The 70,200-nt window shown below is 31.3% G+C and overlaps 10 protein-coding genes and 2 long non-coding RNA genes across 18 annotated transcripts; 7 read left to right on the top strand and 5 right to left on the bottom strand.

The window, feature by feature from the left end:
* LOC109349859 (pollen-specific protein SF21-like) lies at positions 8,238-12,065 on the top strand. The gene is made up of 11 exons (XM_019590884.1): positions 8,238-8,417; positions 9,417-9,516; positions 9,722-9,819; positions 9,923-10,011; positions 10,250-10,310; positions 10,449-10,535; positions 10,619-10,696; positions 10,779-10,835; positions 10,978-11,033; positions 11,167-11,302; positions 11,557-12,065. Exons 1-11 carry the CDS (start codon positions 8,367-8,369, stop codon positions 11,791-11,793), a joined length of 1,050 nt encoding a protein of 349 aa, XP_019446429.1. The 5' UTR covers positions 8,238-8,366; the 3' UTR covers positions 11,794-12,065.
* Positions 14,283-22,124, bottom strand: LOC109349858 (xaa-Pro dipeptidase-like). 2 transcript variants are annotated; one of them, XM_019590882.1, is made up of 17 exons: positions 21,883-22,124; positions 21,761-21,810; positions 21,625-21,685; positions 21,413-21,508; positions 20,658-20,807; positions 20,328-20,459; positions 19,207-19,334; positions 18,843-18,885; positions 18,234-18,317; positions 17,118-17,159; positions 16,832-16,902; positions 16,084-16,137; positions 15,887-15,992; positions 15,679-15,747; positions 15,153-15,296; positions 14,763-14,879; positions 14,283-14,708 (listed from the first exon to the last, which is right to left on the bottom strand). In XM_019590882.1, the coding sequence occupies exons 1-16, from the start codon at positions 22,018-22,020 to the stop codon at positions 14,778-14,780; spliced, it is 1,470 nt and encodes a 489-aa protein (XP_019446427.1). In that variant the 5' UTR covers positions 22,021-22,124; the 3' UTR covers positions 14,283-14,708; positions 14,763-14,777. The 2 variants fall into 2 exon arrangements, with proteins under 2 accessions (XP_019446427.1, XP_019446426.1); XM_019590881.1 differs by having other exon boundaries at positions 14,283-14,685; positions 14,740-14,879; positions 21,883-22,123.
* Positions 30,401-32,286, top strand: LOC109349978 (1-aminocyclopropane-1-carboxylate synthase 7-like). Its single transcript, XM_019591067.1, has 3 exons — positions 30,401-30,678; positions 30,775-31,064; positions 31,392-32,286. Exons 1-3 carry the CDS (start codon positions 30,508-30,510, stop codon positions 32,260-32,262), a joined length of 1,332 nt encoding a protein of 443 aa, XP_019446612.1. The 5' UTR covers positions 30,401-30,507; the 3' UTR covers positions 32,263-32,286.
* Positions 35,241-35,740, bottom strand: LOC109350456 (uncharacterized mitochondrial protein AtMg00310-like). Its single transcript, XM_019591692.1, has 2 exons — positions 35,517-35,740; positions 35,241-35,430 (listed from the first exon to the last, which is right to left on the bottom strand). Exons 1-2 carry the CDS (start codon positions 35,738-35,740, stop codon positions 35,241-35,243), a joined length of 414 nt encoding a protein of 137 aa, XP_019447237.1.
* Positions 38,518-41,523, top strand: LOC109349856. Its single transcript, XM_019590880.1, has 3 exons — positions 38,518-38,702; positions 39,976-40,191; positions 40,981-41,523. The coding sequence occupies exons 2-3, from the start codon at positions 40,010-40,012 to the stop codon at positions 41,165-41,167; spliced, it is 369 nt and encodes a 122-aa protein (XP_019446425.1). The 5' UTR covers positions 38,518-38,702; positions 39,976-40,009; the 3' UTR covers positions 41,168-41,523.
* Positions 39,258-39,986, bottom strand: LOC109349857. The gene is made up of 2 exons (XR_002108046.1): positions 39,799-39,986; positions 39,258-39,334 (listed from the first exon to the last, which is right to left on the bottom strand). It is a non-coding gene; the product is annotated as an uncharacterized LOC109349857 (long non-coding RNA).
* Positions 41,419-42,960, top strand: LOC109350455. Its single transcript, XM_019591691.1, has 2 exons — positions 41,419-41,424; positions 42,556-42,960. The coding sequence occupies exons 1-2, from the start codon at positions 41,419-41,421 to the stop codon at positions 42,958-42,960; spliced, it is 411 nt and encodes a 136-aa protein (XP_019447236.1).
* Positions 43,631-46,782, top strand: LOC109349853 (60S ribosomal protein L31-like). 2 transcript variants are annotated; one of them, XM_019590879.1, is made up of 4 exons: positions 43,631-43,742; positions 43,856-43,948; positions 46,286-46,565; positions 46,607-46,782. In XM_019590879.1, exons 2-3 carry the CDS (start codon positions 43,869-43,871, stop codon positions 46,563-46,565), a joined length of 360 nt encoding a protein of 119 aa, XP_019446424.1. In that variant the 5' UTR covers positions 43,631-43,742; positions 43,856-43,868; the 3' UTR covers positions 46,607-46,782. The 2 variants fall into 2 exon arrangements, with proteins under 2 accessions (XP_019446424.1, XP_019446423.1); XM_019590878.1 differs by having other exon boundaries at positions 46,286-46,782.
* LOC109349854 lies at positions 45,646-46,291 on the bottom strand. The gene is made up of 2 exons (XR_002108045.1): positions 46,038-46,291; positions 45,646-45,989 (listed from the first exon to the last, which is right to left on the bottom strand). It is a non-coding gene; the product is annotated as an uncharacterized LOC109349854 (long non-coding RNA).
* On the top strand, positions 48,483-51,319 carry LOC109349852. 4 transcript variants are annotated; one of them, XM_019590874.1, is made up of 7 exons: positions 48,486-48,704; positions 48,932-48,993; positions 49,119-49,202; positions 49,930-49,984; positions 50,220-50,355; positions 50,709-50,759; positions 50,841-51,313. In XM_019590874.1, the coding sequence occupies exons 1-7, from the start codon at positions 48,608-48,610 to the stop codon at positions 50,938-50,940; spliced, it is 585 nt and encodes a 194-aa protein (XP_019446419.1). In that variant the 5' UTR covers positions 48,486-48,607; the 3' UTR covers positions 50,941-51,313. The 4 variants fall into 4 exon arrangements, with proteins under 4 accessions (XP_019446420.1, XP_019446421.1, XP_019446419.1 ...); XM_019590877.1 differs by having other exon boundaries at positions 48,598-48,704; positions 48,918-48,993; positions 50,841-51,319; XM_019590875.1 differs by lacking the exon at positions 50,709-50,759 and having other exon boundaries at positions 48,483-48,704; positions 50,841-51,317.
* On the top strand, positions 52,623-56,898 carry LOC109349851 (vacuolar protein sorting-associated protein 32 homolog 2-like). 2 transcript variants are annotated; one of them, XM_019590872.1, is made up of 8 exons: positions 52,623-52,750; positions 52,852-53,015; positions 54,445-54,544; positions 55,390-55,475; positions 55,575-55,666; positions 55,887-56,001; positions 56,142-56,337; positions 56,574-56,898. In XM_019590872.1, the coding sequence occupies exons 2-7, from the start codon at positions 52,941-52,943 to the stop codon at positions 56,331-56,333; spliced, it is 660 nt and encodes a 219-aa protein (XP_019446417.1). In that variant the 5' UTR covers positions 52,623-52,750; positions 52,852-52,940; the 3' UTR covers positions 56,334-56,337; positions 56,574-56,898. The 2 variants fall into 2 exon arrangements, with proteins under 2 accessions (XP_019446417.1, XP_019446418.1); XM_019590873.1 differs by having other exon boundaries at positions 56,579-56,835.
* LOC109349850 (transcription factor MYB36-like) lies at positions 59,784-61,624 on the bottom strand. The gene is made up of 3 exons (XM_019590870.1): positions 61,238-61,624; positions 60,842-60,971; positions 59,784-60,505 (listed from the first exon to the last, which is right to left on the bottom strand). The coding sequence occupies exons 1-3, from the start codon at positions 61,371-61,373 to the stop codon at positions 60,004-60,006; spliced, it is 768 nt and encodes a 255-aa protein (XP_019446415.1). The 5' UTR covers positions 61,374-61,624; the 3' UTR covers positions 59,784-60,003.

Below are 70,200 nucleotides of genomic sequence, written 5' to 3'. Positions count from 1 at the left end.
AATTCAATTTAACTCAGTGACGAATCTAGCACTTAGAGGAAAGGTGTGCAATATATTTTAAAAATTAAAATAATAAATATTATTAATTATAAAATGATGAAACCATTAATATTAAATTATAAAATTTAAATATAATTAATCAAATAAATTACATATTTCATAATTAATGTCTATGTGATCTCACATTTTGAAATCAATGAACAATAAAATCATTGTCAATATTGTTGAACACTTCTTGGTAAATATAGTTCACCAGACAATCAAACATTCATGCATCTCTCATTCGATTACGTAACATATTTTTCATAATTTTCATAATTGAAAAAACTCTTTCTATAATTGAATTGTTAACTTCAAAAGAAAATAAACTAATTGGCAAACAATGTGTCTTCCATTTTTAATCAACTTATCTTAAAGGTTATTAATTCTTTTCAAGTAAGCAAATTCAACATTGTTATGCATGTCAATTATGTAAGTCTCAAGTTGATTATCAAATACCACCAAATGAGTTGAACAAAAATTATGTGGATAAAACTCTACAAATTTAATCGATTTTATTATATCAAAATTAGATAAGAAATCAATTAGACTCAAACATGATGGACAATAAAGCAACTGAGTATTTGTCCTGGACAAATGATCATGAAGTTACTTAAGTTGTATATCCATATCCATATTATTATAAAATAATTTAGTGAGATAATTTTTTTCACCAAGCATGTCATGATAATATAAATTTTGGACTTGTAGAAAGTTAGGTGATATGGCAAATCGCAAGTACACGATTATGTCGTCAAGTAATAAAATATCGTTCTCACGAGGACTGGAAAATTCCTTTAATTATAACAATTAATTTATATTGGACTTAAATAAGGAATAAAATTGAATTTAGAACAATTGAGCAATTGACAAGAATAATTATGAAAATATTAAAAAGAATTGAAATCTAATTTAGGAAGAGTTCCGATGATAAGGGTTACCGTCTTTACACTTGCAAATCATTATTTTGCTCCTTTTCATGAATTTTAAGCTATAAGGGTGAATTGCTCTTTGATATGTGTCATCCTCTCTCGAGCTCTGACAGTGTACTCAATTAAAGTCGTACTTACTCTCGTAGTACGATTATCAATTGAATCATTTACTTGGATATTTCTATCCAATCACTTTGTAGTTATCCAAGGTGAATTCTAGAAACTCCAAGAATCCTAAGACTACTCTCGTGAATTAGGATTCTAGTTTGAATAACTGAATGGTCGGATAGTTGGGTTCACCTATCGGTCATTCCCCAATATATTTAAGAGATGTAATTTGTTGGTCAGACAACTCACACGAATAAAACTCAATTTAATTATTCAAATCACAACACTCAATGAAATAGAAGTAATAACATGTGTTTATTGAATGTAAAATGGCATATCCCCAGTCCTAGAAACAAAGGGAATTACTCACTCATAATGGAGAAGAGAATACCAAATTCTAAATTAGAGAATTGTAATGTAAATGGTAAAAAATGTTTCATCCTTGAGGGAAAACCTTCTTTTATCTTAATTACAAAATATTGGGCTAAGCCCAACAAAACAAATCTAAAAAATATGATAGAATATAATATTTACAACTTCTTTTGGTCATTCAATTGGTCTTCGCATAGCATCAACACTGAATTTCATCTTCTTGCACCCAATCTCCACTATTTTTTGGCTTCATTCCATCCAAATTGCACAACATAGCCAAAAAACACCCGCTCAACTTGAACAAAGAGAAATAAAAGCTAAAAACAATCCTAAAATCTTAATTATGTCCTAAAATGCAAGTTAAATACAAAGCAAATGTAGCATAATTTCACACTCATCAATAAGTGATTAAAATTCAGGGTGTGTATTTGCACACCTTAGAATATATATAGCATTGTCCCTGGTTTAAATCTTACCAATTTCTGGAGGACACCAATGGATATTGGGATAGGGAATTTTTAGTCATCATAGAATCTAATCTCGATAATCACGATGAACATTATGGGAGAAGAAAGAAATATCCCAAGTTATATTCCCAAACATAGTATCATCGATTTTGTCACCTACATATCCACGAAATGCCCGATAAGAAAAGACATTCATTAGAATATCTAGAATAAGTTTTCATCCTATACATTTAAGATTGGTTAATTCAGAAGTTTTGAGTATTGAATCCTGAATGATGCCAAAGGAGAGTGGAGTTCCTGCAATGTTCGAAGGTGTGAAGAAGGTCTTCTCTAACAACGTAGCATCTGCCACACATGCTTGTTGATTTTGAAAGCAAATATGCCACGTTCATATCATGGTATCAATCATAGCACTCAATATTTCATTATTTGTTAAAGTTGATTTAATCCCTTGTTTGTTGGCTCAACTATTTATTTTCTTTGATTGATTATGATAATGAATTATTTTCTTCTTAGTGTCCATCAAGTTTATGCCTCTTGATTTTGGAGCTTAGGTAGTTATCATATTCACATATCTTTAAATTGTCTTCTTCTTACCCTTATTATTAAACTAGTGTGTCAACAGTCATTTCATATCTATGAATCCGTATTTTTATATAGAGGGTATCATCTTCTTGCTATAATTCTTTAAGAACAAATTTAAATATAAAAAATGTAACATAGAAACGGCGGGAGATTTAGGAAGATTAATAAAATAATAAAATTCAAGTTATGGTGGTTGACATGATATATATACACAAATCTGCAAAATTCTCATGTTTCTAATAGTCATTAGAGTGTCGTTGGATGCTGCTTTTCTTGTGCTATTATTCTTCTTAGATTTAGGAATAGAATATATATATATATATATATATATATATAAAGAAGTAAGAGAATGTGTAGAAGAATAGTGTTGAATTAATGGAAAAAATGAAAGAATTTGTGGAAGTTTAGGGTTACTATAATGGGAAAGGTTACAAGAATAAAATTGAAATATAAAAATTATGTGATGATGATTATCAATTGTTTTGATTTTATATATATAGAAATAGAAATTATAGAGATATTACATGTTCCTAATATTAAATATCACATGTTGCATATTAAGTTTTAGGAATTTCATTTATTAGCCATTATGATATTGAATTGACCAACTTGTGAAAATGCTAGCTTTTGCAACAGATTTCTTCAAATCAGTCATTCCCTTCTTTCTTGTTCTATCCTCTCTGCCTAGGCGATAGTACTGGTCCTTACAAACTAGAAGTTGAAAATCCAAACCCTAATAATTCACAACAATGAAACTAATTAAATAAGTGTCCTATAAACAACAGTGGTTTTAAATATATAGGGACATTTTATATAAAGTTTCAGATGAAGGTCAAAGGAGACCAGCAAGTAAATATTATCCCACTATACATGCTATTGAAGCCAGGGTGGTGCATCATCATGGTCCTATCAAAATACATGACCTCGTAGTTTAAGGAATATGTGGGTCTGAAGGATGGAATTAACATTTGGAATTAGGTAGAAAGTAAAGTAATAATTGGATTAAGAATACTCTAAATGAAAAGGGAATGACAGTTCGAATGAAATTTATATTATACCTTATATTTTTCAGTTAATTTTCCTCAAAATAAAATGTACCTGGAAATTGTTGTCGAATGTCGATATGCTTAAGTTAGTCATATTTTGAAAACAATGTTTATAAAGCTGAGCCGAATTAAAAGGTGTTTAATAATATTAGAATGCAACAAAATAAAAAATAAAACTTGTTTGACCACAATTTATGAGTTAATTATTACATTTCCAAAAAAAAATTGAGTTGTAAAAAAATTATGAATTTGTTTTCTGAATGGACGCCACACTTGATGATATTCATAAGATATGTTTTTATGAATAAGTAAAAAATTGATTAGATGGAGAAACCAATTTGGGATGATAATATATATTGACATATTTTTTTAATTGTAAATTGGGAATAATTATGATATAAAGAAAACTTGGATACACTTAGGGATGACAACGGGCGCGGGCAGGTGTGAGTAGTGTTTTCCCGTGTCCAAAATCGCAATATTTGTGGGTACCTATGTAGGGAGTGGATATCTAACGAGTTTTTAATTTTTAATATATATTTATATAATTTGTAATAAGCAATATATAAAAATAATTGTTACATGAATAATATGATATTTATAGGATAAATATACGTTCATAGTCAAATATGTGTAATTTATTATGATATGATATATAATCTTAAAATAATAATAAATATATATAAAAATTTAACAAAAAACTAAATATATAAATTTGTGGGTACCCGCGGAGCAGGTATCACAAAATCCACTCCAACCCATAAATTATTATTGCGGGTGCCCGTTGTAGGTATTTCTACGGGTACATACGGATCGGGGTTTTTTTTTCATTCCTAGGATATAGTGGAAACTGGAGAGTTGAAAACAACGGTAAGAAACCAAGACATAAGAGAGTAACAGAAATTGACATTTTAAGGAAGTAATGTATATTTAATTACAATTATTAAAACATAGCCTTAATTACTTCTATTTAAGAAAAAGTTAGTATTGTGGCACTTGATAGCTAGGGGTGACAAAATATCCATAAAAAATAATGAAATCTCTTTAAATCAGAATAGATCATCATTTGGTTTCATCAACTTATCTACTTATATAATTTTATTTTTAAATAATTTTGTGATTGCTTTTGCTAATAATTTAGAATGCACTTGTGTAAATGGTTTAGTGACGAAGTATCTACATCATTTCATGTCATTGGTTCTATGTAATATTTTCACAATGTATGCATATTTTCAAATGATTGTCAAAATATTTATAAATATATCTAAAATTCTTGTCAAATTATATATAACATAAGAATAAGTAATTTTCATAAAATTTTATCTAAAATAACGTGAAAATTACATTATATATAATGACATTTAGAGCCATATTCAAGTTTAAAAGTAAGTTTGATTGACATCAAGGTCAAATAAGTCTTCCAACGTAGCTAAGAGTTTAAAAATTATCCAAACAATATTTAGATTTGGGTAATAAAAAACTTTTTAGTCTGTTCATACTCACCCAATGAATACAATTATCTTGTTTCCAATTTGTTGACATATTTGACTAATAATAATAATTGTCTTACCTTCATTCATTTTGATAATTATCTTACCTTCATTCAATATGGATTATTTGAAGATACATTATTTAGTTAATTGTATTGGACTTTGTAATTTTAAAAAATGTTATTTGCTTATTTAATATTGATTTACTATTTACTTGATTTTAGTGGAAATCCAACAATAAGTTGTTGGATAGAATAATAGGATTTTCTCCGCTAATAGAGAGATAAATATATCATAAATAATATGGAAAAAAAAATATAATAAATAATATGGAAAAAAATATATAAGAATGTAACACTTTTATCCTCTAAATATAATCATATGATACTTTTATCCTTCATTGTAAGTATAAAAACAAGAACTCATCTCTCTATTACTTGAGAGGATTTTGATTCATATAATAGAGCAATATGTTGTTGATGCTAATGTGATATAGGAAGGCTGACCGTGTATATCGAAGACGAAGTCGCTCATGGACGCATAAGTTTGGTGTTCGATGTTAGAATGATCATTATTATACCTTTCTGGATAGGGAATCGGCCAACAAATACAAGTAACCATTTTGCCACGAGGTATCAACTTTTTAGGTCATCCAAGCCCGTTTTAGGCCTGAAAATGATATTTTAATAATTTTAGCAGTTTTTGTTTTATTTCTTTTCCAAAAACGACATTTTAATAATTTTAGTAGTTTTTGTTTTATTTCTTTTTAGGATTATTTTCACTTTAGGTTTTCCTTTAGTATTTAAACGCTTTTTGGGATGTGGTTTAGTTATTATCTTATTTTCGTAATAAAATTTGAAACTTTCTCTTTCTGGTGGATTCCATTGTTCTATCTTTCAAGTTTGTCACTTGCAAACTTGTATTCTCATTCTAAATTTGATTCTTGCCAACCCTTCATAGCATCATAATATGAATGATTTCTCTATTATAATCTTATTCTATCTTCATTTTTTTCCTTTGTTGTCACTGCTATATGAGCAATTACCGTGCATATCAAATTTAAATTGATAAGAAGAAGAAGAAGAAAATACAAATTCATCTATGATTTTAATGTATTTAATTACTTCCAAATTAGAGTACAGTAAACATTGTTATAAAAAAGACGTAATTATCGAATCAACACGTGGGGCATTTTCTGTAATGATAGGTAATGCAAATATTCCTTAATTGCTACTCCTTTCAATTAGTTGAGTATAATGGATTGGTAAAGAATAGAAAAGAATATTAGTAAACGAATAATCCATCCACTAGATTTGAAGAAAAAACCAAAGAAATGTGAAGGAGCATGTTTAGAAGGAATGAGTAATGATTGGAGCCACGTGAAAGGCAAATAACCTACCATTTTTTAACTTGGTCACTCCTCATAAATGCCCATGTCTAAAATGTGAGCTAAACACAAAAAACTTAGTATAAGATAAAGAGAGTATTATCTACATAATGGTGATATAAAGATTTATACATTATTAATATATTATTTATCATTCATTTATATTACCTATAATAATACTATAAAAAATTGTTATAGTCAAATGAGAAAAGTTGGGCCAGCTAAAGCCACTGTTGGTCATCAAATTCCCTCTTTTCTGGTCAGTCAAAAAAGAAAACAAAGCAGCAAACCCTTTGTAATATTGATATGAAGCAAACGAGATTTCCTTTATTATTTATTATCCTTTCCTGATTAGAGGAAAAATATAATATTTTTTTATCTCAAGTATAACTAATTTAAGATTTCTACGTATTTATAATTGAAGTAATTTTATAATTTGTATATTTTAATCAAGTTAAAATAATTAATTGACTTAACAAATTTTCTTGCCATTTACTTAAATTTAGATTCCTAAAATAAAATATGAGGAAAAAAGGAAGACATTTATAATTTTTTAAGATTTTAAAAAATTAAATTGTTAGAATATTATTTCTCTTTATTTAACTTTTGGTTTGTGAAATATGAATTTTTTGGTACTATCCAATATATCATCTCACATTTTTTAGGTAAAGAGTTAATCTCATTCGGAGTGTGGGACTGTCCTTCTAACAAGTGATTAACATTCTGGTCATCCTATAATCTAGTGATGTCTTACAATACATCTAGATCAACACTTTATTGTTAGTGTGAACATATTAGTTGTACCACAAGTTATGTCACTACATATACTATTAGTCCATGATTGATTGAATAAATTTATTTAAAGTAAAGAATTAATAATTTATTATTTTTCTGACCAATTACATCGAATAATATATGCAGTGACACAACTTATATGAAAGTAAATATGAACATGTGGTTAGTAGGATATGATTTTGATTCAAATGGAAGACTTCTTGCAAAAACGAAAAAGGTGATATTAAGAGACAAAATTAAATTTGTGTCATTTTCCTCTTTTCCCATTTTAAAAAACCATTAAATTTAGTTTAGAATTCAAATGAATCTTACCCATTATATTATACTAGTGTGTACAGACACTTCGTGTCTGCCGGCGAATATTGTGTGATACTACATATTCAATTTTTATATATTTCATTTTTTTTGAATTAGAATGTATTTGTTGTGTTGGGTGTACTTTATATTATATTTTTTTTGTTTATGATAATGTTTAATTTAAGGTGAGATATGTGGTTAATTAATGTATTGGTGGTTGTTGCTTAGGATTATATAGTTGTTTTGTAAAAATTAAATAATGTGAAGGGCAAAATAGGAAATGAAAATTACACCATGAGAGAAGTTATTTTAAGTTTTGACTTTATATATAGTATAGATTTATCAACAACAATTCTACAGTCTTATAGTACTTTAAAAAATTCACCTTTTTGGTTTATTTAAAAAAAACTAATTTTAACTTCAAAAATTGTTTAACTTTAAATTAGAAATTTAAGAAACTTAATTTACCAATTGCAAAAATGTGTCTAAAAATTCATTTTAAAAAGTTGAAATATGACATATACTTATATAGTATATTTTTAAAATCTTTCCTAACTCTACAATTTTAATTTGATAAGGAAATTTTAAACAAAGTAAATCAATTTGATTTGGCAAAATGTTAAGTTGGTAAGAGAGAGAAGCGTTGATGGTAGTTATTAACTTATTATAAATCAAAAGAGAATAAAGAGAAAGAAGTTTGTATATAAAAAGAGAAGACAAAGAAAAAAGGTTCATTCACATAAACAGAATAAGAACAAGAAAGAAGAAGAAGAAAGAAAAGAAAGAGAAAATTGGTGGGTGAAGCCCTCTTTCTTTTTAATTCGAGGGCTTCAATTCAAACCATTTCCATGGCACATTCCATTTTGATCGACGTTGAGAATATCTATCTTCGTGGAAAGGTTCTTCACACCTTCCTCGCTTCTATTTTTTCCTTTTTTATGCAATAAAATATGGGGTTTGGGTTTAAAGGTTGAACCTTTTTCTCAATGGATCATTTATTCAATTCCATTTGCATTTGGGTCTTTTTCTTTTGCTTGATTAACGGCTTCTGATGATTGATGCTTTTGAGCTTTTGGGTTATGCATGATTACCTCAAAAAAGTTTCCATCACTGTTCAATCATGTTTTGCTTCAAATTGCTTGTTTGATTCTGAAAATTTGGTGGTGTTTGCTTCCTTTTTATCTTTTTGATTTTTCATGTTCTTTTAGAATGTATTGATTTTACCTCTCCGAGCCATTGAATTTATGAAGATTTGAACATGGCAAATTGCCGATCAACCCATTACTTCTTTGTGAAATATTCTCTTCAAATCCCATCACCCATTTTTGTGTAGAAGCTATAACCATTATTGTAAATACTTTTTATAACTATTGATGCTTTTTATTTCATATATAATTATTTCTTGTTCTGGGGAAGAAATGGATTTTATTTTTGTGGTATTTGATGCCAGTTGAGTGATGTAGGAAATCTTATTTCATTTTCTCATCATATATTGTTTTTTCCTTCTTTTTTTGCTTTACATATTAGATATTGGATTGGATGAGTTAAAGTAATTGTTCTCCTTTGGAAAGCCTAAAATTCTATCCTCTTTATCATTGTGTACAACTTGTTATCTTATCTTTGTGGAGCATATCGGAATCTGGAATGACTTATTTCATTTATCGTTTTCGATAGTGACATTAATGTGATATTGCTTGTTAGTCTGGTTTGTCCAATAATTGTAAAATTGCACATGGCTCCCCATGTTAGGGAACAAATAATTTGGAAAAAGTTTGGTCTGTGAGTTTATTCAAATGGAGTACATGCAAAGTAAAGAATATCCTTTGCTTTAGGTGAAGGTTTCTCTGTGTGGTTTTTGTCCGTGTTTGGGCTACATTCACTTTGGATTATCATTTCAGGAGCATCATATTCGAACCGGCTCTGGTTTTGTGTCTGTCAAAGTTTATGGGGATCAGGACAAAGCAGCTCTAATCACTTATCCCGATTTAGCACTAAATTGTAAGTGCACTCTGTTTATTTTCTCAAGCCAGTTCCACTTGTTTAAACTTTCAAGTGTTAAGATTCTGTGTTCTTCCTATGTTCTAGAATTTATTGCTCAGTTGTTTTTCCGGGTAAATTGATGATTTTCTATGCATATGATTGAACTCATCCTCTTATTTTAATCTGTAAACCTGAATAGTTTTAATTCTGTGTACTGGGGCAGATGTGTCATGTTTCCAAGGATTATTTTTCTGTCCAGAGGCAGCTTCTTTGCTGCTTCACAACTTTTGCATATATCACATCAGTCCTCCTGGACACGAGGTCTGTAACTTGATCTATTCGATTGTACTTCTTATCGCTTTTAGAACCGGATATTATTATTCACATAGTTTCTCCTTTGGACCTCTTACAAGACTTCTTGCAGTTAGGAGCTGCTGCAATTTGTCCTGAGGATCCTGTCCCTTCAGCCGAAGACTTAGCAGATCAAATAGTTGAGGTCCTCAACTATTTTGGGTAATTAGAATATGATTTACAGTTAACTTTTCTTCATCTCACTAATTTGTGGGGCACTTAGCTTTCATTACCATTTATTTGAATTTTTGAACACAGCCAGTATTCGAATTGATCTCTTGCTGTGCTTTTCTTGTAAATTACCTTAGATTAGGGAGTAGGATGGCATTGGCATTATTTAGAGGGGAAATTCAATATTTTATCAATATTTACTAATGGAACAAACTATTTCCTTGTCCAGGCTTGGTGCAGTTATGTGTATGGGAGTAACTGCTGGTGCTTATATCCTAACTCTTTTTGCAGTATGTAACTATTTAGCTTTGGATGGAAAAAAACAAAGTAGAAAGTGCTTATTTAGTTCATGTTTTTTGTTTTGTAGTTCTAATTTAAAGTCAAAATTTTATTTTATTGATTTGTTCTTCTTTGATACCTTTCTACAGATGAAGTATAGGAAGCGTGTTCTTGGTTTAATACTTGTATCGCCTTTATGCAAAGCACCTTCTTGGACTGAATGGTTCTATAACAAGGTTCCTTTCAAATGCCTGCACATTGTGCATTTATGAATTTCTCTGATCTGATAAGATGATCTAAAGCCACTCATAATTATCAGGTGATGTCAAATTTGTTGTACTTCTATGGCATGTGTAGCTTGGTGAAGGAGTGTTTGCTCCTGCGGTACTTCGGCAAGGTATGGTACACGAGTATCTTAGCCATGTCATATTCCCTCTTCTATTTGATATTTATGAGTTTTCTTGGTCAAACTTTAATAGGAAGTTCTTGGTAATGTTGAGGTTCCAGAATCAGATATAGTTATAGCTTGCAGAAAGGTCAGTGCAAATCTAACGTAGTTTCTTTTCTTTTCCTGTATTACTGAACAGCTGGAACGATTATTATTATTTTCCTCATTATTTCTATGTTCAGTGTATTTACCTTGCTTTTCAATGTTTTTTTGTTGTGTTTCCTTCCCAGTTGCTGGATGAGAGAAAGACTAAAAACATCTTAAGATTTCTTCATGCAATTAATGAGTAAAATCTCCTATATATATGCTTCGTCGTATTTAATTTTCTGTGAGTGCGTGTGTATGTGTCATCCACTCATCCTCATTAGCCAGTGAATGGGCAAATTTATGTGTTAGAACTTTGTTTTACCAACTTACAGGAGACCGGATATCACGGAAGGCTTGAAAACATTAAAATGCCGTACACTCATTTTTGTTGGAGACAGTTCTCCTTTCCACTCCGAGGCTCTCCACATGACTTCAAAACTTGATAGGAGATTTAGTGCATTGGTTGAGGTATGTGGCACTAGAGTATGTAGTATGTATATAACAAGAAAGCATAACTAAAAGGATTCAGAAATTGAGTTTAAGGGTTCAATGTATTTTGCAGTCCTTATGATATTGTAACCTTGCCTAATTTTTGAAATGTGATAGTAAATTATAGATTATGAGTATATACCAAGGTATGTGTGATATAATTATACGTGATTGTTTAGAAATTTTTAAATATATACCGAAACTAGGGTTGAGACTGGATTTTAATGTGGCAGGTCCAGGCTTGTGGATCAATGGTTACAGAGGAACAACCACATGCAATGCTGATTCCTATGGAGTACTTTTTAATGGGGTATGGGTTGTACAGGCCATGCTATTTCAGTGACAGTCCAAGGAGCCCGCTAAGCCCGTCATGCATCTCTCCGGAGCTACTCTCTCCAGAAAGCATGGGATTGAAGCTAAAGCCTATAAAGACCCGAGTTTCAAAAGTTTCATATGAGAAAAGACTTTGACATTTTGTCACCGAGAACAGTTTTTTTTCGTTATAATTTTTTGATTGTTTTCAAGAGGTGGGTAGACAGATAAGTTGAGGAGATTGGAGGGGGTTGTAGATAGAAGAAAGGGAAATGGGAAAATACGCGAAATATATACGGTAGAATTGCCTGAATTCATTTATAGTCTACCATTAATAAAGGAATCATTGAGCTGTGTCTGTAAATTCCAGGTGAACTCTGACTCAATGTATTAGCGATCAATAATAAGCCCTTGATTTTTTTTAAAGCAAGGCATGATTCCCATAACTAGGAATCTCTCCTTTATATCTTAACTGTGTGGCTATGGCAACTATGCAGACTGGTAAATCCAACATGAACCTTCATTTGATTATTTACTACTAATCTGTTATGGGTGCTGGTCCAAATGTTAATCACAAGTATCATTTGTTATTCTAGTGGTTACCCCCTAATTGAAGGAGTGGTTGTAACTGTAAACTATATTTTTCAGTGAATATTTTGAGAGGGGATAGTATGATGATATAACACAATTTCGAGAATGGGTGTATCAAGAACTAGACTCCAGAGTAGATCTGTCTCAATAAGCTACAAGGAGTCAATCTCTGGTCATAGCAAATCTGTTAATGAGTCAAAATATGGTGAAAGTGGTAGGTATATGCCAGTGTGAGGATCCTGTGGCATGGATGAACCAATTTGAGCATTTTCTTCACCACAATCAAACACCAGAGGCTGACTAAGGGAAGTTGGCTTCTTTTCATTTGGGATGGGGCATTCTGATGTAATTCATAAAATTGGAGAAGGGTTGAATGGAACTCGATCTGCTGAATTTCGAACACGAGGAAAAGGAAGGATGGCATGATATGCAATCACGATTATTGGTCCTGATCCATGTAATAATTTTTTTTTTTAACAAGGGAGGAATTACTTCATTACAATTACTATTTTATTGGATCAATTTGATTTGATGGTGGGTCATAGCAGGTAAATAAATTTTGTCTAAGGATTTTTTTTATAAGTTATGATGGTTGGGCATAAAATAAGGATGGCACCACCTAAGTAATCAGCAAGCAATGAGTCCTCTAACAAGTCCTCTACATGCCCGTTTTGGTTAATTATTCCTTTGTTATATATCTTTATCTAGTATAATGGTCCATGGAAGGTGAGTTTGACATAAGAATAATATTATTGCTTTGTGATATTAACATATTGACACGTTCATGACATTTGTAAGTTTGTGTGATATTAACATATTGATTAAAGTCAACAATCATCTCCACGCATAAAGCGATGGCATGATAGCATGAGAAGTATTATGGTAAGAATCTATCACATTCACGACACTTTGGTGACAATGAATCGAACCAACTCAGTATTCGTTCGAAACTCGATTCGTTATTTAGCTCGATAAACTTGACTCATGAACCAAATGAGCTGAACTTGAGCTAGAAATTGAGCTCGTTAAATAAACGAACCGAACTTGAATTGAATATAGTTCGACTCATTTGGTTCATGAGCTGACTCGATATATATATATATATATATATATATATATATAACTTTTTTGAAAAGTATTTTTTACAAAATTTAATTAATTATTTGAGTTGTTCAAATGAACCATTTGAATTGAATCAAATAGTTCGCAAACTTTAACCGAGCTGAACTCGAGCTAAAATAATAACTCGTATCGAACTCGAGTCGAGTCAATCCTTATCAATCTGAACGGAGCTGAACTCTGATTCGACTCGTTTCTAGCCCTAACAATACTGCTTCCTTAAATTGATATTGAATAACATTGGTTAACGTCAAATAATATTGTTGAACTTATCAAATATATTATTGAGAAATTCCGAGCATCTTTCAAACTTAAATTTACAACTTCCAGCAGTTTATGGTCATGTGGTCATATCTATTCCCTTCTTCATCATAAGCTATGCTTTATTTCTCAAATGGATCGAATCTCACCAATCCATGTCTGTATATATTTCACAACTAGCATATCTGCTGTACCACAAAGTGTGCCACTACATGTGACACTGTTTGTGATTGATTAAAAATATATATTTAAATTAAAATTTTAATAGTTAATTATTTTTCTGACCAATCACAGACAATGAGACGCTGTTTTGGGACAGCAGATGTCCACCCTTTCCGGCTCTGACATCTTCTCAGCCTAAGTATTTTTTCTACAATATTTATGATCAGAAATCACCTTCAATTTTTGCTTTTAAGTTTTTTATTGAAATTACTTCCAGTGTTCTTTAAGGTATATGTTTATGATTAAATTTATGATTTTTACAATCGTAAGTCAGGAATTAGCCAACCTTTCAATAACAATAAAAAAAACTATTGAAAAGCCATTATTTTAACTACGAAAACGAAGAGGAAAAAAGTAAGGACTAAAGAATAGTGTTGATGAGAGTTTCATTTAACGTATATCTGCATTCTCTCAGTTTTACCTACTGTTATTGGGGTGCAATAATAGTTAGATATGCACAAATTGCACCAATTAAGATCTCCCTTTGCCAATATAGTTTGGAAAGAGCAAACTTGATTCATGCATGGAAAAAAACTATTAAGATTAATAAACAAACATGAAGTTCTTAGGCGATGCCCAATCTGGTGGAGACGAGGATGATTTCCCTTCAGAGTTTGTATTTCATAATCTATCCCTTGTGTATATTAGCAAAGCTATAACGAAATTCATGATCCTTCACATGTGGATGTGTTTAGTGACTGAGTTGTACATTATTTGAGAGTTAACTATACTCTGCCATTAAAAGTACAGGTATTTTTCTCAATTATTTCTGGAGTTCCAGTATTTTGCAAAATGCATGAAGAATTAATGTCTGGTTGAAAAGTTAAATGGTAATTATCTCATGATTTAAGCACTTTTGACGTAAAAAGCACTTGAACCTAGACGAATAAAATGGAATATTGTCAAAATAAAAACTAAAGGAAACTTGCTCACACAAAGAGAGGTGTTATTAGCTGGAGATGGTCCATGGTGCCCCTGCCATGACTGCCTCGATCTCCTGTGTTGTCCTGGGACACTTGGTCATATTGTAGCAACCAGTAGCAGTAACAAGCTGAGTACATCATAAGTAAACAAATAAGCTCGAATGCCAGAATTGGGCGCAATTTCAGAAAATATTGTGATTAATCGCTAGAAAGGGAGAAGAGTTTAAATTCTTCGCCCTGAATTTAATAAAAGAAAAGAGAAACATGATGCAGTATTGAAAATATGCATGACAGGTTAAGATTTAAGAAAAACCATTAACTTCAACAATATAACTGAAAAGATAGAAATGATAAACTATAAACAAAGTAATCCATGTTGAGGTTTAGAGAATGGAAAATACCACATCACTCTCAATTCGGACTCCACCAAAACCATTAAATTTCTTAATCACTTGCTGGTTGAAGAACTTGGAAGTTTCTGGACTATTCATGGCCGGAAGTAACAGAGCATTAATAAAATAGCATCCGGGCTCCACAGTGATAACCTAGAGGTGTAAAAAAACTAAGGTTCATCATCAAGTTCACAACTCTAGTTCCAGAACATTAACTAGTAATGATCCAAGAAAAAGGCCCAACCCCAACAAAAGCAACAAGGGTTCAGAAATTATAACAATCATTATTTTGATTGACTTTCAGCATTACCATGTGTTAGAGGTTTGATATGTATCACTCAAATAAAAAAGTTAGTATAACAATACCAGAAAAAAATCAACATTCAAAAGAAATCAGGGAGTTTTAGCTTCACCATGATTGAGTCATTTCTAATGTGAAAAAAACCAATACAGAACATAAATCACTCAGCGTCTATGCTTCATACAATTATTATTTATAGAAAGTTCTGGCGAGAAATAAAAAATTATGACTAACCATTCCTTCCTGGAGCTCTCTGGCTGTACGCAGGGATTTTAACCCTGGTTCCTTTCTTCTTTCCAGACCCTGCAAATCAGAACCAAATTTCCAAGATATCATATGAAAAATAATTTGACTCAACTACAAGATGAATATATAAGCCACTAATTGAAGATTGAAGAAGGGACACTTTAGACTTCAACTGCAGCTAAATTTTCCCAAATACCTTCAAGTAGCCACCTGGATCATGTGTGTCAATACCAAGTAAATGCCCCAGACCATGTGGCATAAAAAGAGCACCCAAGCGTGCAGAAAGCATGTCGTTAACATCACTGCACCAAAAATCAAAATATGCCATTTCACAAAAGATCCTAGAGATTGTATCAATATACAAGTTAGCCACCCACAGATACTAAACATTACCCAACAAGTATCTGTCCCTTCTTTAGTGACTCCAGGATAACTTTTTCTGCCAATCTGCAGTTTTACATAGGAAATGAGCAACAACGCATGATACTTAGGCATGGGATTAAAGTAGTAGTTTGAATAACAAATAACTTTTTTCAATACAAAAAATTTGTTGGCCTGTGGATATTTTGGTCATCTCATCCAGACTTCCTGTCATTCATGCATAACTCATTGTGATTTTAACTATAACTTCACTTCAAAATCAGCCTATAATATCACAAATACACATGCACTCATTCCCATGAAAAATAACTCAGCTACAGTATTGCAGACCAATGTTGCTAACTTCAAACCATAGTCTAATGGTTCTTACCCATGACAAGTAATATACTCTTAGGCTATCCCATTCAAGACAAATCCAATAATTTCTCAATCAACCTGGTGACAAATTACCTACGGTACGATTCTGTTAAATTCCTACCCATCAACCAAGTTAAATAGTTAATAAACTTTCCTATGGTAAAGCACTAATATAAATATAGTTTTGCAGGGGCGATGGTTAAGGAACCCAAAAAAGTAAAATTGTATTGGAATTGGAGTATTTAATGGGGCAAGAGAAAATACTGTGTTTTCCAATACAAACATTTTTTGGGCAATGATTAGCAAAACCGATATAATTATAGTTATTAAGAACCAAGCCTGGCAGACATTTTGGTTACTCCTACTTAAAAGAAGCAATACTGGTATTGGGACTCAATCATACATGTGCATATCAACCCAGCCTACTCCAGGTTTCATTGCAGATAGAACAGCATTATGAGCATCAAGGACAGCCTGCAGAACATGGAAAGTAGAAACAAAGAAATGTTCAAATAACTGCTATAAATCACAGAGTAATTAAGCTATAATTGTACATGCATATGCAGGAAATGATGATATTTTTTGTGAGGGTTTTCACTGCAAAGGTACAAACCAGTGTTTTGTGCATGTTAATAAGGAACACACAATCTGTTTTCATTTTGATAAAAAAGATTATATCAGACACTTACATTATATATAAGAGATTGGTCACTAGTAAACTTTCCATTTATCTGCACAGAGAATTGAAAGTTAGCATAAAATGATAATTAACATACGAATAACATTTTTTCAAATGCATAGGTTAAGCCATTAGTAAATCTTAAATGAATCACCTTAAAAATCTTTTCTACCTGATTTAACCACTTAAAAACCTTTGACTTTAAAATTCTTAAAATTATTCTATCTCCCCTTTATATTTTGTTTAATCCCATCCACTAATTTCTCTCTTTTCTCTTTGACAAAATCACCTCCACCCTTCCATTTTGTTCATCTTCCACATATTTGCCAAAACACAAGATCGGGAATGTTTTAAGTAAAACTAAAACTCATTGACCGTATAATTCCTCTGCTCATCTTTAATTACATTTTGCTACAAGTGATAGGGCTGATTTGGTTTAATGATTGATGACAAAAAAGACAGCTAGATATTATAGTGATAGCTAGCAAATCTAATTTTTTCCCATAAAATTACGGATTTACATTCTATTCCAGTTGTACTTTTTTAATTAAAAAGTCATGGATTACTTTAGTATAGTTTCACTAAAGCTTTGCACTGAATCAATTAGTATTACCCGGTATGAATAATTGAACATGATAAATTTAGGGACTAAAAATGCATAAATTAACCTGTTATTTTATTGTGTTTTGTTCTATGGCATTTGAAAAAAAGGTAAATAATTGGTGATACAATTTTGTTGAAGAGAAGATGGAGAAAGTTAGTTGATGAGAATGAAGAAATAAAAGAGATGAGAGAGAATAATAATTAGTATATTAAATTAAAATATTTTTAAGTGATTAGACTAGGTAGAAGAAATTTATTAAAAGATGATCTATTTAGAGGTTTATATATAGAAACCGTACTAATAAGACCTATCACACTCAAAAAAAAAATAAGTCTCAGTTAGTGCATATTGATAATAATGATTAAAGCAATATGATAAATACATGAACAGACAAAGAAACCAAGTTAATGCAATTTCAGCAGAGGCACTTCTGATGATTCAGCCATGTTATTCAAAATGGCAATTCATGTAAGAGGAAAATAAGCAAAAAACCAAATTTAATTGTGAAATGAGTAGACTCACAGGGAAAGAACATGTTATGTCAGACCCATAGAAGTGGTATTCAGCTCCCATATCAAGCAGTGCTATGTCACCATCTTCCAGAGTCTACAAAAGAGAGCCATTTTATAAAATTTAAACACTTGTAAAAGTAACTAAACATTAATCATCTAATTCAGACTATAACTTCATCATATTGGGTCTCTTCCAAAAGGAAACAAAGTAATTTTTCAATACTTTATATGTTGATTAGCCATATCCAAGGTCACCAAATAGCACAGATAACCTTTTCCCTCTGTTATTCAAGAGTTGTTCATCCTAGTTATTTTTTCAAAGTTCCTGAACAATTTATTTTTCCTACTAACAAAAAATGAAATCATGACTAGGGATGATATTGTCATTGATTAATTTAGATGAAGATATGCAATAGGTATACTGCGAAAACTGAACAAAAAGCGGATAATCTAATTCAATTTCTTAGGAGAAGAATGGATCAAACAACTTAGAAAAATTATATTACCAATCTAGAAAGATGCAGGACTAAATCCAGCAACATTATGATAGTCAATAAACCATAATGATATTGGCTGCAATGACAGTGACCCCCAAGGGGGAAAAGTACTCATACCATACCTTGTCATTAGGAGCTGCTGCATGCCCGTAATGAAGAACAGAACTGCATTGATAGACACATGTTATAAAGGTTGCTGATATTTAAAAAAAATACATGTATGGTAGTATTAAAAAATTACAAACAGCATTTTATGTTAAAAAATGTAGATAATTCTTCAACTTTCTTTGCCAAAATAAGTCTGATGGGGCAGCAACATATTAAACACAATAATTTTTAGCTAACCAGTTTCTAATTTTCTTTGGATAAATAGAAAGTGAAAAAGTCATTCTTACTAATGGTCACCAAACAAAGCTTTACTGAACTAAAGACATCAAAAAAACACATTTACTGTGACAAAATAGTTATATTAGCGGAAACACCCACCTATTATCACCAGTAGCACAAATACATGTGTATGAGCAATGCCTACACCCACCATACATGTATGTGTGGTGAAGAAACATGCTTTCAAGCTGATACTCTTTCATGCCCACTTTTGCTTTTCTCATAACCTGTTTCATTGTAAATGTAACTATCATGGTAACCATGTTCACAAAAATTCACACTTCATTGAGATTATAGATCTTTTTGTCAACAGGGAGGAAACCAGTCAAAACCCCACACTCAGATGTTCCTAACTCAACTAATTAAATCCAAACAAAAGCAGTGAAAAGAAAGGAAGGTAATGGAGCAACTAATTAAATCCTTAGTTCTCTTATCTATGAAAATGGTATTGCCAGAAAGCTGAAAGGTACTTCCCAAAATCACATTCTTTTTACAACCACTACAAACTACCTATGAATAGGGTGACACTAAAATTAAAGTACCAATGCAAGTCGCAAGATCAATAAATGTAAATCTCATTTCCTCTAGACATTTCATATATCCTAATCATATTATCAGATCTATAGAAGTCATCACTAACTATGAAATAGATTTCATGAAAGAAATGACTTTTGAGGGTTAGCATATGAGAATCTTGAAATTGATAAGATTAGGCCTATGCCTAGCATTAAAAATGTGTATAGAAGGGGAAATATGTAAGTCTAGTTAGAGATTTCCTAATTGTAACACATTTACTAAAGTATCACTAAGCAGTTAGTTTGTTAGGCTTTCTATAATAGTTTGTTAGTTAGGCTATAAATAAGGAACTAGTCTCTTGGAAGAAGGGGAGTTAATTGGGAAGTGAATTCTGATTGTGGAATCAGGGGAAAGGTCGTGGGACCTTTTGTACATCTCAATTCTTATTCTTCTTTCATTCTTTCTAATAATATTCTTGTTCTTCATCCCAACCAAGAATCACATTGATTCTTGTTTAGGGTATTGTTTTCCATTAATTCCTTTCTTTCTTCTTGATCTTATCAGAAATACTGGAATAATGAAACACAGACAAGATAGTTGCCTATATATGCGTGTGTGTATGTGCCTGCATAGAACATTTCGAAAGAATGTTTAAAGAAAAAACTGAAGAAACAAGCAAACATTAGTGCATGTTAAACTATTACCTCAACATGAGCTTCAGAGCTTATATTATTGGCATATTGAATAAGAGAAATCTCAAGGTCTGTCTTGATGACACGGCATTCAGTCAATATAGGATGCAAAGTAGTCAAATCCTTATCAAGCTTATCAATTCCCTGAAAAAATGAAATTATAAATATACAGATTCCGATAACCCAGTTCCCTAAGAAAGATACTGGTAAGTACAACTATGTCGGTATAAGGTTAAAAAGAATACATATGAAGATGATACAGAGCACTACTATACACATTGTCCTAATGAAAACAATAAACACTAGGGAAAATTGAGAAAAGGAATCAACAGAATTAAGAACCTGAAACTCTGCTGGTTTAGAAAAATTATTGCTATCGGTGTTAAGGCCATGCAAGAGAAATAGTAAGGGTGCCCCTGAACCCTGGTAATGTTGTTGCAAAACACTTGCAATTTCATCAGCAAAGTATGCTGTGTTAACCATATAGTGTTCCTGCAATGCATAGAGGAGACCATTAAACATAACTTCACAAGTGAATCCCATTAAATCATAGGTTAAATTTTTTTATCCTTACAATTTCAAATTTTCAATGCATTCTTTAAATAGGTCCCTATAGTTCAAACGTTTTTAATTAGGTCCCTATACTTCAAATAAAATATTTAAATAAGATCGCTGCTGACAAGCTTCAGGGACTTAATTTTTTTTAAACATTTAATTAAAAACTCTCAAAATTTATAAAACTAAGAGCATCTTCATTGGAGAATACTAATTCTATTCTTATTTGGGCCTTATTCATTATTTTAAAACTTATTACACATTTCCATAAATTAAGAATAACATTTACTTTTTCTTTCACAATAGCAAATATCATTCTTATTCTTATTTGGGTCCCACAATTTACAATTTCATAAGAATGTTCTTGTGCAAGGAGTATTCTAATAAGAATCCCACTGGCAAAAATGAGTGATGAAGAATATTCTTATTTCAATAAGAATACTGTAATAATGCATGGATGAAGATGCTCCAAGTAAAAATGTAGGACCAAAACTCCAAAACATTAATTTAACATGAAATATACTATAATTGGGGTGAATCACCTTAAAATAGGGGAGTGGCTTTATCTCCCCCAACCAAACAGCATACTCATCAGGTAACCTAGGAGCAAATAAGATAGATTCCCCATTTGCAACGTCCTTCAAAAAAACAAAGACATACAAAACTCAATTTTACAAATTTCTACAACATAAAATGATCATGCTTATGTGCATCATAAAAATAAAAAGTAGTGTTGGATATGAAAAGAACTAACAATAGCTCCATAAAAACCAGGTTCTTTGACTCCAAACAAGTACGCGAAATAACTCTCCTGTCTGAAAATCAATAATTAGCGATGTAATGTGAATAATTTTGAAAAGTGAAACCGATCATGAATAAGTTCGATTTACCTGAAAAGTTCGAGGTGATCGGTATCATGACGCGTTTGTTCTTCACCGCCCTGGAGGAAAATCGAATTAAGATTTTAAGAAAATCGAAAGATGAATAGAGAGTGAGAGAAATAGGATCTGACCTGAAGGAGAACGAAACCGTGAAGAGGACGAGAAGAGAGAGAGAGGTGTTGGCGAAGGGATTCTAGAAGCTTCTGACGATTTTTGTGATGTAGTTCCATCGGAACTTGAGGTGGCGACAGAGCTGAACCTGAAGCCATGGTGGTGGCTGCTGAGAATTAATGGCTTCCGAATCTTATACCGTCGTAGTAATAATACTAACTGTTTAGTGCATATCCAGAAACTGATTGTTGGGCCCTCCGGGTTGCTTTCGAACTTTGCAACTCCCACTATCGGGTATAACCCGTTAAAATGTATAACATTAACCATATAGATTTAGGGATACACTTTTTTACCCCAAATTTTCCAAAAAAAAATTATAAATTATCTTACAATATAAAATTGTAATGTGCACTTTCCTTAATAATGATTAATTTAGAAGTGACATATTTACTTTTTTTATAGTGTAAAAGAATTTTTTATTTCGGAACCAAAAAAGTTTAAATATGAATTTTTCCCTCTCATATAGGTCAAGGTATATAGTATTATAGTGATTCAATCAATCATTTACTAATTAAACTGCATATTAGTTAAATTATATATATTATAAAAATTATAATATATTATGGATATAAATATTATTGTTTGTAATATATAATTCAATGACTAACTATGTTACAAACAATTATTGAGTTCATTGTTTGAATCTTTATTATATCACTTTAAAAAATATCAAAATTCTCATTCACAACCCGGTTTTGACCGATACATACAATACAATTTGACCAATATTTTTTTTAGTTTTGACCTGTTTAATTGCATATCGGGTATAATTAACAGGAGTACAACTTTTATCCCAAAATTTGTGTCACTCCATGTACCTCTTATTTTTTTATTGGTCAAAAAATGCGTAGTTAATATTTATTTAATTCATGTTTTACTTTTCTGACCAATGAGAAATAAGGAGTACATGAAGTAGTACAAAGTATGAGACATAAGATGTTAACCCATAATTAGCATACCATACCAATATGAGGATTAGCTTACTAGATTTTCGGTTGAACCAGCTGATACATTATGATTTTAATAATTGTGATTTTAGATAGGTTGTCATGTATATTGTTCTAAAAAAATCTCATTTGAGGAAACATACACTATATTAATCATGTATATTGTTATTGTTGGAAGAGAAGGATACTCAATTCTCACAAAAGAATGAAAATCTTATATGCTAAAATAATTGTATCCCTCTATTCTCAACCAATCAAATACTACATATATGTGTAGTAGTGTTAACTAAAAAGTTAATTTAATATTTTATTGATATATATATATATAGACGATATTGGGCATGGATTATTAATGAAGCAATTAATCAGCAGCTGGTTGGGAAAACTGCAAAGTTTTACACTAATGCATATACAAGGCAACCTTTCATTTGTTTAAGTCAACCGCTTATGAGTGAATAGTGAACGGGGAAATAAGACAATAATCTGTTGTCATAGACGGTGTCCTATTGTCAAAATTACAGTGATGGTAATGAGTTAGACATAGAAGAAATGGCATAGATCATCTTAATTCCTTACACACAAAAATGAAATCATAATTGGAGCATATGTTCAGGCTAATCTTTGTTGATGTTTAAGCCTAATGAAGAATGGGTATCTTTTCATATTCACCATGTACCCTTATAAAGATAATGGACTTAATACAAGACAATGAAGTTTTCTTGTACGTTTTCAAAATGATGTGGAAACCCTCGGCATGTTTATAAGGTCTTCTTAGACTTTTAATTTAAGTTCAATATTTATATTTGGGTGAGCACAACTTGTATACTTTCAATACAATTCTTTTGTTTAAAAAATGTTATAGTAACATACCAAATTAATAAACAAGCACGTAGGGAGGACCTAAAAAGATAGGCATGCATGGCTAGAATCGGAGCATTTTAATGTAGTAAGGTAATATTACAGAACTTACAAACATGCATGTATTATTATATGTGTCGTTTTATTAATGGAAAAGTTGTAATATTACGTGACAATTAAAATGAAAATATAACTAAACGAATTGAAAATTAACCTAAAAACATTTTGTCACCTACATATTATTTTTTATTTTATTTTTGGATATGAATCCTCAAACATCCATAAAGTGATGCATTTACTTTGTGTGTCTGTGCATATTGGGATGCCATAGTTGGATTTTCTTAAGAATGTTCAATATAATTTATATTAATTGATAAGCGTGTGTACGAACACGGTCGAAATATGTAGGTCTTGTAAATTAAGCATATTGATATACAAGTACGACTTCAACACTACTGCAATCAAATAAAATATATAAATGGAATCTCTAAGCAAATAAAAAGACGAGGAAAAAATAGACACTTGAAATATTGATATGACAAGCCTAATGCAAGACTTGGTCCATGTATTTAACGTTCGACCTACTCAATATTCTAAACTTTTCCCATAGACATAATATGCTCAATGATTAGAACAAAGATTCTCTCTTGGCATGTCACCGCAGGCACTACATCTTCCCAGAAGATTCATGGCATCCATTTCATAATTGTGATACAAACCAATGTAAGATCGTTATCTCCTATTAGTTTAAATTAGCTACTAAATAATAGAGTAAAAAATGTATTTGCTGATAGTATAGAAGTTTTTATATTGTTATTAAATTGTCTATTATTCATTTTCAATCATTACTGATTCTTAAATAAATAAAAATAATTCAAATTAATAGTGAATGATAAATCAACTATGTATAAATCTATATACTACTAACACATATATTATACCATAAGCCAAGGGTTAGTCTCCAGGAACAAACATGGGGCTGAATTTATTAAAAACATTATAGACTGTATTTTATAGTATTTGAGAAAATTGAGTTATTACGATTCTCAAGTCCAAAAAATTTAATCATTTTATCTCTCTTGTGGTGATTATGAAATGAACCTAAAATAAAACTACGAAATATAATAAAATAACTATATAATCTATAAAAGTAAATATATTAATAAAACAAAACAAAACAAAAAAATAAAGGTATTTAATTAAAAAATGACCCCTTATTATCATGTACCATGAGCGGTTGCACCTATGGCACCTTCCCAGAACTGGATTAGGTCATAAATATATAATTTTGAAATAGGTATAATTTTTTCATTTCCATTTTTGTGAATTGTCTCACACATGCACATCAAATATTGGAAATGATAAGAGCTTACCAGGCTTATTTTAGAGAAACAAATGGGATGTTTGTTTATTTTAGATAGTGATTATTTATGTGGAATACATTTTTTTCTTCAGTAAATGCTATTTTTACATGGGCTCCATATTTCTATAAGTATTTAGGAAAGACTAAATTATTAATGTTAAAATGAAAGTTAGAATTATGTCTCTACTAATTTTAAAATATTTATATTGAATTAGAAATTGTAATAAAATATAACAACAAAACTTGTATTTACCCTAAGGCAATTTAGTGTGTGAAATTGGAATTATAGTTTCAACTTTAATTAAAGTTGTAATTCCGATTTTAATTTCGCCCAAATTGTAATCAATTCATAATGATAAGTTCTATATTTAATCTTTTTAAGAAGTAATGCCTATAATTATGAGTTAAATTACTTAAAATTGTCGAAGGTGATAATTGACGGTGGTGGAAGGGTATGATGAAAGTGGTCATAGTGATAGTGTTAAGGTGGATAAAACAATGATAATGTTATTGGGTGGCAACAAAGACAACAACAATATGATGATGGATTAATGGCAATAGCTACAATGTGATTGTGATTAAACAATGATGATTAGGACAATGACAAGAATGGTAGTAACAATGAGAGTGGTGATGATAATCATGGTGGTGTTAATAATATTGCTATATATGACAAGTTATATTGTATTATTTTTGTTATATGTGAATGGGTATCAAATACACCTCTAATTATAGAATTATAGTAAAATGGACTGAATCAGTGAAGTTAATTATGTTATAATTCCATTATTTTACTTCTTAAAATTGTGATTCTAAGTTCAAACATGGTAATTATTAATATTCCAAGAACTAACTACAAACAAGATAATTTTTATATAACATTTTTATTTTGACAACCAAATTCTGACAACTTTAATTTTCAGGTAAGTTTTTTATTAGAAATTATGAAATATAGGTTGGTAATATATAACTATCAATGTTGATCTTGAAGTGTCACTATCTTGGGCCTTAACAATGATACTCTTAGCTGTTACCAATGAAGAGAAGATCTGGTATCACACGTACTAGTTGATTTATAGAGTTTGGATTTAGAATTGTACTTGATATTGATGTCGGAGAAGAGACCCAAGTGAAGTGAAGCACTCTTCTTCTAAACTTCCTCCATGGGTGCAATATAAGATTAGACCACCAGTCATTTTCACATCTAGATATTGAAAGCATATTAAGTTAAGGTCTTAAGGACAAAAGTTACCTATCTAGATCATCTTCTTTCTATATATATATATATATTTATATATATATTGTTCTCATAGGTCGCTATATATATATAGTTGGCTGTCAAGGGTTTCTTGTAATAATGAATCAGTTTTATAAATGTCGTTACATTATCTATCATTCAGGTTTAATTATTAGTATTATTTAAAAGTAATGCAAATGCATAATATATGATATATTGATTTTGTATAAATATTTACATTAATAATATATAAATATTATATTTTTTTATCAAATATATCATTTAATTCAATTAGTTCTGGCCAATCGTGTGAGATTTCTTTTATCTATGTAGAAAAGGAACATTAGCTTGAGAGAAAAAAAGTAAAAATATTGTGTGACTGGTAATTAGTTCAATTGGTAAAATTTCAAAGCATGAGAAACCACTATCCAAACAATATAAATTAAACCAATAAGATGTAGTGATATAACCAAACTAGATCTTCGTGTATCCTTTTATGTTAAAGATTTAAAATTTAGATCGTTGAGAGCAACGATAACTATTTACACCAAAAAAAATTAGTTTCCTCCATAATAGAGTAGATGATATATTTGATTATACCAAAAAACTATACAAATTAATAAAAATCTTTTATATTCACTGTTACGTACTAATTCAATTGTTACCGATGAGAAACAAACCTATCATTAAAAAAAAATCAGCATTTATTTCGGTGTCAAATGTCAATACGTCCTGCCCTTTCTTAATTTCCCTGTTCTTCCATCTCTTCCCTCACCAAAATAAATAAATTACGAGTTTAAAATTTATGTACGTGTGTATAAAGATGTTAGTTGTCTTTCACCCGTTATGGTTTATACTATTTTATTTGAAAATTAATAGTACTTAATATATAAATAATTGATGATTTATTAACAGTATAAAAAATATTTATATTATCAATATATACATATTAAATCCATAAATTATTAGTGTACATGTTCAAAACTAAAACTTCATTATAAATCAAAAATATAAACAATGAGTTCCCAAATCATTTTAGCATTTGTATGATACTTGTCTTTCAACACATACCATTTATAAAAGAATAAAATATTTTTCATATTAGAAGATAATTTATCTCATATAGCTAGTAAAAATATGATATATATATTATTTTGTTTAATTTTAAAAATTTCTTTATAAAAAGTGATCAAATAAAATATATATCATAATTTTAGTGGTTGGAAAAGAAAATCTCCTTATATCAAAACATTTATATTATTAATTAAATTTCACAAAATAATACAAAAATATTACTTTCTAAGTTTTATATTTTTTCTTTTTAATGGTGGTACATTTTTAATTAAAAGTGACACAAAATAAGACATAGGGACATATGATATTCATTTATTATCTTTCATTTGATCCCTGCTGTCACTCACGTTCTCCCTTTTCATTAAGATTCACCTATATTAACTCTAGATCTTGAGTTGATTTTCTCTACCACATAGATATTCATATGATTAACTCGATCCCCACGTCTCTATCACAAAGAGAAGCATATTCTTCTCATCTTTGATTATCATATTCTTCTCATCTTTGATTATCATATTATCCCCCTTCATTTGTTTTTTGACAAGTGTAATATTTATGTATTAGTAATATAAAAATTTATATATAATGTACTATTTATCATTTAGTTGTATTACTTTTATTTAAAAGTCAATTGATATTAAAAATAAATGGTGAATAATGTAATGGCAATACAAAAATTTCTTACACTATAAGTGTATACATCTTTTCACATTAAGAATGTGCTTAACAATTCTAGTAAGTTAGTAGTTGAAATCTAAAAAAAGATAACATGATCTCGACAAATATCTTATATTCCTAACTCCTAAATGCTGTTGTACATGCATATATAAACATGTCAAAATTACTTCTCTAAATTAATATTATCCTATGATAAGAATATACAAGAAGATCCAAGTGACATACAGAGAGAGAAGATAGCTAATGGACACTATTTAAATTGTATGCACAAGTCTTAAGTACTCAATCATTTAATTAATTAAGTCAAATCGTACTTTAAGTACTGTACCGAAATCATACTTAAGAAATTAACATTTTGAAGTGACATTATGCAAATTATTCATTCAGTGATACTTTATTGCTTTGTATAGTTTAATATATCTGATATATATAATATCTTTGTAAAACAACAAATAAATGAATAATAATGTGAGAATTCCAAATGCATGGTGTTGAAAGATGCATGACGAGACATTTCTTATCTCAATTAGCAGTGTAATCTATATAGCTAATTGCATTTTGTTTTGCACTTTTGCTTAACCAAAAACAAAACTCTAATAAGTGAGTCAATCATTGCACAAAGTACTTCTATTATACACATATAACTACTATTAATGAAAATGACAACGATTACCATTAAAGTGTTAGTTTAGTGATGTAAGATCATGTTAGATCCCAAAAGGATAAAAAAGATCGTACTCAATTCTTAGGAGCAACACTTATTGAAGAGACAACCATACCTAAAAAATTAGTTTCTTACGTAAAAAATAAAAATACATATGGTAGTACCAAAAAAAAATGGCAACTATTTTGGAGCATATTCAAAACATGAAAGTAGTTAAGTTCTGTTATTTTTTTTATTGAGGATGTGGGGTCATAATATCTTTGAAAAGCTTCTATTTTATCCAAGCTGCTTGTAACCAAGAATCTTGATCGATCTTTTAGGGGACTTGATATCTTTGTCACTTGTCATGTCTTCAAAACTTAACCACACTTAGAAATGATCAAACACTATAAACCTATTCAGACCTTAATGATTAATAACCGATTAGGTTTGTGCATAGGAATTCTTGTAGCTTGTTCCAAAAGGGATTTGATTCGTCACACACTAACCACTTTTAATTTTATTAACAACCGTGAAACCACATCAAATATCCACACTAACAAAATATTATAAACTCTACCCCATAAACCGACACAAATATAAGAAAAGAAAATATTTATAAGTGAAGGGGAACTATAATGGCAATAACCTCACACCCCAACAACCATATATTTCCCGCGTGGACCTGGAAGGAGGAGGTACAGTTGTCACAAGTCAAATGAGATAAATTCATAAGAATAATGTTTATGGAAAAATGCACAAACATACTATAAACTTTATGTTTTGATTCTAAACTATTTTTCTAACTAATTATTTATTAAAGTTTAATGAGTGGGGATAGATCCACTTACATGAGTTAATTTTACCAATTGAAAAAGTTTAAGGAATAATTATAAAGAAAAAATTGTCTATAATAATTATTGTAAAAGTCATAAAGTTTGTATAGAATTTTTCTCCAATACAGGAATGTGAGGAAATGACCATACAAATAATTTGGACCCTAAAATAATGAAAATTTCTACACCCTTAATTTTTGTTTTAGTACTACAGGTTATAATTCGGTTCCATTATTAAACTCTTAGACCCATAAATTTTAGAGAGATTTTGTACTATTGGTTGGAAATAAAGAGAAAGATATAAAAGAAAGTTGTATATTTTAAATGAGTGTTGTATCTATGTACTAGCAAACAGTATAAAGATTTATATATATTGATAATGTAAAAGACTATACATATTTTTCTCATTTTAAATTAAGTTAATGATAAATGATAGAGTTTAGTGCAAAAAAAGTTATAGCGAAATATTAAATAAGGGGATGGATCTACTTAAGAGTAAGTTTTTTAAACTTATTCCATATCTTAGTCATCAATTTTAGAAAAATCTAATGGTTTGAATTAATGAGTAGATATAAACAATTAGATGTTAATAAAATTGATGACTAGGATTAGAAATAAATTTAAAAATCTTAGATTTCAAGTAAGTTAATTACCACACTTAAATCAATGCAAAATCTGACATGGTAAGGTACTGACTTATGAACACTTTTTTTCTTCATTTTTTAGTAGTGATCTTGCCAGCCAATTAAGTTGAATTCACCATTTTCATTTTTTCTGATTAGGCTCAAACACTATATATAGAAATGGTTCTAACAAACTTTTCATCCAACTTTCTCCTTCTTCTCTCTACACTTTCTCTCTTTCATCCTACCACACTATCTTCCTGCTTTCTAGCTTTACATAAATAAAGGCCAATTTCTTTGTTAATTTGCAAGAGGAGAAGCTAGATATGGGTCTTGAGATAGAACAACCATGTGTTCAGCTTTCAAAAATTGCACTTTCTGAAACTCATGGTGAAGATTCCCCTTATTTTGCTGGGTGGAAAGCCTATGATGAAAACCCCTATGATGAAATAACTAACCCTTTAGGAGTTATACAAATGGGTTTAGCAGAAAATCAAGTAAGCACTACATACATATATATAACATATATACATGCAATATTGTACATATATAATTAATCTATATAATGAATATATTCTTATTGTATCTTGCAGGTTTCATTTGATTTGTTGGAAAAGTACTTGGAAGAACACCCAGAGGCTGCAACATGGGGAAAAGGAGCTAGTGGTTTCAGAGAGAATGCTTTATTTCAAGACTATCATGGGCTTAAATCTTTCAGAACAGCAATGGCAAGCTTTATGGAACAAATAAGAGGAGGGAGAGCAAAATTTGATCCAGAAAGAGTAGTCCTCACTGCAGGTGCAACTGCAGCCAATGAACTCTTAACCTTCATCATTGCTAATCCTGGAGATTCTTTACTTGTTCCAACCCCTTACTATCCAGGGTAAGAACTAAGTACCTAACTATTAATCATCATTAAATTTTAATCATCATCATGATTTTTAATCATGGTTGTAGTTGCAAAACTGCTAAAATTGCAATTTTGAACCATATTTTGTCATTGTATGTGTAAACATTTCTCAACAAACATTTTTTTGTTAAAATAATGTGTTATTCTTTGTAAACACACATAGCTGCATGTTTAAACTAAGATTTTTTTTTAAGGAAAATATGAAATTTATTAAATATTAAGTACCAGATGAGGTACTTAAAATGATACTATATGCAAGAACAATTGAGTTAAACTAAGATTAATTTGTTTTTTTAACAGATTTGATAGAGATTTGAGGTGGAGAACTGGGGTAAACATAGTTCCAATCCACTGTGACAACTCAAACAACTTTCAAATCACTCCTCAAGCATTAGAGGCAGCATATAAAGAAGCAGAAGCTATGAACACTAAAGTAAGAGGGGTACTAATAACAAACCCTTCAAACCCTTTAGGTGCAACAATTCAAAGAAAAGTTCTGGAGAATATTCTTGACTTTGTGAATAGCAAGAACATCCACCTTGTCTCAGATGAAATCTACTCAGGCTCAGTCTTTTCCTCCTCAGAGTTTGTAAGTGTAGCAGAAATCCTAGAAGCTAGGGGATACAAAAATGCAGAAAGAGTTCACATTGTTTATAGTCTCTCCAAGGATCTAGGTCTTCCTGGTTTCAGGGTTGGCACCATTTATTCATACAATGATAATGTTGTGACCACTGCTAGAAGAATGTCAAGTTTCACCTTAATATCTTGTCAAACACAACACCTTTTGGCTTCTATGTTATCTGATAAGAAGTTCACTGAAAACTATATTAAGAGTAATAGAGAGAGGCTTAGGAAGAGATACCAAATGATAATTGAAGGTTTGAGAAGTGTTGGCATTGAATGCTTGAAAGGGAATGCAGGATTGTTTTGTTGGATGAATCTAAGTCCATTGCTTTTAGAGAATAATAAGGTAACAATGGAAGGTGAATTGGAACTTTGGAATGCTATTGTGCATGAAGTGAAACTGAATATATCTCCAGGGTCTTCTTGTCATTGTTCTGAACCTGGTTGGTTTAGGGTTTGCTTTGCAAATATGAATGAACACACTTTGGAAGTTGCATTGGAAAGAATATGTAAGTTCATGGAAAGAATAAGGACAGAAGGGTTATAGAGAAATTTAGTTTATGATCTCTATCTTCTTAATATGTTAATTTCCATTGTTGTTATTATTATTATTTCTTTTTTTACTTTTTTTTTCTTCAAATGGTTCTGACTATTTGATAAAATTCTTTAATATCTGGAAGCATACACTGCAATGTAGATCTGATTTATTCACCTGGAATGTGGTTTTGTTCTTGTTTGCTTGCTTTTACTTAAGCAAGTTGCTTAGAAACTGCTCTTTGTATGTTGTATCATTGTAATGAAATTACTTAACGATTAATGAAAAAGTATTGCCTCTGAATTATGTATGTTGTTTTTTAATTTCATAGATTGATTGAATTAATTTCTTTTTAAAGCTATAGTTTGTGATTCTGATTTCTAACTTTAGGTAAAGTTGGCATTGTCCCATTAATTCTTAGTATTGGAATATGAGATGAAGAATGAGTTTTAAGGACTTCTAATTTAATTCCTTAAAAAATAATTAAAAAATGGATGGTTAAAAAATATTATGTCACATATCAATATATCCATCTACTATTGAATTCTTGGATATGTTCAATTTGAACTATTCAGAAGAAAAAATAAATCATAGAGAAATAAATATCATACAATAATAAAGAAAAAAAATAAAATATTAAGATACATTTATTATTTTATTTATTATAAATTATATTTTTACCAATCAAAACATAAAAATAGATAAGTATTTGCTTCTCCATTAAAAAAATTTCAAAAATCTTTATATTTCAATTAAATCACATTATTTTAGATAGCTACCGAGTAAAAAGTTCATACACGTGTGTCTTATTATGCCCAACAGCTAGCAAGAGACCTACCCAATATGTCTTACCTATGGGAAGGTTGAAAACTTGAAATCATTTAAATATTATTGATGGTTTTGGTCAATAAATAATTTAATGAAATAAGAAGTAAAATTCACATAATACTTTGCTTTCCCAGTATCATGATTATTATATGGATAACCTTAATTGGTGAAGATATAATTAGTTTATAATTATACATATATAATACTTTGTTTTCCTAGTTCGGCAAGATGGGGCAAAATAAATAATGAATGGTTCACTGCATGATTGATGTACATTATGATCACACGACCAATTAATGGTTGTTATTGACTTCATAAGATTGATTATATTAATACTCACAACTCCAAACTTGACCAAACATTGATGACTAACTTATAATATAATAATATGGAATTTCACGCAACTTTGTTATTTCTTTCCTTCCTTATATTGATTCTAGTATTTGGAGGGGGAATATTAAAGTGTTTTCTTTTTGGGTTTTACTATCAAAGGTTTTTAATACACCCCGCATAGATCAAATATTTGATATTACAATTAAGAAACTCAATGAAAGGTTTTTAAGAAACATTATTGTCATATTTTTACCAATGATAGATTAATTAATGAAGTCATATTTTTATCAATGATATCCTCTTATCATTTTTTTGTTAATGAACTAATCTTTTTCAGGATATGTAGTTGTCACTTTCAATAATGTCGTTCTCAAGAATTAAACTTTAACTTTTTGATCATCTTGGAGTCTAACGGGACTTTACATCACTAAATTAATACATTTTCTTAATGAAACCAAGTTAAGCTAAGACACATCATTAGTACCACCACGTATGGTTTTGTTGAAAATAGGATTATAAAATAGAGTCGGCATTTGTAGATAGTTATTTAATTTGCTCATTGCTACTAGTACTTTTTTGGGTACATGCTCATTGTTGCCAACTGTAGAAGTTCTGGCACCTTTTATTGTTGAGGACTTGAGGTATATATCCACTATAGAGGTTTCTGGAATTCCTTTTTGTAATAACTTTGAGAATGATTTGACTTTGATAATGTTATTCAATGAAATATAGTAAGAAATATTCCATAAAGACTAACATCTTAGTCTGAAATCCCATTGATTTATGCGTCCCAAATTAATCGGCCAACATCATTAAAATATTGTTTAATAATTAATCATCACATGTTTTTTGATAAGCAAATATATTAGAATCAGGCACAAGGAGCCAACCCAATTACAACTTACAAAGAAGATCAATACAAGAGTAAGAATCAATACACCATTAGGCAAAAGTGTACACTTTAGATCGTATATTTTTAGAAATCCACAACCAATATCTAATTTGAATCGAATCCATAATCTGTGTAAAACTAACTTTGTCCCCCCTAAAAATAATATCATTTCTTAACTTCCAAATCGACCAAATAACAACAAAATACAAGAGTAAGGATCAATACACCATTGGGCAAAAGTGTACAACTTAGCTTCTATATTTTTAGAAATCCACAACCTAGATCTAATTTGAATCGAATCCTTAATCTGGGTAAAACTAACTTTGTCCCCCCTAAAAATAATATCATTTCTTAACTTCCAAATCGACCAAATAACAACAAACCATAACATCCTCCACATCGATTTCCCTTTACTACTCTTACAAAGGGAATCATGCGTCTTTAGCGATTCCACAATCGAATCCGACAAAGTAATATTAATTTGAAGCCAAGAATAGAACCATTTCCACACAGTAGAGACAAAAGGGCAAGAAAGGAAAAGATGCTCTAAATGTTCATCATGCAACAAACACAGATCGCACTTCAAATCATTCACCCCCACAATATTTCTCTTATGAAGCTCCACTTTTGTTGCTATCCTACCTCTGATAACTTTCCACATTAAACAACACACTTTTGAAGGCGTACAATTTATCCAACATAAGTTAAGAACATTACTTGGCTCCATCATACTAGCATTCAAATGAGCCAAGTAAGCTGAGTTCACCATGTAGCATCCCGACTTATCAAGGTTCCATATCCATCTATCACCAACATCACGTTTGCAAGCATGGTTCTGGATTAGACTATAAAGGCTTCTTGCTACATCTTCCTCCCACACAAATAAGTTTCTCCTCCAATGAATATTCCAAGTCCACTCACCATTGGTCCAAACCCCTCACTCAACTACCAAAGCGTCCTTATCTAAAGCAAGCAGGAAAAGTCTCGGAAAGAGAGTTCGATTCCCAAACAAAATATCCTTCCAAAAGCAAGTATGAAATCTATCGCCAATTTCCTTCCAAAGGTTGGCTTCCATCCAATCAGATCCATCATCGTTAGTACCAATTTTAACCAAATCTCTCCACCACCTTGAAGTTGACGGACTAGAGTTAAAGACCCCATTAGTGCCATACTTAGAATCGGTCACTTTAACCCATAGAGCATCAGAGTCCACCAGTTTTCTCCATTTCCATTTCCCAACAGAGCATCATTGAACCGAGAAAGATCCTTAATACCCAAACCCCCAAACTTTTTAGGCTTACACACATCCGACCAAGCAACCCAAGGAATACCTCTAACTCCTGTTTTATTACTCCAAAGAAAGTTTCTCTGAAGAGAGGTCAACTTCGATATAACCTTCTTTGGAGTCTTAAAAAGCGATAACATATAAATAGGCATATTCGTGAGAACTGAATTAATAAGAATCACTCTACCACCAAACGAAATATGCTTACACACAGTTCACGTGTTTCTGCTGCATAAAAAGAAGAAAAAAAGATTTTTCAATTTAAAAAATGAAGTCTTAGTTCGAATTGTTAAACTTCTGCCGAATATGAATTATTTATTGTAGGTATAATAATTAAAAAACATACACTTTAATTTTAATGCATCAATAATGTAAAAAAAGCATTTACATCCTTATCCAAACATGAATCGATAAAATCATTAAAAATTGACTTTAATACTAACTTGGTAAGAATGCATTCATAAGCAATATATAATTGGTTGTGATAATGTCAAATTCTTCATATAGATAGTATATTAAAATAAACTTAAAATATCTTCAGTCATCCTTGATTGTGGTAAAATAGTTAGAATTTTTACCTATCTAGTAATTTGTTTGCACCAACTTATATTTGAATTTGTTGGACCAAAACTTTAAGGCATTAGTTCTATGAGTATTTCTTTTTTATAAACTCTCTCATTCCTCCCCGCATATCCAATGTGGGACTTCACACTTGAATAAACCCAACATAGTCTAATCAATTTCTTATAATCCTAAACTTTTACATTTATAACCTTTATATGAACTGGTTTTTTATGGGAGGGGCTAAAATAAGTTTTCTAAATTTATCACACATTATAATAACATAACAATGTACAAATCAATATCATTTGATCAAATGTGAAATGGGGTGAGTTGATTGTAGGTCCAAAATGTGAAATTCAATGAAAACAACTACTCATAGTAATATACAGCTCCACCGCACTGGCAATTAGCATTGCTGCTTTCATTGAATTTTACATTTTGCACCTACAATCAACTCACCCCATTTCACATTTGATCTGATCATACATTGTTATGTCATTATAATGTGTGCTAAATTTAGAAAACTTATAAGTGTAATATCTATATATTATTAGTATAAAGATTTATACATAATTAATATATTATTCATCATTAATTTGTATAATTTTTAAGAGGATAAAAACTTGTATGAAGACGTAATCAACACATCATATTTGGAAATACATACATTTATGTTTGTTGGTGCTAACATTTAGCAATAAATTTTAATTAGAATTCAAATTTTAATGTATTTTCAAGATATGATTGGTTGTATATACATAGATATGTCTTCACATAAATCTTTCTATTTGAATAGACAATGATAATTAAAATGAACATTATATAATACAATAACAATATATAAAACTCATATAAGTGCATAAATTTTTTTCTATAATTAATTTGTGGTCAGCTCACATCAGATAATTATACTAGGATGCACATTTGTTGTTCCACAAATTGTACTGATATATGTACTACCAAATGCAATCGGTCATACAAATAATTAATTTTTAATTTTTAACTCCAAAATATTTTTTGGACCAACGTCCAACTTATGTCTCTTTAATGTGCTCCCATTACACTATTCTTCGATTCTCCTTAGCTTACGTCTGTTTAATTTGTTGTCCCAAAAGGCAAAACTTGTTTATATGATCAACACAAATAAAATGCTGGCATTGTGCATGTCAAAAGAACACTGATGTTGCGAAATGGAGATGTTTAATTTGTTTACCATCGGATTCTTTCTTTATTTTTATTTGGTTAAATCAACCCAGGAATGGTTCATGTGAAATGAATGAAAATGATGATAAAACCCAACATATTATAACAGGAAAAAATAGAACTATGTACAAGAATCTGTAAAAAAAAAGGATGTTTCATTTTACAATTTACACAAGTAATTCATTTGGACAATAAAACTGTTTTTTAACACTTGGGTATGATTTAAGATAATGCCAGTTAGCATATGAGTGTATTGTGGCTTTTCAACCTTGATTAAATTGGGTTTAGTTAGTCTATGAAGTAAATGAACACATTTTGCTAGAGTCGTGTCCGTGTTTGATATTGACATTTTAAACACTTCTTCTCATGTCTAATTTAAAGTAGCTTTAGCAACCAACGAACATTGATTTAAGTGATATATATTTGATTTTCCTTAAGTAATATATCAAGTTCGAGTCTTATAAATAAGAGATATCAACTGAGAAAGTTTAATTTACATACTTGTTGATGTTCTCAGCTCAGACAAGATTTCCTCGAAGATAGATATGAGAAACCAAAAATAATTTAATGTAACTTTGTCAATTTCTAATTTCAGCTAATACCTTCAGTAGATTTGGACATTTCTAAGACATTTGTCTATATTTATTGAGAAAATTATATACGTTATCCACGATTTATATTTAATTATTATTGATATTTTTTTTAAATAATTCAGATGAATGGTGAATTATGTTGTGATTGTGTATAAATAAATCTTTATTTTGATAGTTCGTAAATATTGTACTCTTATTTATTACAAATAAATGGTGGATAATGTAGTATATATGTATAAATTTATAGTGATAGTGCATAAATATTACATTATTAGATAAAAGAAAGAGTGTAATATCTATACAATGATAATGTAAAGATTTATATACAATCATTTGTAATAATTTATTTAAAATTAATGATTATTAAAAAAATAAATGATACATACTACATGTAAATGTAAAAACTCTTACAGACAGTGTATACATATTTTTTCTTCCTAAACTTAAAGTAAGATGTTGGATATAATATAAGATGCCATTAGATCACATGGGTACTGTATTGGGCTTAATTAAAACATAATCCAGCCCAAACCACTCAATCGAGAGAATATTAAAAATAATTTTATTAAAAAAATAGAAAAGAAAGCAGAACGCAGGGTTGAGACTTAACACTCAACAATTAACACATAACTTGTGCACTATCATCTTTTGTAGCTAACGTTGTTAGTGGTTGCAGCGTCGCAAATCAGCGGCGGCGGCGGAACTCAATCTCAATTCTCCGATTACTACGGTCGATCTTTTCAGTCGAAGAAAGGTAATAAATAATTTCAGTTATTTGTTCTTTCATTCATGACCATTCCAATTTCTAATTCGCAAATTATTTGTTGTTATGCTATTGATATTTCTAAGTCAGATCTTATATCTCTTATCTCTGATCTACTTCTCTTATTCTCTGCTCTTTTTCATTTCGCACTCGAAACTGAATTACGCGTTTTTTTTCACTATTATGACATGAAAAGGTTGAAATTTTAGGGTTTTGAAATTTTAGATTGGTGAAACACTCTTTTGGGAATATTTATAGATAGATTGGTTTGCTCAAAAGGGATTTATTGAACAACTAAAACCTTTATCTTGTTTTTTTTTTTTTGAAAAATTATTTCAAATTGAAATTCTTTGCATTTCATGTCTATTTATATTTCCCTATTAAATTTTGTTAAGGTTAGTGATAAAAGATCAATACAAATTGAAATGCATCTCATCCATGCTAATAATCCATGTCAAATGCCATATGAAATGGAAATTTTGGAGGCACAAACTCAGCTCTTGTAATAAATGTGGCAGTTTGAGCCCTTTGATATGTCGATTTTTGATCTCATGGGAAGAGATTTTTGTCATCTAATTTCACTGATATTGGATGATTAATCAGGACAGAATTAGGCACATTTACTTGTTGCCTTCAAAAAGCAGAGTTCTCCTGTTGGGAATTTGGGGCTCCGATACCATGTTGAGAATACCCGATACCCCAAATGAAGGTTAGTCCAGTTTCTAGAGGTAGATAGAGGCCATGAAAAACCATTGGCTAAACAAGTAAGAAGGATTTCGAGATCAATGACATGATTTATGGTAGAACATTATGACGCTGTTTGGTCCATGTAGCTGACCTCACTTGGTAGGACTAAGGCTTGGTTGTTGTTGTATACCATGTTGAGAATCTAGATGAAAAGAAAATGTGAAAACGAAGAAGAAAACAAAGAGGAGTCTCAGTTTGGCTTCACTGTGGATGTATTTGTACAATCCATCTTAGCTACATGTAATTGTCACAGCTGTCATAACAGAATGATAACTGACTTAACCGAATTCTAACTAACTGAGATCTTACACCCTTTGCCTGCACTGCAATTATAACTCACTTGAAGAATAAGCCTTTGTGTGATCAAGTTTCTTTATTTCCTGATTATTATCAGTGAGTACTGGCCTACTTGGGTATAGAGTATTTCAAATGAATGTTAATTTTTGTGGAATATGAATGTTATATATTGTTCTCCTCATGGTTCATTCTACATTGGCCTTTTTGTCTTTTGGTCCAGGGTTTTGTTCTGCTTAACTTGCAAACTTGATTTGATGGCTTCGAGTTTAAAGACTTTGCAGTCCAAAGCATGTCAAGCATCCCAATTTGTAGCCAAGCATGGAACTGCTTACTACAAGCAATTGTTGGAGCAGAACAAGCAATACATTCAGGATCCTGCTACGGTAGAGAAATGCAATTTGCTGTCGAAGCAACTTCTTTACACCCGCCTTGCTAGGTTATATTTTCTCCAACCTTGTTAGTCTTCGTAAATAATTTTGATTGCTGGATTCACTGCATTGTCTGTATAGAATTCTTAGTTTAATATGATTTTTTGCCATTATTTATTGATCTCAAATAATGTTGTACGGCTTTCTGTATTACACTTTGGATGTTGCTTGGCATGTCTAAGGGCTTCTTCCTTTCCTCTTGTTGACGAAGGGATGAAGCTCTGGAAGGTGAGGTTGCAAGTTTTGAATGTACTGTTCGCTCATTTTGTGCCAGTGTTCACTCATGTTGGCATTGGCTGACACTTGGAAAGAAAAACAAAGTAGACAGTCGTAGTCTTGCTATGATGCATGTTAACTTTATATTATATTAGTATTAGTCCTAGTTTTTTATAGTTATTTTAAAAAAATATGGTCCAGGGTCAGTGGATAATCATTAATCCTTCCTTAGCATTTAAACCAGTAGCTTAGTATTGAAACATGACACTGCAACAACTTCTGCCATAGGTGGGTATGCTGATTGACACATGATGCTTCATGTCAGCATTTCGTTGGTACTAAATTATGTCTGATATGTCAATGCTTGTGTGTTTCATTTTTGAACATGATCTTCATATCAGGCTTGAAATTCGAATTTTGTTAACATGTCTTCTTCCGATTGTTAGAGAATTAGCACAGTAACGATGTAATGAATTATGCAAACCTGCTAATGTCAAAGGCACATACCAATAATAGGCTTGTTTTTATTTTTGCAACAAAACTACCATGTTCCATACCAATTATGTTTCGATGTTGTGCAGTATTCCTGCCCGTAAAGAGGCCTTTTCGAAGGAAGTTGATTATGTGAAGCAATTATGGAAGAACAAGCAAGACTTGAAGGTTGAAGATGCAGGTATTGCTGCTTTGTTTGGTCTGGAGTGCTTTGCATGGTTTTGTGCTGGTGAGATTGTTGGAAGGGGATTTACTTTTACTGGTTACTATGTCTGAGAATAATCACTTAAAGGTGTAGTCTATATGCTCCTGAGCCAGCCGCTCTGGTAGTTTATACATTATGGGTCATTCTGCAAGTCAATTTGTGTTATTCTAAATTTTCCCCCTTACTTGAGAAAAGCTGAGAAACTAGTGGTTAACTTTGATAAGCCTCAATAACCCCTCACATTTGAAGCGGGATAGACCTTTCGTTATTCTTTTTTTGATGTTGGAAGCTAAGTGATACACTGATACACAAGATTTCGAGAATGACGGTACTGGTGCATTTTTTATAAAAAAAAATCAGATGATAAATTGTTGAATTTGCATATGGTTTTTTTTGGGTCTGATATGGAATTTGGGTCTTTTCTTTTTCCCTGGATGTGTAATTTAGTTTCATTTTTCGTATGAACCAATCTAGTTCTATCAAAGTAGTAAAAAATTTAGCAAACAAGTTTTTTCTTTCTTGTTTGAAAAGTCAATCTTTATAGCAGACTTTCATCTTTAATTATTATCTATTCTTTCAGAAATTGAATTTCACAACCTTATTTTTTGCCTCAAGATTTAAAATTGCATTATGAAACTCAATTAATCACATTCACATCTATTGCCAGATATCCTACATCTTTCTATTTGAGTATCAAGAGAGAACACTGTTCTCAATGTCACAATCTTCTATTATTGTATTTTTATCCAAAGGCTCCTCTTCTATCTAACAGCCAATAAAGTTGCTAGTGCAGCTGGAGTTTTCTCTGCAGCATCATTGTGCAAGTGCTCATTACCATCATAGTACACTTCATACTAGTTCCGTTCCACTTTTCCACCAACTATAAGGCAGAGATAACATATATTCCTAGAAGAATGTAATGAATTTGAGCAAAAATTAATAACCTGACCAGGCTGAATATACTCTTGTTCCATTAGAGACAAAAAGTGTTAGGATGAACATTGAACAATACATTTTTTTTATGATCCTCCTCCAACAAATCTTCAAGCTTTTAAAAAGAAAATCAACATTTCAGAGGATGTATTCCTCTCTAAATCATCAACATAACAAATGATTTTTTATAACTACTTCAGTTAACATTATTTTTTTTATAAAAAAGGTTCAATTAACTTGTTAAGACCTTTTGGGCACCTCATATCTTTAGTGATTGGCTCATGGAAAACTATAATGTAAGGCATGGTCTTTTATTTTTGGCTGGTATTTGGTGGGTGTGGAGGTGGAGAAATAATTCCATCCTAGGCGATTCCTCTTGGACTATAAATTTTGTGGCTCGCTTTACGCACCAAGATCTGTGGGAGTGGCGTAACTACGGGTGTTCCATGTCATTGGAGGGGACTCTCCCATTGACCCGTTGGAGTCACTCGATTTTGGATCATTTCTAGTTGAATGTTGATGGTAGCTGCATCAAAAACTCGTGTATTATGGGGGTGTCCTCCGTGACAATTTAGGAAATTGGTTGTCTGATTTTTCTGCAAACTTTGGTGTTGGGTCACATATTTTAGCGGAGCTTTTGGCCATGGAGAAGAGGTTGTCTTTGGAGAGTGACTGTCTCGAAGATGTTCAAATTATTTCCGAGCGAATTCAGATTAGGGTTGCTCACATTTTAGCTTTGGTCAACAGTGTTAGGTCCTGGTTGGCTCACCCTTGGGTCGTCACAATATCATTTGTTTGTAGAGAAGCTAATATGGTGGCCGACTTCCTGGCGATGCAAAGCTCTCACTCATTAGTTGAGTTGAAGTTCTGGGTCTTTCCCCCAACTGATTGTCAACCTTTATTGCTTCTTGATATCAATTTATATGCTTAGTTTTGTTTCTTATATTCCAATGTACCAAAAAAAATTTAACTTGTTAAGATGATGATATATGATTACTACAATCAATCAATTCAAACCAATCAATAAAATATAGAATTTAATTTTAATTTGATGGAAGTAAATTCTTTTTTAATTTATTAACCTTTATCATATTTTTTTGGTATAAATAAGGGTATCTTTTGGCGTATAGTGAAGAAATTAATATACTTTGGAGTGTGTGATTGCACCTCCAACAAGTATGCTCTCAAGAAACGAACCTTTAACCTTTTGATCGACCTAGTTATTCAGTGAGACCTTACACCACTAGAGCAACCTCTTCTTCATTAACTTAGATCACATACTATGGGTGTTGTGAGAATCATATATGTTTAACAATAAAATAAGAATATAATATTTATGCACTGCCAACGAAATAATTTATACACAATTATATATTATCCATTATTTATTTAAATAATGGATAATAATTAAATATAAATGATAAATTATCAAATAATAATATATAAAATTCGCGTACATTTTTTTCATATAAAATGACAACAACACAATGTACTTAAAATAATGAAATAAACCTGAAAAAGTTTTTATGAACCAAATACTCTCAGCTTCTTAAAAAGAAAAAGGAAAAAGAAAAACATAGCCTTGGGCTTGGGCCTGAATCCGTATAGTGGAACTAGCCCATTAGGGTTTGTGGATTTATATCACAGCAACAATCACTTCTCATGTTCATTTGTGTGTGAAGCACCCCGTGAAGGATCTTCTCCATTTCAAAGGTACTCTCTTTCTCTTTCTCGTTTTTATCTTGTATCGATTCAAATCTTCAATGAAACATTGAAAGATTTTATCTACTTTTACATAATAGTAATAATATTGTATTATTGTATAGGTGGTAAGTGAAAATGGTTGACACCAAGAGTAGAAAGGAAGAGGTTGTTACCAGAGAGTACACCATCAACCTCCACAAACGCTTACATGGCTGGTAATCTATTCTTTCATTTCTTCAATTCAGTTACTATGTTGATTTTGTATGATAGGGTTTTGAATCCCATTTATGTGTTTTTGAGATCCACGAGTTGTAATAAAATGTCATTTTGATTTCAATCAAATTTAAAACGTTTGTTTGTGTATACTATGTGTGTAACAATCAAAATATTTTTTTAAAATGTTTTACCCAAATTTAATGGTAATGTAAGAAGAGATTGTTATTTATAACCTTGTTTGAATAATAGTCCTTTTTACTTGGTGTATTCTGGTGTACTTAATATACAATGCTGACATGAGTGGGAGAGTATATTTATTTTCACTTTTGGGTTCTAGTATTTTCCATTTCATGGCTGTATGTTTTTCACTTTAATGGGCTCTAGTGCAAAAGAAGCTTACTGTGAATAAAACATTTTGGCTTTTAAGTAATAAAAGAAGATATTTTTTGTTGGTGCGGTTTTTATGGGGCATTCCATGTGGTTTGGGAGAATGACTCCATGCTGATGTCAAGCATTTCTACTGGAATGTAGTCATTTCGTTACTCGTATTTTTCTCTCTTCAATTATATGCTATGGTTGAAAACCATGTGATGAATATGGAATTACATTTTCTCATGACGGTCATCTGAGATTCACTTTGATGTAATCATCCTATATTTCTGAGTGGTTTGACCTTCTATATTATAGACTCCTTATTTGTTTTTCAGTTTTTTTAAAAATCAACATCACCAATCACTTCGTCAGAAACTATTTTTTCACACTAAAAGTAACAACCAACTATTTTATGGTTGAAAACCATATGATGAATATGGAATTACATTTTCTCATGACGGTCATCTGAGATTCACTTTGATGTAATCATCCAATATTTCTGAGTGGTTTGACCTTCTATCATACCATAAACTCATAATTTGTTATGCAGTTTTTTTCAAAATCATCAGACATATTCATAAGCTATTTTGTTTACACTAAATAGAAAGAAAGCTGCTTTTTGGCAAGTATTTTACAGTACCTTAGTCTACTTGTTTTTTTCATCTATCTGTTATCGTGTGTTTGCTACTTCTTAATATGGTACTATGATAGGCAAGGAGCAACATCTTCTGTCCCAAAGTTTGTCCCACTCCATGTACCACTGGCTCCTCATTGGTCAGAAAAGTTAAACATGAATTAAATATAAATTAGTTTATATTTTCTGACCAATGAGAATGAAATGGTACATGGAGTGGTACACATATCTTGGGACAGAACATGTGCTCCCCTTTACTCGTATATTTTTTTCTTCAATCATCTTTTATGGTTGAAAACCATATGATGAATATGGATTTACATTTTCTCATGACGGTCATCTGAGATTCACTTTGATGTAATCATCCAATATTTCTGAGTGGTTTGACCTTCTATTATACCATAAACTCCTTATTTGTTATTCAATTTTGTTCAGAATCAATAATCACATCATCCTAAGCTATTTTGTTTTCACTAAAAGTAACAGCCACACTATTTTATTGTTCAAAACCATATGATGAATATGGATTTACATTTTCTCATGACGGTCATCTGAGATTCACTATGATGTAATCATCCAATATTTCTGAGTGGTTTGACATACTACTGTTTTACTATTAACTGCTCATCACTTGCTCAGTCTTCCATGGACTATATTTTGCAGTAATATACCTAGTTACTCTTGTTTTTCTGTGGTTTGTATGGTTGAAAACCATGTGATGAACTTGGATTTACATAATCTCATGACGGTCATCTGAGATTCACTATGATGTTATAATCCAATATTTCTGAGTGGTTTGACCTACAACTGATTGACTATTAACTGCTCATCACTTCCTCAGTCTTCGATGGACTATAATTTTGAATTAATGTACTTAGTTACTCTTGTTTTTTCTGTCATTTGTATGGTTGAAAACCATATGATGAACTTGGATTTACATTATCTGATGATGGTCATCTGAGATTCACTATGATGTATTCATCCAATATTTCTCACCCAGTCTTGTTCTAAATCAGCAATCCCATGAAAGGAAGCTATTTATTAAACACTAAAAGCTATCTTTTTAGTCTTCATGTAAGTACGATTTGGTGGCTAATATCTTGTGTTGATTGGTTGTAGAAATCTGCTGTTGCACCCTAATTTTACTGTATTGTTCAGTTGATATTGATGAGCATTATTACCATTACTTTTCCCATTAGTCCACATTTTTACACTTCATTTTTGTTTATTTTGTATGAAATGACATGTTCATTCAAGAAAGTGCACATTTTGATAAATGTGGTTTATCTGGATTAGTTCTTGTTTCTGATGTTAATATTATGCAAAACAGCACATTCAAAAAGAAGGCTCCCAAAGCAATCAAGGAGATAAGGAAGTTTGCCCAGAAAGCCATGGGGACAAATGATGTGAGAGTGGATGTGAAACTGAACAAGTATGTGTGGAGCCAGGGGATCCGAAGTGTCCCTAGGAGGATCCGGGTACGCATTGCACGCAAGAGAAACGATGATGAGGATGCAAAGGAAGAGCTCTACTCCCTTGTTACAGTGGTTGAAATCCCCAAGGATGAGCTCAAAGGTTTGGGGACAAAGGTTATTGATGATGAAGATTGATTTTAAGGTTGTATGTTTGAAACCTTTAGCCATACAAGTAGTTTTCATTCACAATTTAGACTTTTCTAATTGTGTAGGTGGTTTATTATCCTTATGTTATATTTTACCCAAAGTATCTAATTGTTATAGTTTGAGGTTTTTCCATGTATTTTAATGTCTTCAAGACATCGGAATATTTGATTTGATAATATCAATTATTTTAATATCCTTCTGTTTTCTTTGCATTAGGAAGAGAGGCAAATGTCAATGTTTTTTTCATCCACTTTTCCTTATTTTCTTGGGATAATGGGAATGAAAAAAAGTTGACTACAAACCGGATGTCACAAATTTATTGTTGACAAAGAATAGGAGTGGTAATGCGGGTTTATGTTTTTTCCCCTTTCTAGTTTCTACCCTGTGAAGGTGAGCATTTGAAGTTGTAAACCATTTAAAACATCTACACCATTTAAGCATTTCTTTCACAATAAGAAACCTCATACGCATTGTCTCTCTTCTTCCAAAAAATTTAAAATATGAAGGATTAAAAAGCTCAATTCCTAAAGGAGAATACATTTGTTGTCTCATTTTTTACATCATTCTATGTATAATTATTTTTGGTTGGTTGAAAAAAAATATTATTAATTTTAAATTACAATTGTTAAATATTTTTCTACAAAATTATGTTTCTTACATAAAACAGTGTGACAACAAATGTATCCCTTCCTAAAGGAGTCCAAACTATGAAACAAAATAATTCAAACTTAAAAAATGTGAAAAAACATATGAATAACATGCATAAATATTATATTCATACAAAATGAACTTGAAATAACATATTCTGTCTCAGAAATTGTGTTACTCTATATCATCATTTGTGATTTGTTAGGAAAATATATAATTATTAAAATTTTAACAAATAAACTTATGTTTTTATACTTCAAATTATATTTTGAGAAAGATGTATGTCATTTTATATATCATCTACCATTGATATTTAATTATTGTTAATTTTACAAAAAAATTATTCAAATGAATGGTAAAAATAGGGTATATGTGCATAAATTTTTACTATCATACTATATGAATATATATAAGTCCAAAGTGTGAGCAGCAAAAGTTCAACTTAATTGAAATCCCATTCTCCACAAACATATTTTGTTGGAAAACACACTAAACACTTTCATCTTATTGCAAATATTTGTCTATTTTGGATAAAGATGCCACTTCACACGTATCCAACTTCTGACTATAACTTCTACGATTCTACACAACTACTACATATGTGCTAGCTTTATCACCACTAGTGTATTGACAATCACTATCATGTTTATCAACTTATTTTCTTATCATTTATAATGTATAGTTTGTATGTCATAAATGTCAAACATAATATTTTGTGTTAAATAGTTGTAATCTACAGTTAAATTTATTTGATTGATGTAATGTTCTATATTAAAGACCGATAGTCATAATAAGAATAAAAAATAATTAACCAAATAATATGAGCATATATTAGGTAGCGAGAAACATTAGGTTATATATAATTTTTTTTGTAAAAATTAGAAAATAGTAATGGCAAAAAAGGGAGAACCACAAATTACAACATGGTGGATGATTATTTTAGGTTTTCCCTTTATAAGTAGAATAGATATAAATTTTACACTCTTATATCTTACCCTTATTATCAATCAATAATTGGTCAAGAAGGACATCGATTCTCAATTGTTGTCTATTAGTTAGGCAAAATTTGACTAGAAGAAAAAATAGATAATGCTTGTGTAAATATAAATATATAATCTTTTATTTTCTATATGGATGATTTAATTTGTACTCACCAACAATGTTTTCTCTATATAAACAATTTTCATAAAAAAGGCTCAATTCTCGATGAGTTAATTTTCAAATGAACAATGTAAATGTAACCAAAATAAAATATAAAAAAAGAAGATATTGGTAAAATCGAGAATAGTCAATTAACAAAAAATTCCCTGAGAGAAGTTTTTAATTTGACCTAGTGCAAGGGAACTTGATCTATGGTGTGATCGTGAAGGAATCTGAAAAAAATGAAAAAGCTTGCAAGACAATGGCGCAATTCTGAAGATGACAATCTCTCTCTCCCTACTCATGACAACGAACCCTCTCGTCCCCTTGACACTCAAGGTTCCAATTCAATTCCATTTTTAACTTTTTTTTTTTCATTTTACAATTTTTCTAATTAGAATCCAAATTTTCCTACTTTAGGCTAAAGGGACGTTTCTCAACTATTTTGATTTCACCCATATTTGGATTATCACAATTTTTTTTTTGTTGAAAAAAACATTTTGTATGGTAAATTTGAATTGGGTTATGATATAGTTATGAAGATTTAGATTGATATTGATGTACAGAACAAGAAGAGATGGTTCGTTCTTTAGAAAGGAGTCAAGCTCAGCAGAGTCGTTTATGGAGGGTACATAACTAACTACTTATACAAAACTATATACTATATGCTTCCTTTTCCTTTTATGCATTACTTGTTTGATATATATTATATATTTTAGCTCATTTTGGATTATTTTTTCGTCTATAATGTAGACTGTGTTTGCTGCACTATTCTTCTGTTACATCATGTTTCTTTTATACTCCATCTTCCAACAGGCTTCTTCACCTTGGGAACTGGTATGTATGTTTCAACACTGTTAGTTACATTATTATGCATTATTTTGCAAGCAATGTAACCTGTTCCAGCCAGAATCATAGGTATTACACGTGTTAGAACGGGATCGAACGAACAAAACATTTGGGTTTTGTTATGTGTTTGGTACATTTTATAAATGAAGCAAAATATGACATTGGGGTTAAAAAGTAAATCGGGACATGTTGGTTCCACTAAAATGGTCGGAATATTAACTTTATTAAGGAGGTTTCCCCTTGTAGCTAATGGTCTCTCAAGGTTGCATTTGATTAAATGTTAGAGCTAAGAATGTTAAGTGTTTTTGCTTGAGATGATTGCTTGTGACTGTTCTGAGTCTTGTTGAATATCTAATATTTTGTGCAATTCTTTTATTTTATTATCAGAATGTGACACTGAAGGGATTTGTTAGGTAATTTAATTTCTGTTGTAAGAAAAACATCTTCCCATGATAAATAGTAATTACAATGTATGCTTGAAGAAAATAGTTGTTTGGCTGTGCTTCTATTAACCTACTCAGCTAGAAGACAACTGGATTATGTAAAGATTCGGGCTTATGTGGTGCGGCTGTGTTATTACTTATTAGTATTACTCTTCTTTTTCAAATTTGTAAAATTGAAATGACTCCAGCTAGTAATGTTTTTATCATGGGATGTCATGATTGTTTCTTTAACTGAGTATGCTGTGTGCCTTTCTATGTTATTTGATAAACAGCGATATTATGCTTACTTCATGGAGGAGATCCACTCATGGATGATTATATCTGCAGGTTCACTTCTGTTCTTGTCTGGAATCATATACGTACATTTCAACATTCTATTTTATTTCATGAGTTCTTTCCTTGATCCTTATTGTACTTCTCCCTTCATATTCATTTCTCACCCTGTGTCTTCCATATCCGTTTGTACTAATTTGCCATTGTGTGGAGATACATGCTATGCTATTCACTTATCAAACTATGATGACTCCCTTTGTAAACTTAGCTAATTGAATAACTTGTACAGACTGGGTGGCTGTTTTAGCGTGCTCATTCGCCATCATAGGATTGCTTCGTGAGTCAATGCATCGCAGGAGATGGATGCACTACTCATTGTATGCTGGCATCGTTGTGGCAATTTTCTGGTTATACTATATGTTGAGGTAAAGTTCTTAGATAAGCACCAACCGATGCATTTTATTCCATATAGGATTCAGTATATAAAGTTATAAACTCAATTTGGACATTCTAGTTTTGGCTACAAGAATCAAGAAACTCTTTCATTGGTCCCCGAATATAGCAGAGAAGGGACACAAGAAGCCTGAAAGCTACAAATTTATACACACACACATGTACACATTCTATACTTGTAATAGTAGGATGAAGACTAAAAATAATGTTTGCCATTCTGTAATGCTCCCGCACTCCGTTTAGTTATGTTTTCTTCTGCTTATGCTGTTCAAACTTTCTACTACTTCAGGTGCTTAACATCTTATGTATAATATATTTTTAGCAGATTGTCAAAGTTCCGTTGGGATGTTATCTGGTTGCCATTTGGTCCTCTTAGGTAAGCTATGATCTCCATAAGTTGGTGTTTGTTTTGTTGGCATTAACTAAATTAGTGCAAAAATTGGTTACTATGCTGCAGTGCGGCTGCAATCTGCCTCTATGTGGATCATCTGCTAAACGAGTCATCGGAAGACGTAAGAAAGCTTCGCGGGTACATGTATGCCTACAAAGCAAGCTAGAATTCATGTTCTGCTGGTGATGGAGGAATGAACATGAGAACCAATTTGGAGCAGAATGACCACATAAACTATAGTATTTTCCATAAAGCTTAGTAATAATGACAGATACACATAAGGATTGGAGAATTATATAATGTGGTTATTTAGTCTTTGTAATTAATTCTACATGATAGCGAAAAATCTTAGTCCCCATTCTTTTTACTAGACTAGTCATGCTTCTATTCTATCTACTTTTTCTCCAATTGAGACTTGAGGATTAGCCTTTCTTTTTCCATCATCATCTCTGTCTCTAATGTTAAAGGTATATAGAGTACTCATAATGTAATTTCATAATTGCAATGTGAACACATTTACAAAGGTAAAAACTGTTTCTAACCAGTGATTCTGTGAAAGTGATATAGAGAATTCCTCCCTTTCTTGGACACTTGGAATTCAAAGATCAAAATTTATGAAGTTTTTAAGCAGTTAATCAAGTGCCGAGGCTGCTTGCAAATAAACGACCTTTGCCAAACTCAAAAAATTAGCTGAGAGTCTCGTGCATTGGACTACTATTTTTTAACCTTTGATAAAGCACAAAATTTGTTGCCTTGTAAGATGGATGCCCCTTCAGGCTTCTTGGGTTTTTAGATGCAATGGGAAAGACTGATTGGCAAATTATATTAGATATGAACTTTGCAAATGAAAATTTATTTTTACCTAAATGTGGAAATCAATGGATGCCCTTCCAGGCTTCTCTGTTTTGATTAAATTTAATTTTTTGTTATGTGTTCACTTTATTATTAGTTTTTTGGTATTACTAAGAATATTTCATTGTATTTTGGATAATGAATTAATCTCTTTTGTGATGCATGACTAATTACGATACATGTTATGGGCTTCAAGCAAGTGCATTAAATTAAAAAGCAATTCACTTCTTGGACTTATGCCTCACTTCACTATGTGTAATTCAATTCTCTATGGACTAACAATTTAACATTTTCTTTGCCCAAATTTTAACTTCCTGCTTGCCATTAGTGGGGTTATTGGAATAATACAACCGTTAGATCAAAATTTTATCGCATTTTATTTTATCACACTCTCATTTTTAAGCATAACCTTTTAGTGGTTGAATTGTATAATTAGCAATTGCAATTTATATGGATTGAACCATTAACCATTGTATAATCGTGGCCATTTTTTGTGAGAGACTATGGCCAATAACTTATCTTGATAGCCATTCATGTGGCTCTTAAAGAATTCAATGGAAAAAAAATGGAGGTAGGCATAAAGAGATGTATCAATAACTTTTATTTAGTTTCTTAGTTAAATTTTGGAAGAAAAATAATAAAAATAAAGATTATAGAACTATCCCATAAGTGTAATTCTACAACTTTTGATTATACTTTAAAATTTAACTCGTGTTTATGCTTTACCCTTACGAACCTTAATAAGAGAACTTTATCTAAATCAAGACAAAATGGAATAATAAGTAAATGTTTGATATATATTGTTTTTTTTGGCTTTATAAGCCTTTTTTTTTTATAAATTAAACTTATTTATATAACAAACTTAAACTATATAAATTAAAAAACAAGAATCAAATTTCACTTATTTATTTTGATAGATTAATTTTCCACTTTATAATTATAGATAAATATAGTCCTAATAAAATACAATTATAACGTTATTTTCCTTTATTTGCTCAACTTCCTATCTCCTACCAACTAATTTCCAATCCATTACCGATTACGTGTTGTTTCGAACATCTCTCACTTTCTTCTCTTCCATCTCAAAATCCCCTTCATCTCTCTCCAAACCCTAATTTCTCTGGGTTTGTTTATCTTCACCTCTCTCTTTTCTTCTACGAATCATCGTCATTCTTTTATACCTATTTCCAATCTTCGATTTTGATCCACCCCTTTGCTTTTCCAGGTAGATCGCTTCCCGAATTCGTTTCTCAATTCCCCTTTTCCACGCACAAAGGTGTTCGCTGTTTCAACCTAATCTCTATCTAATCAGTCATGTTTACTCGGATTTTCGGTAAACCTGCTAAACAAGAAACCAATGCTCTCGCCACTTTGGGCAAGTTAAATGAGGTATTCCGATTTTGATTTTCCGTACATATCGATTATTCGCCTTTACCTAATTTGGAGTTTGCGGATTGTGCATATTTGATAATTAGAGCTTTCGTGTATTCAAATTACACGTTGATTATTATGTAATTCGAAGTATAATTCTATTTTTTTCTCCAATTGATAAGCAACAATGTTGGGTTGGAAACTTTGGTGAAAGTTACGCTTGAACAACGATAAATGAAGTTCCGTGTTGTTGTGGATGTTGAATATCAATTGTTTCGTATCTCAATTGAGCTTTTAGTTTCTTCTTACTTGTAATTTGTTTTACAAGATTATGCCTGATACAAGATTACCCCTTTAGTGGAACTAAAATGTCCTACCTTTTTTAGTTTCATGTTATATTCTAATCTGTTTATAAAATTCACCAATCATAAAATAGATTATGTACCCTCTTTTTCATTCTGTTCTAACATGTCTCGGTAATGGCAACCATGTGAAGTAAATATACTTCAATATCCCTCACGTATCTGTATTCGATACCGATACTTCATCCATACATATCCATAGAGTATTGATTTTTTTTATAAATAAATTATAAATCCAATATTGTCCCATACTCTTAAAATGTTTTTCCAATACATCCCAGACACCCAAACTACCATACAAGAGCATTTTAAGCGGGAGAAAAGGAGATAAAAGCATAACACACAATCACAGTCAATTAAGTAGAAGAGAGAGACATAACATTGGACTTGTAGTGAGAAAATAAAAGACAGCATGTGTATTGCATAGAGAAAGAAGAGGAAATGCATTTGCATAATGTTGATCATGGAATAAGCGAGATGAATACTATTCCTATTTGTGGGCAGTATACCGTGATTTCTTATGAAAATATGATTTTCATTTTGTATTTAGTGATTTCCAAGAAATATATTTTTTATTTGGAATTCCATAACAACAATTATACGTTTATTATGTTTTATGAAGTTTATGTGCATATTTTATATGCGTATCCCAAAAGTATTGTATCCTGCATTTTGAAGAATATGTGTATTGAAATATGGGATACATATTGTATCCCAACTCGTATCAGTATTAGTGCTTCATAGATGGTTTATGTTTCTCTTCTCTTTGTAAATGTTATGTCCGGTTAGTCTCTCAGAAAATGCTTGATCATGGCTAGGCTCATAAAATATAGTCTCATCACTATCAGAATATTCTTACTTTTTTCCTAAGGCACGGCCTCAGTAGCTGAGTGGTGGTTTTATTATCTAATTTTTCCTTATGTAAGTCCTGTGTTTTAGTTTTCTATCTTAAATTTTTTTAATATAGTTTTCTAACATTGTTTGATTATGTAACACTCAACATATATTGATTAATTCAAACAATAGTTTATAGCTCGAAGGAAAACTTCTCTCATTTTGAATGTTTTGTTCCTTGGATCATGTAGACACTTGAAATGCTAGAGAAAAAGGAGAATGTGCTCCTTAAAAAGGCCGCAGCAGAAGTTGAAAAAGCTAAAGAATTCACTAGGGCAAAGAATAAAAGAGGTATGTAGCAAACTCATGCATGCTTGCTCTAGAGAATATCATTGGGATATGCAATGGCTCTTCACTCATTGCTTTCATTTTTATTCGTGTTACTGGGTATTATGAAGAGATGTGATTTGGTCAAAATTTCAGTTCTGTTTTTTAGGAATTGTTTTATCAAGAATAACGTATCATGCTTGTCAATATGACTTGGGCTCCATTTGGTGTGGTGCAATGGTGTTGGTGGGCGTAGGATTGAGCCAAAAGTTTTCCAGCTATTCTGGGATATAAAAGGCCATTCCATCTGATGAGAAAGTTGCCATTACTTCCGAAATTGATTGGGACTGCCTTCAGAGGGAATGGCCATTCTATTCCATCAACATTGATTGTGACTACCTTTTCACTCTGTATTTTCTTGAAATAACAATTTCTCTTACCTATGTTCCCACCACCATCGTAACCCTACCACTGTTGTTGGACAATTCAATTTCATTATATTCATTTAATTAATTTGGTTTTCCAAGGGAATATAACACTCATTTTATTCTTGATCGTACAAAACATGTTAAAGGGAATGATTATTCCATTCCTTTGTACTAAAAGCATTCCTGTGAACGAAATTGGACCTGGGTATAGCAATGCTCTCATGTGTATGATTAAATACAAATGGTCATAGACTGCAATTCTTTCATTATATTCTGTATTGATTTTTTGTTAAGAATCTGCAGTATTTGGACACCCTAAGCTCAAATTCTAGTTTGAAGTAACTTCACACCTATTTTAGTCATGTGAAACAAGAATGTTGATTAAAATATGAAATTTCATATTGTATAACACTTTCCCTGGTAAATTTCTGCTTCATGCAGCGGCAATACAATGCTTGAAGAGGAAGAAGTTATATGAACAGCAAGTAGAACAGCTTGGAAATTTCCAGTTGCGTATTCATGACCAGGTATGAGTGCAAAATTTGAATTTGTTAGTTAAGACAATGGTTCAGTTTCCTGAGCTTAATTTACATCTTAATATCTTATGCTGGTTGTTTGTGTTGCAGATGATAATGTTGGAAGGTGCCAAGGCAACCACAGAAACAGTTGATGCTTTGAGAACTGGAGCTGCTGCTATGAAGGCTATGCAAAAAGCAACGTAAATATCTCTATTTATGCTATAAGATATTTATTGATTCCACTCTTAATATGTTCTTCATGTCAGTTGTTTTGCTTGTTCTAAAACATGAAAAGTTTACTATTTGTGATGTGGAAAATTACCTCATGCACATGATTGGTATTGTTTCATGCTCTTGCTCATCTTACTTAATGGGCTGCTGATTATGAGTTTATGACAATGTTGAGTTGCAATATTTCAGGAATATTGATGATGTTGACAAGACCATGGATGAGATCAACGAGCAGACTGAGAACATGAAACAAATTCAAGAAGCTTTGTCTGCTCCAATTGGTGCAGCGGCTGATTTTGATGAGGTAATCTTAAAAAAAAATCTTTTGGGTTCTATGCGATCAAGATTTTTATATCTGTTGATTGACTTATAATTTTATTGAGAATTGATATATTTATTATTATATACATCTGGGGCATCTTTCTCAATTGTTTGCCTTTTCAGGATGAACTGGAAGCAGAACTTGAAGAACTAGAGGGTGCTGAGTTGGAAGAACAGCTTCTTCAGCCCGCGACTATAGCTCCAGCAGCTCAGGTGCATGTTCCGTCTGGGCGCCAACCAACTAGACCTATTCCTGCAAAGCTCACTCCTGAGGAAGATGAATTGGCAGCCTTACAGGCTGAGATGGCACTTTAAACAGGTCCTTTTCTCAGCTGTGACCCTGTTCATTTATGCTATATCTTTGAATTAATCTGTTTTAGTTTGATTAGTATTGAATTGTTTGTTTATGAACTGGCTTCATGTCTGGTATATACCTTTGCCTGCTTGGGTTCACTTGTATAACTATATGAAATAAACTGCCTGAGATTGCTTGTTAGCAGATATTATGCCAAACTTAATGCATTTCTTATTGATTGTGGTGCTGGCTATGTTTAGGCCAGACTTTTGCAGGCATTGATGTAGCGATGACAAGTGGACTCTATATAGGGATTGTAACCATTGACATGGAGAATTCTTCGCTTTCACACTTGTTTATCTGTATAAAAAAATTGAACAGACCAGAGGATGTATATAACGGTGACAAAAAATTGAACAGCTCTTCAAATAGTGTGCTTTCCTCTGGGCTAAGTTTGTCAGCATTTTCCATGTATTCTTTTTCAGAAAAGTACCATGGATGGTTATTTGCGCTTTGTTTTGAGTATGGATTGAATGCACATAATTATTTGTTTTAAAAATATAGAATGTGAAACTTTGAACATAATCACTCGGATGGATGGTTTAACATTTTGACTTTTGAATGTCTATAAAATGGGATTGATAATTTGAAAAGTTTCATCACCCATTTAGCAATTACTATTGTGTAGCTATGATCAATCTCAAAGGCAATTTGTATATATTGGTGGTGCTATCTGTGGGTTTCATGTTTAATGTTTTGGATACTGGGTCTTCTCAGTACCAGAAATGCACTTGGTATAGATTGTGAAATGTGATTCGGGACAGTATGTCTTTATTGGTCCATGTCTGCTGTCCTTCGTCTGTGCACATATGTTGTCTCACACTTAGTCTCACTCCATATCTTGACCTAACGATTGGTTAAAAAATTACTTAAAAATTAAATATCATCTTAAATATATTTTTTCAACCAATCACAAGTTTATGACACATGGTGTGACACTAAGTGTGGAACAACATATGTACTCTCCTCCTTTGTGTCACTCCATGTGCTAGAGGTAATGATACATGGGGTGATACAAAATGTGGGATAACATATGTGCTCATTCTTATTCTATTCTATATTTTGTCATTCTTATTTTTTTGCCTTCTATTATTAAATAATAACAATTCCTTGTTCTTATCAAATGAAAAGTGATGAGAGATTGATATTATAAGAAAAATGTAGATTGTGTGAGACTCAAATAAGAATAAAAATGATATTTGTTATTATGAGGAAAAAAATATATTCTTATTTCATGAGAAGTTGTAATAAATTATAAAATAATATATGAGATCCAAATAAGAATGAAAATTTTATTTGTTATATGAGATGCTCTAACTAGCCATACATCACTTCCACCATTTGTTCAGCCATTTGCCGTCACTACTGCCACCATCTCCATTTGGTTGCTGCCATTACAGTTACCACCATTACCACATTATTGTTTCCACTGCCACTGCAGACTTGGACAATTTAAACCCATCTCACCAACAATTTAAACCACACCTCACTACAACTACCACCACCTTGTCATAGCCCCGGTGATCCATCTTCTGGAATTGAGATTGAATTAACTAAAATTGTTGATTATAAAGATAACATTTTTTTACTCCATTTGATCACATAAAACAAAAGAAAAAACAATCAAGGGAAACTAGTATAAGAGGAGTTTACGTTAATCTTCAGAAAAGAACTTTAGTGTTGTCCACGTCAAACATTGATTTGAAGTTACGATAATGAAGGATAAGGAAACTAGAATTTTTAAGACCTTGACTTAAGGAGGCCTTATTATACATTATGTTTCTCTTTTTGGTCGTTGTTCAACTTAAAAGAAATCTTCTCAACTTTATATAAATAATCATGGTTCCAAGACTATGTTTATTGTGTTCCTTTTGTATTAAACATTATATATGATACTAAATTAGTATACTTATGCATTTAGATCTCGATCTCTGTAGCTACAAGATTATTTGTTTGACTTCATGCATCTAATTACTAATCAAATTGATTAGTTAATCAATGTTTCCACTATTATGTTAGAATATTGTCTGCCTTTGGAAAACACTAAATTTTGACCATTGAAATTTGTTACATGTTGACTACAAGCAGAACACTACAAAACAGACCATTTACTTTCAAAACCATGCTTCTACATCACTTCTATATATTAGAGGGGTTGTTTGAATGAACAATTTAATTAAAAGTTTCTTCAATATGCTATTTTGAAATAAGTTAAAAAAGTAGAAAATTCAAAAATCATTTTCATATGTTATTCTCATAAAACACAAATAAGCTCTAATAAACACCCAAATTATGATGTTAAATGCATTCAAAATATTATGGAAATTTATGCCATGGGATCTAAAATAAAATTGATTAGAATCTCTCAAAACTATTTGAAGAAAATATCTTCATTTAATATGGATTTGTTTATAACATGATTATTTTTAGAGATATAGGAGGTAGAGGATGCAATCACCCAACTATACATGAACAGGGATGAACTTATGTTCAAGAATAACTAGAAGCCTGAAAATGATTAAAGTGAATGAAAGCTAACTTTTGCTATTACATTAATTAAGCTTATGTGAAAGAAACCACGTTCTTCTTTTTCACCATATTATAATGTGATAGTGGTGACTGAGCAAGATAATCACTGTCAAGTACATAGTTGTTGCTGTCAGATGGGGGACCCATTTTTTTTTCTTGGCTTGGAAATTGTCCAAGAGCCAATGCAACTTTCATGACCAGTACTTTTGATTGTTTTTTGGGTCCCCACACTGTTATAAGATAAAGAAGAAGAAAAATATACTTAAATTGGCTAATAACTAAGACACACTATTTGGTCCTAAAACATTACATGTTGTACAACCTCAAATGTCGATTAAATTTCACATTTTTATGACCACTTTTTTTGGTATAACCTAGGGATGAGATGTCTCATCTTATGGATAAAGAATTGATGGCTAGGATGAAGAGTAAGTTTAAAAACTTTACTCTTGTAGTAAGTGGATCTTTCCCCATAAGAGTGGGGATCCATTTAATTCAAGAGTAAGTTTAAAAAACTTACTTCCCATCCTAGCCATTAATTCTATGGACATCTAATGGTTTAGATCTACTCACTAATTCCAATCATTAGATTTTCATAAAATTGATGGCTAAGATGAAAAGTAAGTTTAAAAACCTTACTCTTGGAGTAAGTAAATCCCTCCCCTTCCAATAAATATCATTATAAGGAATCAAACCATTGATTTTTTTTTGTATACATAAGGTCTTAGTGAAGTAGTTTATTGGTATTTATTCTAAAATTTTAGCAATTTTGGTATTTATTCTAAAACAAACTGTATGTGACACAAAAAAACATTTCCTCTAATGGGTAAAAAGACAATAGTACTCTCCACCCAAATATAGTCTCATTGATCCCAATATCATAAACTTTGAACTTAGTGTAAGAAGCTCACATAATTCCATATACACCAACTACTATAATCAAATTCAAACCACAATCCATAGTTAGACAATTAATAATTACTAGCTAGTACTAATTAATAGCTATATTATATTCCATCCTTATGACTTTATTTTCCTATTCTATAATCATTTTGCTGAGACTTGTGAAGCTTTGTATGAGTAGAGAAAGCCTTGGTTATATTAGCTAGATGATGAGGCAATTTGGTTGGTTTTGTCTTGAGAAACAAACCCATTGTTATGCAAGAAATCTTCATACACAAAATCAAGCAACATGGCAGCATCTCCATCTTCATACCCAAGCCATTGTGTATTATTATCCTTCTCTTCCTTACAAAATGGTATAATTCCATTTCCACAATTGTTACTCATGCTGGTTTCAAAACCTGAAACATCCAATTCCAAAGGCATTGATAAGGAAACTGGAAATGGTGTTTGGTCCAAACCCAAAACATAGGGGTCATAACAAGGTGAGTTCTTATGATCAAATAAAAAGGCTTCAACTTGAGGATGAGGAGTGAAAGTTGAGAACTGTTGACTATTAATGTTGTTGATCATGTGACCAGTGTTGTTAGTGGCAATATTGGTGTTTTCTGCCAAAAACTTTTTCTTTAACTTTGTATTCCAATGGTTTTTCACATCATTGTCTGTTCTCCCATGTAGTTGGGCTGCTATTAGGGACCACCTAGCATCAAAATTCATAGCACACACTCAATCATAATGGCACAAGGAATTGATTAAAGTAAAACAAAATATTTAAATACTCTAACTTCATGATATGTATACACAAGGAGGAAAATGATTTTTGTACATCAACAATAGGTAAAACATACTATGTTACTTAATTTCTGTATTGTATTTTTGAATAAGTGTATACAAAGAATATCAAAATCAGGCGACAAATAAGAATACGTTTGCGAATTGAGTTTTGGGGGAGAATGAAAGAAAAAAAGAAAATTAATGTTGATGTATATCAAAGTTGTATATATGTAAATAGATGCACAAAATGGAATGAACTTGCCTGCTTCCAATGGTAGCATAAAGGGTGCATATAACTCTATCTTCCTCATCAGTGAAACCTCCATGCTTGATATGTGGCCTAAGATAGTTCAGCCACCTAAGACGACAACTCTTCCCACAACGTTTAAGGCCTAAAAGGGACACACAAAATATTGAACATAACAAAAGCTAAGGCTTCAAATTAAAGGGTCATATCATCTTTCATTTGTGTGAACTTGTAAAATAATAGTTTCTTTTAATAATTCAAATTTACTTACCCAAACAAGTATAGATTATAAAAGAAGCTTAACATCCAAATATTTCCAAAATGTAACAAACATAAGCTCAACTAAATGAGTGATTCAAAGAAGAAGTTAGTTTTTCCAAACAAAATATTGGAGGGGAAGAGAGAATAAACCTGCTTTTTGTGGGAGGGTTATCCAATTACCACCAGTGCCATGATTCTTAAGGTAGTTTTTTAGGGTTGCATCTTCATCAGGAGACCATGGCCCTCTTTTCACATTAGCTTTGTCACAACATGGAGCTCTTCCCATTGCAAACTATTTGGCACACTGAACTGAACACCAACAACAACAAAGCAGAAAGAGACAGTGAATGTGAAAATGAGCACAGAATAATAAGAATATATATAGTTAAAAAAGATACACTAATATGTATTGAAAGTGAAACTTGGAACGTTTGGAAAACTTGACTTAGTCTTGTTGACAGTGACAGTGATTTGGCTCTCTTTACTTTGTTTCCTTTCCTTTCTGGTAATGTTTTACCTGTTCTGTCCTATTTTTTAACCTACTTAGCTGGTTATTCTTATGAAACAAGGCAAAGACTCAAAAGAGAATCAGTCAAAATGAAATCAAAAGTACTGATATTTTATTCCCTTCTATCTTCCTGCAAATATCAGCTAGACCCATGCATGGAAATTAAGATATCAACATTCAAATAAACACAATATCATAATGTTGCATCTTCCTTCATAGCTTGGTATGTTAGTTTCTTTCTGCATCAGTTTGGTTCAATATCATGAATACTAAATCATTTGTTTAACATGTATTTTGAGCCAATGCAAATGCATATGGTGTGAATTATTTATCTTTGACACAAACATAGCAATCTATTACTTCTTTTCGGTACACAAAAATAGCAATCTGTTACTACCAGCTCACTAATATATTTGAACTCTGAAAATATCAAAGTACTAATTATTTAATGCATTTTAATAACCTGGAGAATAAAGATGACACTGTTTTTCAATATCATCTTTTTATAATCATTCATTATTTATGAAGTATAAAAAGGGTGTCAGAAAAAGTGTAAAATAAACATTTTTTTCTTTGAGAAAATTAGTTTTGAAGATTTTACTTTTACTTCACCCAAGAAAAGGTTTATTTTGTAGTGTCCTAACCTTGTGTAGAATGATCTACTCCTGACTTAAATCACAAAGGTTGATTAATGAAATGCGTATAATCTGAACCATGTCCATTCTAACCATTATGCTAAACAAAAGAATAAGAGATGGTAGAAAATTATCAAAACTTTGTTTAAAACTTTGCACAAAAAAATAAAACTTTTTTATAACTAAATATTATGTTAGAAGTTAGCTATTATATTATACGTGCATTATTATGAGAAAGGATAAGCTCTAGGTTTGTTCTTTCATGCAATTTTATTCTGAACTTTATTCCGACTACTTTGAATAAAATTGTGAAGATCTTATTAAGCTTTTTTTTCATTCATAACACTCGATCGTAAGACTTTGTTTAAAAATAATAAAACCAAATTTCATTAGGATCATTAATTCCTTTATTTATATACGGAAAAAATTTCACCCATAAATACTACCACTCCTATATACAATATATTAGTTCCAACTTTATATATAATTAATTATCCAGTCTCACTCATATAAATAATATTTAATCTAATATAAAATAAGGATGCAAAAAATATGTTTCTACTTCTGTTTCATCTTTGTAGCTACGAGCATTGTATTGATATAAAGGACATTCTCCACAAATAATTAAAAAATCAAAGAAAATTTAATATATAATGACATATTTATCATTCTAAATATAATAAAATAACATCTTTGTCATTTAAAATACAAATAATTATAGTATTTGTTTCTCTGGAGAGATAATTCCTGGCAAATACTGACACGGAAATGTGGTTGTTTACTTTTACTACCACTCTGTACAAAGTTGAATACTGACTATGAGCACACCCCATTTTGGACTCACTTTCTCTCTAGCCTTTCACTTTTTAAAAAGAGTAAACAGGGTTGCCCAAAAAATTTGCTTCTCTTATCCCTAACATAATTAAATAATTTATTCATGAAACAATTTGATTTACATAAAAGAGGTTTTGTTACAAATACAAAATAATGCTCTTCTTAAAAGAGATTTTGAGAGAGCAAATTATTCTACAACTTTTTTAGTAACTATTTGGTGATGTTTACTTAGGGAGGGAATGTGAGGTTCCACTTGTGTTTGATAAAAAAGGAGAATATCAAATATGATTGTTGGGCAAAAATTAAGCATTGAAAAACCAGATTGCTGAAAGGTTGGGATATAGTTAGTGTACTTGGCAATAAATTACATTGGAATCCCCCTATGAACTAATATATAGAAAATTCTTATATTTTTTTTGTTTGGTATAACTAATGATATTTCCCCATTTTATGAGTAAGAAACTAATCTTTTTTTGTTACGTGATTTACTCCCAACATATGTCACTTCCATAAATAGAATCATCGACCTTTTGGTATATCTGAAAATCTAGTGGACCACTAAACTAACGTGAAGAAGAAAAAAGGAAAATTACTACATGACAGCAAGTGATAAGGTGCAAAAGTCCTCTTTATATTTGGAGGACTAGTTCTCCTCAAACAAGTCCTAATTAAAAGCATGCCTATATATTTCATGACAATTTTCAAGATTTCAAATATGGTGGTGAGAAAATAATCAATTTTCAAAGGAAGTTCTTCTGGACAGGTAAATAAGGCAAGCAGGGATTATACCCTTGATTAAGTGGGAAACTATTCAGAAGCCAAAGGGGAATGAATGTTGAGTAGTTGGAAACCAGGTTATAAAAAATGCATTTTTACCCTTCAAATGGTGGTAACAATTTTCTGATTAAGGAAATCCATTATGGAAAAGAATTATATGTTCTATTCATGAGTGCCATTATGGAATTATATTGAAGCTAGCTAGAAAAGAAATTATGATGAAGGGGTGGTTGAGAAAAGTAGTTAATGGAGAAAACTATGGATTTTGGACAGACATAAATTCCTAAGACTATTCAATATTTCTATGCAAAAGAATGACACAATTATTCCAACGGGAAGTTAATATTGGACAAAATGAGGATGCTGAATAACCTAGTGTTATAAGTTAATATTGCGGTTATATTGTGTTCATCATAATTACAGAAAATTATAGAAAAATTCAACTACAGGTATGATTGATGTATTGTTCATCATAATATTACGACCAAAATTGTAGAGTATAATTTAGAATATTGGAGTAACCAAAAGAAAAATGTATTGCCATAAAATGGGCCATGTAAACTCTGTAGATATAACTAATCATGTCCATCCTTTTGTTAGTCCAGTATCAACTCACAAGACCAAGATCACAAGCCTGACAATGTTATAATTACTTAAATGCCAAAGGCTAAATTTAGTAAGTTTAAGTTTGACTCACGTGAAATCTCTTGATTTCTCCAATATTTATTGACCAAACCTAGAAGAATACCTCTTCCCACAAATGAGACTCATGTAAAGTTCTGCTAGAGGAAAGTGATACCAAAAATAAAAAAAATATTATATATAATTATATTTGTATCGTTATGTTTATTATGATAAGATAAATTTATTTTTAAAATTACAAGGAAACGCAAAACTCTCCGAGTCTCACCCTCCCACATCGCTTTTCTGTTTTGCCTAAACCTAATTCCAACGTCGCAAATAAGTTATACTCATATCTGTGAAGTTATATAAATCATTTATTTATTTTTTATATATACATAAATCTTCTCATTTATATACAATTTATGTATGATGGAGTGAGAATCCACTTATTCCAAGAGTAAACTTACTCTCTATTTTAGTCATCAATTTTATGGACATCTAATGATTTAGATTTATTCACTAATTCATACCATTGGATTTCCCTAGAAGTGATGACTAGGATGAAGAGTAAGTTTAAAAAAATTATTCTTGGAGTAACTGAATCTCTCTTCTATTTAATTATACTAAAACTATAGTTTAATCTTTTTATTTGAAAGTGTGAAATAAAACATGTGCTGCTAGCAAATTTTACAACTCCCAAGTCTCAACACTTGCATTCCACATGGTACGTCTGTCAAAATATCCATTCAATTCAGCACAAGATCACCACACCAAGCATAACCAAAACTGTTACAATATTCTTAATCAACAAAAGATCAATGAGCAGGGCTTTGAAGATGATGCTTATGATATTCTCAGCAATAAAGCCACCACTAATAAGGCATGTAAAGCAAGAATCAATCCTATTGATTCTGATGGTTAGGAGATTATTGTTATTGTCAAGAAGAGAACCAATGCAGTCTAGTTTGCTTATAAAGCAATAATCACTTGGCATGTGTTTTGTTTAGATTCCTTTTTCTGTTATTTCTGTTATTAGTAAATAGGCTGTTGCTTTGTTAGTTTTGATTCTGTTTTTAAAGGATGGCTTTGCTCTTCAGCCTATATATGTAATCATACTGTTTTTCTTTTAGATTAATGAATGAATATAGAAGTTATAATTTTCTTTTTTCTGTTGTAAGTCATCTCCTTCTTCCTTCAACTCTTGCTTTGTTCTTTTGTGTTCATCATCATCATGAGATATCATGTTTTAAGATGGTATCAGAGCATCAATTGATGCTCTGCTGTGCATGATCACCTCATCCTTTCCTTCTTTCTTTCTTAATTGATCTTCTGCCTTCTATTCAATCAAAATGTCCAATACTGTAGTAGTTATGAATCCTCTCACTGACCCTTTCAGTCCATATTACCTGCATCCAAATGAAAGCCCAGGATGCAGTCTGGTGAAAGAACATCTAACAGGAGCAAATTATCACTCCTGGTCGAGGGACATGTTGATGGCACTCAAAACAAAGAATAAACTTCAATTTGTAGATGGTACCTTGCCCAAACCAACCCTTGACGATCCTAATTTTAGAGCATGGGACAGATGCAACACATTAGTCATGTCTTGGATCAATCATTCTTTGGATCGTGCCATAGTGCAGAGTGTTTTATGGCTTGAAACTGCGTATGATATCTGGAAAGATCTCAAAGAAAGGTATTATCAAGGTGACATATTCCGCATATGTGATTTGGAGTTCTTGGCAATCAATCCATAGACCAATACTACACACAATTAAAGAGTTCTTGGCAAGAATTGGATAATTTTAGACCACTCACCTCATGCACTTGTGCATAACTGTCCCTGACATGGTAGTGGTGATCTGATTTCCATCAGACATTTTAATAGTTATAGGGTCAATTTTCTTGAAGGATTGATATCTTGACAGGGAGTGACAGATGTGATCTGTTGCTCCTGTGTCAATTATCCAATTTTCCTTGCTTAATTTGTTAGATAAGATGTGAGAATTACCTGAGAATTGTCCCTTACCTGAGTCAGCCAAGGAGATTGTGTTGATCTGATTATTGTTGTGATTCACAGGTTCCTTCAACATGGCAAGAACTTCTGGACGGAAAATTCAGTATAAAAGACTTAGGCAACTTGAAATATTTCCTTGGATTGGAAGTTGCCAGAACAAAGAAGGGAATCAATATCTGCCAAAGAAAATACACTCTTGATCTCCTTCATGACACAGGGCTGCTTGCATCCAAACCTGTCTCAACCCCTATGGACAGTACCATAAAACTCCATAGCAAATCTGGTTCTAGTTATCCTAATCCTACTGCCTACAGAAGATTAATAGGAATGCTTGTTTACCTCACTCACACAAGGCCTGACATTTCCTTTGGTGTTAGCCACTTGAGCCAGTTCCTATCCAAGCCCACCACAGATCACTATAATGTTGGGCTATGAATCCTTAGATATCTCAAAAATGCACCTGGAAAAGGGTTGTTTTTCCCTAGCAACACTGAAATCAACCTAAAGGGTTTCAGTGACTCTGATTGGGGGGCTTGTTTAGATACTAGGAGATCTGTCACGGGTTTTTGTTTTTTCATTGGTGAATCCCTTATATCCTGGAAAAGCAAGAGGCAGAGGACTGTTTCAAGATCCTCTGCTGAAGCTGAGTATAGGGCTCTTGCTCATGCAGGATGTGAAGCTCAATGGTTAACATACCTTTTCAATGATTTACTTGTTTTTAACATCAATCCTATTGTTTTGTATTGTGATAACCAATCAGCCCTTTACATTGCTACCAATCCAGTGTTTCATGAGATGACAAAACACATTGAAATGGATTGTCACTTAATTAGGGAAAAGGTTCAAAATGGTGTTGTTCACTTAATGCATGTTTCTACAAAATTTCAGATTGCAGACATCCTCACTAAAGCTCTTGCCCCTGGAAAGTTCTTTCCTCTTCTATCCAAGCTTGGTCTTTGTGACATACATAGTCCGGCTTGCGGGGGGATGTCAAAATATCCATTCAATTCAGCACAAGATCACCACACCAAGCATAATCAAAACTGTTACAATATTCTTAATCAACAGAAGATCAATGAGCAGGGCTTTGAAGATGATACTTCTGATATTCTCAGGAATAAAGCCACCACTAATAAAGCATGTAAAGCAAGAATCAATCCTATTGATTCTGATGGTTAGGAGATTATTGTTATTGTCAAGCAGAGAACCAATGCAGTCTAGTTTGCTTGTAAAGCAAGAATCACTTGGCATGTGTTTTGTTTAGATTCCTTTTTCTGTTATTTCTGTTATTAGTAAATAGGCTGCTGCTTTGTTACTTTTGATTCTGTTTTTAAAGGATGGCTTTGCTCTTCAGCCTATATATGTAATCATAATGTTTTTCTTTTAGATCAATGAATGAATATAGAAGTTATAATTTTCTTTCTTCTGTTGTAAGTCATCTCCTTCTTCCTTCAACTCTTGCTTTGTTCTTTTGTGTTCATCATCATCATGAGATATCATGTTTTAAGAACGTCTTTTAGCAATTATAGCCTACACGATAAATTGTGTGTTAATAGGCACATTAGAAATAATTGGTGCTTTCTCTTGTTTTAAAAACATTAGAAATATATTTTTGGTATTATGAAGGGTATCCCTTCAAGTATTGTTCACAAGAATCAAACCTATATAAAGGAAATAGAATTAAGCCTAATGGTCCAATTAAGACATGGAATTAAGCCTTAATTTTAATTCTAGTGTTTGGAAGTTCAGTAAGAATCACAATTTCATGGAATTGCATTACAATTAAAAATCTCTTATTCCAATTCTTAACTCTTACCTCTGAATTGCAATTCCAAATTTTGGAATTTATACTTCATATTCTTAACAAATGTGGGTTTCATCTTCCTTTCTTCTATTTTATCCTCCCCTTAATTAATTGTTACATATTTATGGAACTGACAAGGGCAACATATCGTCCAAGTAATAAAATCTGGTAAAATACCGGATATCGTCCTCAGGGAGCAAACTAGATTTACACTAATTCCTACAAGAATGAATTAAGTATATATTTACATTGAGGTTTTTATAAAATTTTGTGTTTAGTTGTGAAAAATCATAAATTGAACGAAAAAATAAGTAAAATAAATTGGCATCGAAATGCATCGTTCTTTCCCATTCACATTCATGGATTCAATTCCAAGTGACTTGTGAAGTGACTGATTCAGATGTACATATCATTCACGTCAATCCCTTGAGTGTAAAATCATTTGATAATCACTCAAATACCAATTCCTTGGATATTTGACCGATTAACTAGCATTAAATTCCATGTAAAAGGGATTCATGCATCATTCTCCATTCCTAGAGCAATGATTAATGAAGGAAGATGATCCAAGTCCAGTGTCAAGTTTAACTTCCTAATTAAACTTGAACCCAAGAACAAGAATTTAGTAGTAAAGTAAATTCTTGCATTAAGAACGGGATGAACTTTCCAAAATCAAATAACAATTACAATGGAATCGAATCCATGAGTACAAAGGTTAGAAGATTATATTTCGAATCCCACAGCAAGATCTAATCACTCATTCTTGTTATTACAACGCTCGAATCATGAAATTATACAAGGAATAATGTGAAATAGAATCGTTTCTCTCTATTTTCGTGCCAAATATGCTTCAGAAGTATTTGATAACGCTCCTTGTTGTCCAAAACTGTATATATCAAGTTCCAACTGCCACTCTCTCGCTCAAGCTAAGGATTCTCGCTTGAGCGAGAGAGAAAGTCTTTTCCTTGCTTGAACACATCGCTTGGGCGAGGGAGAAACAGAAGCTATCAGGTTTTTGACCTTCAATTGGCGCTTGTGTGATAGTCCCTCGCTTGGGCGAGGGGTATCAGTATTTTCTGGTGATTTTCTTTTGAATTATGGCTTGAGCGACCATTCCCTCGCTTGGGCGAGACTTGTGCTGTTCAGAAACTCATTCTTCTCTTTTTTTTCTCTTTTGTTCATCATTCATAAACCTGCAAACAATAAAACACGATTAATTTCCTAAACAATACAAGATTAGCTAAGTTATTGCGAATTGTATGTAATGACAGCATAAATACGTGCTAAGTGCCCCAAAAGCATATAAATTTCCTTAACAATTTGGCACTTAACATCAATCCTTAATGTCTATCTTCTATCCTTCGTCATCTAGGTTCAACAGTCAAAGTCCTAGCCTCTTTTAAATTCCTAACCAATGATCCATGCATACATAATTAGAAAAAAAAAAGTGAAGAATTAGAAAAACTAACTATCCTAACCAAACTAACTCACCACTCAACTATTTTGACATTCTCCCGCAAGCTGGAATGTATTAAGCATTCCAAGCTTAAAATAATTGTGTTGAACACAATGATATACTCAAATACCTCCTCTTGTTGGTGAGTGAATCTTAATCTCCCAGTCTTGAAATCTGAATGTGAAGCAACACTGACGCTTAACCACCATAGGCAGAAGCAACTCCATCCAAAGCTTAGCCATCTATTTTGACAGAAGCTTAACCAATCAAACCAACCATAATGGATGAAGGAGAGAAAATAAAATGGACCTTAATCTTGATCCGAATATGTTGCTTTAAAGAAGATAAAGTACACACTTTAACAATATTGTGTGTTTAATAAGAGAGAGGGGTAAAGAAAATAGAGTAATAAAAAAAGATAATTGGGGATAAAGGATGAATCTTGGATATTGTAAAAG

Source organism: Lupinus angustifolius, chromosome LG06, assembly GCF_001865875.1.
Source record: "Lupinus angustifolius cultivar Tanjil chromosome LG06, LupAngTanjil_v1.0, whole genome shotgun sequence".
Classification (NCBI taxonomy): domain Eukaryota; kingdom Viridiplantae; phylum Streptophyta; class Magnoliopsida; order Fabales; family Fabaceae; genus Lupinus; species Lupinus angustifolius.
This window is presented reverse-complemented; position numbering and strand designations above follow the sequence as displayed.

What these genes read in the sequence shown, in the direction of transcription:
- LOC109349859 (XM_019590884.1), top strand. Translation starts at nt 8,367, where the DNA reads ATGGCACATTCCATTTTGATCGACGTTGAGAATATCTATCTTCGTGGA. An exon ending in CTGAATGGTTCTATAACAAG is followed by an intron (nt 10,536 to 10,618) that starts GTTCCTTTCAAA and finishes CATAATTATCAG; the next exon opens with GTGATGTCAAATTTGTTGTA. An exon ending in TTTCTTCATGCAATTAATGA is followed by an intron (nt 11,034 to 11,166) that starts GTAAAATCTCCT and finishes ACCAACTTACAG; the next exon opens with GAGACCGGATATCACGGAAG.
- LOC109349858 (XM_019590882.1), bottom strand. Translation starts at nt 22,020, where the DNA reads ATGGCTTCAGGTTCAGCTCTGTCGCCACCTCAAGTTCCGATGGAACTA. An exon ending in ACCAATCTCTTATATATAAT is followed by an intron (nt 16,903 to 17,117) that starts GTAAGTGTCTGA and finishes CATGTTCTGCAG; the next exon opens with GCTGTCCTTGATGCTCATAA. An exon ending in GGCTGGGTTGATATGCACAT is followed by an intron (nt 16,138 to 16,831) that starts GTATGATTGAGT and finishes GTAAAACTGCAG; the next exon opens with ATTGGCAGAAAAAGTTATCC.
- LOC109349978 (XM_019591067.1), top strand. Translation starts at nt 30,508, where the DNA reads ATGGGTCTTGAGATAGAACAACCATGTGTTCAGCTTTCAAAAATTGCA. An exon ending in TGGGTTTAGCAGAAAATCAA is followed by an intron (nt 30,679 to 30,774) that starts GTAAGCACTACA and finishes TGTATCTTGCAG; the next exon opens with GTTTCATTTGATTTGTTGGA. An exon ending in CCAACCCCTTACTATCCAGG is followed by an intron (nt 31,065 to 31,391) that starts GTAAGAACTAAG and finishes TTTTTTTAACAG; the next exon opens with ATTTGATAGAGATTTGAGGT.
- LOC109350456 (XM_019591692.1), bottom strand. Translation starts at nt 35,740, where the DNA reads ATGCCTATTTATATGTTATCGCTTTTTAAGACTCCAAAGAAGGTTATA. An exon ending in AATGGAAATGGAGAAAACTG is followed by an intron (nt 35,431 to 35,516) that starts GTGGACTCTGAT and finishes GTCAACTTCAAG; the next exon opens with GTGGTGGAGAGATTTGGTTA.
- LOC109349856 (XM_019590880.1), top strand. Translation starts at nt 40,010, where the DNA reads ATGGCTTCGAGTTTAAAGACTTTGCAGTCCAAAGCATGTCAAGCATCC. An exon ending in CTTTACACCCGCCTTGCTAG is followed by an intron (nt 40,192 to 40,980) that starts GTTATATTTTCT and finishes GATGTTGTGCAG; the next exon opens with TATTCCTGCCCGTAAAGAGG.
- LOC109349853 (XM_019590879.1), top strand. Translation starts at nt 43,869, where the DNA reads ATGGTTGACACCAAGAGTAGAAAGGAAGAGGTTGTTACCAGAGAGTAC. An exon ending in CACAAACGCTTACATGGCTG is followed by an intron (nt 43,949 to 46,285) that starts GTAATCTATTCT and finishes TATGCAAAACAG; the next exon opens with CACATTCAAAAAGAAGGCTC.
- LOC109349852 (XM_019590874.1), top strand. Translation starts at nt 48,608, where the DNA reads ATGAAAAAGCTTGCAAGACAATGGCGCAATTCTGAAGATGACAATCTC. An exon ending in AGCAGAGTCGTTTATGGAGG is followed by an intron (nt 48,994 to 49,118) that starts GTACATAACTAA and finishes TCTATAATGTAG; the next exon opens with ACTGTGTTTGCTGCACTATT. An exon ending in ATGGATGATTATATCTGCAG is followed by an intron (nt 49,985 to 50,219) that starts GTTCACTTCTGT and finishes TAACTTGTACAG; the next exon opens with ACTGGGTGGCTGTTTTAGCG.
- LOC109349851 (XM_019590872.1), top strand. Translation starts at nt 52,941, where the DNA reads ATGTTTACTCGGATTTTCGGTAAACCTGCTAAACAAGAAACCAATGCT. An exon ending in CTTTGGGCAAGTTAAATGAG is followed by an intron (nt 53,016 to 54,444) that starts GTATTCCGATTT and finishes TGGATCATGTAG; the next exon opens with ACACTTGAAATGCTAGAGAA. An exon ending in CAGCGGCTGATTTTGATGAG is followed by an intron (nt 56,002 to 56,141) that starts GTAATCTTAAAA and finishes TTGCCTTTTCAG; the next exon opens with GATGAACTGGAAGCAGAACT.
- LOC109349850 (XM_019590870.1), bottom strand. Translation starts at nt 61,373, where the DNA reads ATGGGAAGAGCTCCATGTTGTGACAAAGCTAATGTGAAAAGAGGGCCA. An exon ending in AACCCTCCCACAAAAAGCAG is followed by an intron (nt 60,972 to 61,237) that starts GTTTATTCTCTC and finishes TGTCCCTTTTAG; the next exon opens with GCCTTAAACGTTGTGGGAAG. An exon ending in TATGCTACCATTGGAAGCAG is followed by an intron (nt 60,506 to 60,841) that starts GCAAGTTCATTC and finishes TTTTGATGCTAG; the next exon opens with GTGGTCCCTAATAGCAGCCC.